Source organism: Centroberyx affinis, unplaced genomic scaffold, assembly GCF_046629955.1.
Source record: "Centroberyx affinis isolate AG114_WGS23_722 - 3 ecotype Tasmania unplaced genomic scaffold, CSIRO-AGI_Caff_v1 ptg003479l_1, whole genome shotgun sequence".
Taxonomy (NCBI): Eukaryota; Metazoa; Chordata; class Actinopteri; order Beryciformes; family Berycidae; genus Centroberyx; species Centroberyx affinis.
In genome coordinates, this window is record NW_027281438.1 from 121,776 (window position 1) to 178,449 (window position 56,674).

General features: G+C 41.1%; 2 protein-coding genes across 3 annotated transcripts; both read left to right on the forward strand.

The window, feature by feature from the left end:
- The first annotated feature begins 10,291 nt into the window (after window positions 1-10,291).
- Window positions 10,292-15,685, forward strand: LOC139661228 (four and a half LIM domains protein 2-like). Of its 2 annotated transcripts, none has more exons than XM_071539639.1 (5): window positions 10,292-10,447; window positions 11,295-11,473; window positions 11,715-11,886; window positions 13,538-13,724; window positions 15,534-15,685. In XM_071539639.1, the coding sequence occupies exons 1-5, from the start codon at window positions 10,292-10,294 to the stop codon at window positions 15,683-15,685; spliced, it is 846 nt and encodes a 281-aa protein (XP_071395740.1). The 2 variants fall into 2 exon arrangements, with proteins under 2 accessions (XP_071395740.1, XP_071395742.1); XM_071539641.1 differs by having other exon boundaries at window positions 11,295-11,469; window positions 11,717-11,886.
- A 4,069-nt stretch (window positions 15,686-19,754) lies between these two features.
- On the forward strand, window positions 19,755-31,854 carry cunh7orf57 (chromosome unknown C7orf57 homolog). The gene is made up of 8 exons (XM_071539643.1): window positions 19,755-19,878; window positions 21,893-21,958; window positions 23,147-23,320; window positions 23,630-23,711; window positions 27,287-27,416; window positions 29,215-29,285; window positions 29,491-29,594; window positions 31,009-31,854. The coding sequence occupies exons 2-8, from the start codon at window positions 21,916-21,918 to the stop codon at window positions 31,065-31,067; spliced, it is 663 nt and encodes a 220-aa protein (XP_071395744.1). The 5' UTR covers window positions 19,755-19,878; window positions 21,893-21,915; the 3' UTR covers window positions 31,068-31,854.
- The last annotated feature ends 24,820 nt before the right edge of the window (window positions 31,855-56,674 follow it).

Below are 56,674 nucleotides of genomic sequence, written 5' to 3' on the forward strand. Positions count from 1 at the left end.
GAGCTGCTTGTGAGTCATGTGATTTTAGGTTTCAAGCTCTGGTTCACATGTACAGTAATTGGAGAGTGTGAACCTGAACGAGCCAAATACAAAAATACAACAAAGTCAACTTTTCTACTATGGTTCAGACCAAAGAAATCTATCTGTAGATGTGATCACTTTATTTGAAGTGCAACGTAGGTACAGAAGTTTGTCTTGGTGACTTTGGTGATACATTGACAACCAGTGTAGCAGCATATACATAAATACACAGTACAGGGACAACCGGACCTTACATACAGTCCATATACATTCAGTATTCTCTTCTATCCGGTTGTACAATGTGGTTCCAGCTGTAGAGGAGGGTGAGTTTCCCACAGTGCATTGAGCAGTGTGTCACAGGATTGAGCGAAAACTGAGAAATAAATTCTGGGTTTAATGGATTATATAGACATAAATCCTGAGGATAGTGTCAGTATTGTGCACACATTATGAGTAGTGTGAGATCATGCAAACAACTGTCGGTTACGTCGTTCACACTTCCCTGAATTCATTACCCAAGGTAAAGTTTTGCCAAGAGCCAATGTACTTGAAGCAGCCGCAATAAACAGAAAAACACTTTGATGATTTGAAATACACCATTTTAAGAGGAAACATCATGAGTCAGGATTAGCTAACGAGATCAAAACAGTTTATCGAGGAATGTAGCTCATCAAAAGTCTCTATGTCTGATTCTTCAGAAGCAAATGTCCCTTAATATTTTTTAATTTACTGATTCGCAGGATCGTTAATTTCTACACAGAAACCTGGCTTGGGTCTTAGAGGAAAGGGGCGGTTGGATGAGAATCGGTATGTGATTGGGGTTATCATGGGTTCCTTCCGATCACAGATGTTTCATTTGCTTTATTGGGATCAACTGCAGCCCAGTTGAGCTTTTCTTCCACACATTTACAAGTCGTCAAATTCACATACTCAAACCAGAGAGGTACAGAGGCTTTGCATTTGTGTCACAAATCTCCTATCTACTTTATTGCCGTGCAACTCAGTGTACAATACCATACAGACCTTGACACACACATGATTTTCATTTGTACAAGATGAAAAAAATATACAAATACAAGAAACAGAGCAGCTGAGTCAGCTTGTTGTGGTGTGGCTGTAGATCCATTCAGTAACGTTCTCATTAAAAGTGAATAGTGTGATAAGGTGGATTTGATTCTTGTGTTTAGCCCTATATTCTCTAGCCCTATAGCCTCTATATCAACATGTCAACAACAAGTACAGAAAATCTAGTCTGCAAGCCTGATATTATTTTGTTATCCAAGGACTTTAAGTTTAAGTTTCCTACTATGCAGTAAAAGTAATATAATTTGTTTTGATTTTCTGCTGTCTATTATTTTGTAAGATCATGTCAGTTTTTCAGGGTGGATATCGAATTGTGGAACAAATACAACCTTAACTGTTTTATTAAAGGAAATATTTTAACTCAATGTAAATTTGATATTTCTATGCTGTTTGATTTAATTTATTCAAGTACACAGAGAACAATTTTCCACATAGTGAACTTAACTTTGTTACAACTATACAAATATTTTCTGGTCCTAGGCCAACTTCTTCCTATGTTTAATGATCCACTGGTAAATCTGACATGCATATCATCCACCATGCAGACATTTTTTTCCACACAAATTTCAAACTTTTATAACCGGTTAATTTGTTATTCCCGCAGTCTTCTTCCACCAAAATACATCATGAGGAGCGGTAGCAAACAGTGTAAATGTTTTAAACATTAATAAGGATGAAAGAATAACCTTGATTTCCCCACTTTGTCTTCCCCTCTGGTGCAAAAAGTATTTGAAATGATGTTCGGACAACAACCAAACAGCCACGCAGGTATTATATTATCAGTTATATTATCAAAGAAGGTGTAGCATCCAGTAAACAGTTCAACCTCAGTAAAAATGGCTTCCCATGACCTGGAAATTTGACTTTCAATGACTGTAACCTTTGTAATAAAATCAGGCAATAACATCTCTTATTATTGCGAACAGTGTGCTGCTAGCATCAGTCAGGTTGGCCAAAAATTATCGGCAATCTAAGCTCTTTTGGTCGGCTAGCATGCTAACTAGCTAGTAAGCTAACTAGCTAGCAGCACTCGGCTACCTGGCGCAGCTAACCTGTGTTGGCTAACGTTAGCTGGTTAGTTTGCAGACTTTCGTTCTACCTGGTCACAAATTTCAATAGCGGTCTATGGAGAGCGTCTGGATAGGCTGCCAGTTGGTATCGTCTATGGTCCAGATGGATAAAATAACTGTTACTGGAGAGAAGTTCCAGATTCCACCTTTAGCGTCAAAAAATTGCACAATGTAGCAACTCGCATAAACAGCGTAAATTTGGAAAAATGGAAAAATCAGCTTCGTCAGTCCCTGCCTATGCCAATGCTCAATGCCCATGTGCAGTTTCAGATTGATTGACCAACCCATTGAGGAGCAAAATGGATGCAGACAGACAGAGTTTTCTTCATTTTATAGTAGGATATGAATCTAGGAGGAACATCATATGATATAGACCTGACCACAATATCTCACTATCTTCCTTTTCTTGCTTTATGTAACATATTTTATACCTCCCTCCCTCCAGAGTAAACTGGGACAAGAAGAAGCTAATTGAGGTAATTTTGAATTAGGATAATGTGTTCCACCTAACGAGGTCAAATTCGGCTGCCTGGAGTAACAGACGTGACTTCAGTCCATATTGGGTGGTTGGTTTAGGACGGTACTGCTGTTTTCTCTTTCTGTCTCTCTCCTCTCTCACACACATTTATAGCACTATTACACATTTGTGTGATGAAGGTTAGAGTCTTCATCTGTATGTACTCGTGTACCTCCATTAAATATCTTCTAATGCGTTAAGGTTAAAACACGATACGGAAAAATTGTTTTACCAGAGTGGTCTTCAAGAGCCAAATTCAGTGAGGCACAAAGGGTTCTGGTGACTTGGGACTTGACTTTGACTTGGGTTCTGGTGACTTGGGACTTGACTCTGACTTGTACTCTGATGACTTGAAAAGGTTTCTAAAGTCTTGACTTGAGATCTTGTGTTTGTGTAAATGACTTAGATTGAAAGTGATGAGATTTGTTCCAGCAGACGACTGAATTTAAATTCTGTTTTCTGAATTTGTATGGAATGATTGAATTTATTGAAGTTGAAACTGATTATAGAAATCAAACTCATGATGCTCTTACCAAGTTTTTATCCTATTAAAACCATATTGCATTGAAAAGTCCTAGATATTTGATTTTCTTTAAGATATTAAATTGATACTGGACTCTTGATTTGTTCTGACTTGACTTGCTGTTCTACATTTAGACTTGGGACTTGACTTGAGACCTGTGCCTCAAGACTTGAGACTGACTTGGGACTTGAACAAAGTTGACTTGGTCACACCAGTCAGGTGTGATCTTTATTGAGCAGTATGCAATTAATAAAGCGCAGTAAAAGTGGTATTATTGTGAAAATGTAACTAATCTCCGCATCTTTGCTGTGATTTTTCACAGAACTCCCATAATCCTCTTCTCAAATGTAAATTAATTTAGATGACATCACACGATGGGAGAACTTACTTCAGGGTTCAGATATTGTGATTTATATAGCGATATAGCTACATCAAAAATAAAAGACAATATGAAATAGACTTTGATTATTTCTCACTCTGAAACGGGACGATGACGATGGGAACTGTATTTTAACTTCCCATCCCAAGGATCCCAAGGTTTCCAAAGACACCAAACATGTCAGGCTGAATTATAGGGAAATGTGTAGAAAATGAAGCTCATGAAATCTAGATTTTTTTCCAGTTGATGTAATGTTCTAGTGTCTTGGGTTTGAGTATTTCTCACAGGATCCGCAGCTGGGGCCTCAGTGGAGGTTAAGGTTAAGGTTAAGGTTAAGGTTAGAGTTACAATTAATTATTAGGTTAAGGGTAAGTGTTAAGAATATGGCCTTTAGTGGTTCAGGTCAGGCATTCAATGGACTGTCCTCACAAGTAATGCAACAGAAACATATCTGTGTGTGAGAGAGAGTGAACATGAAAGAATTTATGAATATAAATTTCAAATATGTATTTTCCTTTTTCTTTGTGTTTGTGTGTGTGGGAGAGAGACAGAAGACGGCACAAAACAGAGTGACTGTAATGACTACAAGGTGTGTGTGTGTGTGTGTGTGTGTGTGTGTGTGTGTGTGTGTGTGTGTGTGTGTGTGTGTGTGTGTGACTGATTGAATTACTGACCATGCAGTTAACAGACTGGCTGGCCAGCTGACTTGTTTTCATGAATACGAAAGAATTTGTGAATGTATGCATTTTTCCCTTTATCTCTGTGTGTGCATGCGTGTGTGTGTGTGTGTGTGTGCGCGCGCATGCGTCCATATATGTGTGTGCATATGTGTGTGTGTATGTGCGTGTGTGTGTGTGTGTGTGTGAGAGAAAGCGAGAGAGAAAGAGAGGGAGTGTAAGAGAGAGAGAGACAGAGCAAAATACAGAAGAATGCATAAAAGAGAGATGCTAATGATAAGATTTGTGTCTTGTGTGTGTGTGTGTGTGTGTGTGTGTGTGTGTTGTGTGCGTGCATTTGCCTGTGTGTGTGTGTGAGAATGTGTGAGAGACAGAGAGTGTGTAAGAGAGAGAGACCAGTGCAAAATACAGAAGAATGCATAAAAGAGTGATGCTAATGTTAAAATTTGTGTCTTGTGTGTGTGTGTGTGAGTGAATGGCTAACTGACACACAGTACATTCATGTGTGTAATGAATGAATGAAACCTTTATTGCCCCTCGGGGTTATTTGCTTTGCACAGAGAGCATAAAAGAATATCAAAAACATCAACAACCGTACATGACAGCACATAATATAACATAAAACACAAGCATGTAAAAACATCATAAAAAGCATCATTTGGGTGATCGATAAAGGACATCAAGTGCCCAGTTCAAGAAATCAGAGCTTGTTAAGCAGCTGAATGCTGCGTGGGACGAAGCATGTGACGCCTCTGTTAGCTGCACCTTCACCCTGAAGGTAAAAGTATGTATTGGGACCACAGAGGGTGCAGTGGATCTGCTATGTGAGCTTGTGAGCTAAATTCATGGTGTACTGGTCTGACATGTAATATTTTGCCACCCAGTTTAACAACCCTGTCCAATTTGTTCTTGTTTCTGTCGGAGTCTCAAGAAAACCTGCCCGGCCCACTGCGGTCACACCACCGCCCCCCCCCCCCCCCTCCCCAGCAGGGGTCGGCTCTAATTTAATCAAGCAGATAGACTAAAGTCAGACGTCCGCCTCTGATCTCAGTCTGCCAGCGGGCTCCTCCACCGACACTCAGGCTGCACCGACAGGTAAAGAATCCCTCCTTCACCTCCTTCGCTTTCCTTTCTGCAGGACTTCATTGTATAGTAATGGAGTCCTGTCTTCTTCTATTCTATTTTTTTTTTTTTTTTTTTTTTCGACCCATCCCCTCTTTTATTTCTCTTTAGCCCCGTTCGCATGAGTTTAATATTTCCTGGGAACGTGCAGTGATTTGTAATAATTGTGGAGATTTTAATCTGAATGTTCAATCTGCCATGTTTGTAATTTGTAAAAAAAAAAGTAAAAATTCCAGCACAAATTTGGCGCGCAATTTCTTTTTCTTTCCTTCTTGTTATAGAGACGGAATTTCTATCTTCCCACTGTATAATTCTTACTGTATAACGGAGGCAGAAGTGGAATCTATGGAGGAAAGTTTTGAAAAATATTACGTTTTTCTTTGCTAAATCAAGAAGTGATGATTTGTAAAAACCTTTACCTTTTACAGTTCAGTGAATTTCATGATCCCATGTCAATGTGTTTCACAAAAAACTCAAGAGTTTGGGATGTAATTTATTTATTACATGAGCTCCCCACCTAGTACTATAGTCCCATGTGAATCAGACTTTTGTCGCTATTTCTGTTTATTTCTGTCTCTAACACAACAGTATGCTTACCATACATTTGCTTCAATTTTTCAATCTTTACTTTTTTTGTTTGCACCATATCAAATTAAAAGAGTATTTCTTTTTGACTATCTCAGCTTCTTAATGTGCTGATGCTCTCTCATTTTCTCTTTTGTTTCATGAGGTTTTTTGAACTCTGCTAAAGTAAACACAGTTGCGTTTTTATTCCCAATAAGTAATTCACTGCAAATACTGTGGATTTTCTGTACCCAGTTCTCCTGTGTGATGCTTTTCTGGCAGCTTTTCCACCACTAAAATAGGTCTGACAACGGTTATGAGGTGTAATTGTATATTATTTTGTTTGTCATAGCTTGATTTACAGTTGCATGTGGATTTTCTGAGCATCAAGCTTTTTGAGTTTAACTAAATACTTGAGGCAGGTAATCTATATTTGTACTAATGCAGGAGTGATGATTGTTTAGAGTGCATTGGCAGACGCATTAGTCACTGACTCAACCTGAAAAACCAAGTTAATTGCATAATGTTTTGTGTGGGAGCTAAATTAGCTCAGGGAAAATACTGCTGAGTAAAAAGTGTGATTCTTTGCCCACTGACTTGGGATTCTGCCTTGTTTCTACATCCACTGATTTGTATTTAATAGTTAATTGTGATGCCCTGGATTCTGTTCAATTAGCAGCTGCTCAGTATCATTGATAACATTATCCCATAGGTCATTTTTATCTTGGAGAATCCGCAAAGATCATATTATTGATGTTTTTTGACATTTTTGTAAAGGAAGAATAGCAGTAACTGTGTGAAATCAAAGCCAAAACGTGTTGATTGTTACTTGTAACATGTTCACAGCAACTAAGACACTTAACATGAAACCTACTAAGTTCGGCTATGCTATGATGGCTGCCACCTGTTTGTTGTGCAATCAAATTTCCCTCCTTCCTTATTCACCAAGTGTAGCTGATTTTTTCAGTCCACTACTTCAGTCAAACTGCAAGGTTTGCAAGGTTTAGAGGATTATTTGGAGCCACTTGCTCAGGTCTTTCAAAAGAGAGGAAAGTGGATGAGAAACACTCTGCCCTCCCTCAAGAGTAGTATTTTTTTGACAGGAATTAAGAAAAAATGCTAAATATCTCATTGGCACTCCATGGATTTTTTTAAAATGGCATAATGGGATTTTAACAGGTTTCAAAGGGTCATGAAACTCATTCAACATATAAATGATGGTGAAAAGTGCGAAGAGGGGTACAGAGGGCTGATAGATGGGTACAAAGGGTTGATACAGGGGTATGGAGGGCTGATATAGGGGTACAAATGGCTTATAAAGGGGTGCAGAGGGTTGATAGAGGGGTACAGAGAGTTGATAGAGGGGTACAGAGTTGATAGAGGGGTACAGAGGGCTGATAGAGGGGTACAGAGGGTTGATAGAGGGGTACAGAGTTGATAGAGGGGTACAGAGGGCTGATAGAGGGGTACAGAGGGTTGATAGAGAGGTACAGAGAGTCGATAGAGGGGTACAGAGGGTCGATAGAGAGGTACAGAGAGCTGATAGAGGGGTACAGAGAGTCGATAGAGGGGTACAGAGGGTCGATAGAGAGTTATAGATAGTCGATAGAGGGGTACAGAGAGTCGATAGAGGGGTACAGAGAGTCGATAGAGAGGTACAGATAGTCGATAGAGGGGTACAGAGGGTCGATAGAGGGGTACAGAGAGTCGATAGAGAGGTACAGATAGTCGATAGAGGGGTACAGAGGGTCGATAGAGGGGTACAGAGAGTCGATAGAGAGGTACAGATAGTCGATAGAGGGGTACAGAGAGTCGATAGAGGGGTACAGAGAGTCGATAGAGAGGTACAGATAGTCGATAGAGAGGTACAGAGAGTTGATAGAGAGGTACAGAGAGCTGATAGAGGGGTACAGATAGTCGATAGAGAGGTACAGAGAGCTGATAGAGAGGTACAGATAGTCGATAGAGAGGTACAGAGAGTTGATAGAGAGGTACAGAGAGCTGATAGAGGGGTACAGAGGGTCGATAGAGGGGTACAGAGAGCTGATAGAGGGGTATGCAGATGTTACCTGGTTAATTTATTATTTTCCCCAAACTCTAATGTTCAAAGTGATGATCTTGATCTTGTTGACCTGCCTGATAATGAATGAAAAGTGACTTAGAATGATTAAATTATTAAATTGTAATTCTAAATCAATGGCCGCATGGCACTTGATCAAGTGGGCACAAAGTTTGAAAGCAGTCAATAGCAGCCTTTGTGTTTTGGTTAATTCATTTTGTTTTATTACTCCCAAAAGGTCTTTATTTCATAATTGTGGAGCAAGACAATGCGCCCTCTTGTTCTTGATTTTCTTGTTCTTCTTCAGAAAGTGTCTCTGATGTGACAGATTATAATCTCAGCTGTCCTGTTTATTGAGAGAGACAGTATCTATTAATGTTAACAAATGTAGACTGAATTGCCCAAGACAAGGATTTTCCCTTTTGAGGACTCTTCCAAAAGAGCTGAGCTTGACTGTTTTGAATTTGGGGATGTTTGGATTAAGGTGATTTAGGGATTTAAGGCAATCAGGAAATATGCACACATTTCAGGCGCTGTATGGAACTGGAACTGTATGAATGTCAAGTAGCTCAGAAAAACCCTTCTCCAGCAAAATGATCTTCCTGTCACTCTTCTTCGTCTAACTCCACTCCTTCTTCCTTCTACCTCTCCCACTTCTCCTGCTTCTTCTTCCTCTCTTCTTCCCCTTGTTTGTCTTCTTCCTCTTCTTTTGATTCTTCTTCTCTTCCTCCCCTACTTCTTTTCCTCCTCCTCCATCTTTTCTCCTTCATCTTCTCCCTCTACTTGTATTTTTCTTTTCCCCTCCTCCTTCTTCCTCTCTTCTTCTTTTAATTCTTCTCTTTGTACTCCTCCCTTTCATTTGATTAATCGTCCTTCCCCTCTCCTTCATTATCATCTTCTTCCTCTTGTAATTCTCTTCTTCCTCTTCTTCTTCTTCTTCTTCCTCTCTTCTACTCCTCCTCCTCCTGCTCTCAGTCTCCTTTGTTGTCTTCTTTACCTTTTCCTCTTCCTTCTCCCTCATATTCTGGTTCTTCTTCTTCCTCTTTTCAATTTCTCCTTATTTTTGCCTCTCCAGATGGATGGTGCCATTGAATATTTTGGGGGGAATGTAGTGTAAACTGTGCTCATTCAAACTCTTTTAAGGCAAACAAGCCAGATTTACAAAGTCACACTATGCTTATTAATAAAATGAAAGACTGTACAGTGTATAGAGACTTTACAGTGTGGCCTAATTTCCAACATTCCTTTGCCTAATTCGTTGTATGTAGCCTTCAATTAGTTGAGGAAATCTCAGATGTGCTACTTTTGTCGGGCTTTACAACCTGGGAAACCGTAATGGAGACATGATTCGATTTATCCGACCTTGTGATCCCAAGGTGGTCAGTCATATTGTAAATGAGAAATTAGGTAAATGTTCTTCTTATGATGTGCTGGTGACACCAGTTGTTCAGTTGTTCAGTGACAGGATCTGGGTTCGCTTAGATCACCAACCTGCTGGATTTAAAAGGCTTTATTCCAGAACATTTTAGTTCTATTCTTAGATTTTTGTTTTTTTACTTTAAATTAATCAAACTTGATAGCTCAAAAACAGATGTTTGTATCTGGTGGGAAAAGAACGTAAAGTAGCTAATAACTGAATGTTTTTTTTCCAACATGAGTTTTAATTTCACATCAACAATCATCATTTCATAAATAGATTAATAGAGTAATTATGCCTGGTTCATGATTTCTGTGTGGCTTTCATGCTTCTCTCACTTTCATGACAAACAGATGAAAACTTCAGTGCTTTCGCTGCAAAAACTGACAAACTTGTTAAGTTATTTTTGTCTTGTCTCCAGATTTATAAACTCATTTTAGGATTTGGCAGATAATTTTACCGCTTTTTCAGGAGAATGTCACTTGTTTCAGGACATTTAAACTGTCCTTGGGTAAAGTTTCTTGTTTCCAGATTTTCTTTATTGTTTTATGATGATTTCTTGAAGTCTGGGAACAAGTCTGGAAACAAGTTAAAATCAATTGACAACTTGTCATTTTTGCAGTGATAGTGCTGCTGTAAAAAAAGATTCAGCTCTCCAAATCCCCCAGAAAAGCACAAACACCAGAATCATCCAGTTCTGGAGGTGCGTTTTCATTTTCACGCACTCCACCGCGTTCATTCCCACATGAAGCATGAGTCAGGCACAAGTGTCACTTTTCTCATATGGTGTTGCATCTGGAGTGACAGTCTTCATTCTCTCATATCTCTTACAGGAGATCGCGAGGAGCTTTGAGACAAAATGGGGGAGCGCTACGACTGCAAGGAGTGTCAGGAGTCGCTGTACGGGCGGAAGTACATCCTGCGGGAGGAATGCCCGTACTGCATCCAGTGCTACGAGAGGCTCTTCTCCAGCATCTGTGAATCATGCGAGAAATGCATTGGCTGTACCAGCAAGGTAATCCTGTTGTTTTTTTTTACCTTTTACCTTTTTTTATTACCTTTACTTCCTGAAAAACATCTTTAAAGGTCCCATATGGTGTCAACAGGACTCCCCTTGCCTCTGTGATGATAAAGGAGTTGGATGGTCTATCTAAACATGGTGAAAGTATCAAAACTAAATCCACACAATCCATATTAGAAAAGCGAGCCTCTAAACGAGCCGTTTGGACTTCCGTAACTCTATGACGTCACAAAGGTTCGCTCATTATCATTTTTGTAAGAAATAATAGACTAACAAAGTGTTTTTTTCAAAGCGGTTGAGCGGTTGTCATTGTTTATCACCGGAGAGTTTTCCCTACCTGTAGCCGCCGGGCCGCAGTTTCTCACGTTTCACTCTTGAAACGGTCAGCCAATCGGAACAGAGGGGTCGTTAATATTAATGAGCCTTAAAGACACGGCGACAGAAACAGCCTGTTCTTGGTAAGGCTCAGAGAGATGCTGGAAAATGAACGTGGAGAAATGGATTGAGAGTGTTTTTGGTACAAGACACCACACACACAACTTTGAATGGACCTCAAGACACAAATAAAACACTGGGACCTTTAATGGTGACCTCATGCTGCACCAGTGGGCGTAGATTTTTGAAAACTTCCATCAAGTAAAACTGCCTTTCTCTCCCCAACTGATATTCCATTGGTTTACACTTTTGAATGATCCCTCCCTGTGTTTTTAACCTTTATTTAACCTGGGAAAATCAACTGAGCATGCATGCACTTTTCCAGCAACTCCCTGATTTGTTGCATCCACTGTCCACTGACTGCTAACTGAACCGAACGCTCTCTCTCCACTTGGTGACTCTGCAGGATCTGTGTTACAAGGACCGCCACTGGCACGACGACTGCTTCCTCTGCACCAAGTGCAGCCGGTCTCTGGTGGAGCGGCCCTTCGCCACCAAGGAAGAAATGCTCATGTGCATCGAGTGCTACTCCAACGAGTACTCCGCCAAGTGCCACGATTGCCTGAAGACCATCATGCCTGGTAAGGAGGCCTAACTGACCTTGAGTGAAAGTAAGCTAATAGTTGTTTTGCGTCTTTGGGTCAGGCGCCAAGGATGGTGCTTCTGGAGTGAAAACATTATTCAATTTGGGTTGAATTGAAAAATGACATTTGATAGATAGTGTGAGAACTCCTTCTCTAATCGGTAATGTCTTTGTTTTCTTTCTGTTCTCTCTCTCTCTGTCTCTCCCTGTCTGTCACTCTCTCTGTTGCTCTCGCTCTCTCTCAGGCTCTAAAAAGATGGAGCATAAGGGCAACAGTTGGCATGAGAATTGCTTCACCTGTCACCGCTGCCAGCAGCCCATCGGCACCCGGACCTTCGTTGTGAAGGAGACCAACAACTACTGCCTGCCCTGCTACGAGAAGCAGTTCGCCCTGCAGTGCATCCACTGCAAGAAGGTAGAAACTACCAAAACAACATATAATTTCATTTACATTTAAGGCATTTGTATAGGAATTGAACTTGGCAACAGAATACAGTACAACAACTTGGTTGAAGTGTCGCCCTATTCTCACTGATTGTGGGCGGGGCCAGAAGCTCTGACTGCATATGTAAAGTGACCAAGAAAAATGTATTTAAGTTTATACATTTAAATGTATTCTTGCTGCTTTGGTAATGTTATCATAACATTACATTAGTTTGATGAGAATAGGGTCTTTTATGGAAAAACAAAGCATAAATCAATACGTTACTGACAATATAAGTGATTTTTTTGTTGTGATAGGTTTCTTTGTTTGTAATTTACCACTACATCACTGCATGTAACCCACTGATTTTCTTGCAAACTTTGTTTAAAATTACTCATGGAATCTCTAAAGAGTAATTGCTCTTTCTTCTTTCCTGATAATTAATTAGATCAATCTTTGGCCCGAGAGTCATTTAAGAACCAGGTTAAACTTGAATGCGTAGTTTGGTTTTCTGGTAATCGGCACGTAAACATCACCAAAATTTTGCCGCCTCTAGTGAGAAATGAATGAGACTCATAGGTGAAACACTGGAGGTCGTAGTTCACCCACCTTTTTAGTTACCATGACAACAGTGCATATGGCACAGGGGCCTCACATACATGTGGATAAGAGAGGCAGTACATTCTGACCCACATGTTCTATAAATGTATATAAGATGGTGTATAACTGTCAGCAAACAGATGGTCAAGCAGGCAGGAACTGGCTGAGTGCAAAATGCTGGTAGGTGAGACCTGGCACGCCTGTGGCTGAGTCAGCAAAAATCAGCAAAAATGCCTTGGCAATTAAGCAGGGTGCAACTGTTATGAAATACCAAGAAATGAATGGGAACTCTTCATCTTTAAAAGGTACTACAAGTAGCATTTTAAGTAAATAAATCATTACCACATTCTTTTTTAGACATCTTGCATAAATAAACGAGACCATCGCCGAGAAGATCGCAACACTGCAGTCTACGGATTTGGAGGGAAATCTGCTGGATTGCTTTACGGCACAAAACAGGAACCATTTTGGCTTTGCAAGTAGTGCACAACTTTATTCCAGTTCCACTATTCTAACTATCATGACAGTTTTCCTGGTCTGAATGAATATCAGCTCTTATTCTTCTTCTGGCTCTTTAAAACCATCGATCGATGCTAGGGAAGTGGAGGGGAACAAGTACCAACATCCTCTGGGGGTTATGGGAAATGTGGTCACGTTTAATGGCACATGCATATTTTGAATATCGCTCTAGCTTTCCTCTGCGGTTGCAAAAGTATGTCAGATGCAGTAGAAGTGTAATGAGTACTGCCTACTGCCAGGGGACAATGACTTTCTGTATGAGAGGACATCATGTACACTAGAAACATCATGATCTATAATCTAATAAAGCATATGACTTTGGCTTGTAGTGTGTGGGTGAAGCCAGGTCAAATCAAATCAAAGTCCACATTATTATTATAAAACAGTTTCAACAAAATATGTTCACCGCAAAATGATTTACAGAACACACAGGGGGGCGGGGGGGGGGAACAGTTATGTAGCTGTTTGTGTGTGATGTAAGAGTTGTTCTTGAGCCTGTCGCTGATTGGTCCGTTTCTTCCAGCCAATCACCAATGGAGGAGTGACCTACCGCGACCAGCCCTGGCATAAGGAGTGCTTCGTTTGCATCGGGTGCAAACAGCAGCTGTCTGGCCAGCGCTTCACCTCTCGGGACGACTTCGCCTACTGCCTCAACTGCTTCTGCAACCTGTTTGCTAAGAAGTGTGCTTCCTGCACCACTCCTATCAGCGGTAAAGTCACATCAGAAATTAACTGGGGCTCATGGAAAAAATGCCAGTGAAAGTTCTTAAAATGCCTTTGGAATCTAAAATCAGGGGACAAAAAAATGCACCTAATAGTCAGGAATACCCTTATTTGCATTTAAAGGTCCCATATGGTGTAAAACAGGATTCCCCTTGCCTCTGTGATGATAAAGGAGTTGGATGGTCTATCTAAACATGGTGAAAGTATCAAAACTAAATCCACGCAATCCATATTAGTGCAGCGAGCCTCTAAACGAGCCGTTTGGACTTCCGTAACTTTGTGGCATCACAAAGGTTCGCTCATTATCATTTTTGTAAGAAATAATAGACTAACAAAGTGTTTTTTTCAAAGCGGTTGAGCGGTTGTCATTGTTTATTACCGGAGAGTTTTCCCTACCTGTAGCCGCCGGGCCGCGGCGTCTCACGTTTCACTCTCGAAACGGTTAGCCAATCGGAACAGAGGGGCCGTTAATATTAATGAGCCTTAAAGACACAGCGACAGAAACAGCCTGTTCTTGGTAAGGCTCAGAGAGATGCTGGAAAATGTGGATTGAGAGTGTTTTTGGTACACGACACCACACACACAGCTTTGAATGGACAGAAAGACACAAAATAAAACACTGGAAAGTGGAGAATATGGGACCTTTAACTGAGTAGCGGCCTGAAGCAGTAGAAACGGTTGAACCATGTAGCCAGCGGCAAGAAAAAAAGCCAACCAACACAAACCACTGCAGCAACAAAAAATAAAACGGCCAATATGGTAAGAAACTCAACAGGAGGGGGAAGCTGGACTGTTGGGGACAGAGAGTCTTCTGGAAGGCCTGACGCCAGTTTCCAGCAGAGGTAAAGAAGTTAAAACAAATCTTAGTGCTTCAAATTGAGTGTTTATTTGCCAATAGGCTATGCAATGCAACGTATTATTCCGTAGTTCTAGGGCTTAAAATACTGCAGGGAACCTCTCTTAACAACGCTTTTCTCTTTGTTCTGAATGGAAAGGACGTTGCATGGTTCTGATTGTGCTGAGAACTTTTTCTTAAGTTCAAAAGTTCAATGTATGATAATTAAGTTAACCAAGCAAAATGGTGCAGAAAAATCAAATACACTTCTCCCATCTTTGACTGGGTGCTGTGTCAGTAAGCATGTCCTCAAAAACAATATCAGACAGAGGGATTTTCACCAGTCTGAGCAGTGAAAATCAATTTTAAAGGTGTGACTGATTCACATTAATGCCGAATGTACCAGGAGACCCTAACAAATATTTGGCAACTTTCTCGGACAGCAGTCCTAGGCTTGACACCATAACTTTGTATATCAAAAAGCAATGAAAAACGACAAAATGTTTAAAAATCTAATTACATATGGCGTGCATTGCAAAATGATTACGAGCAATGTAAACGAAACATAGACAGATGTAAATGGACGTTAACTCTAAATGACACCGGTGTTCTCCTTTAACATCAACATGAACCTGGATGTCATGTGCTTCCTGCTCTATCCAATCAAAGTCCATTAGAGGATTATTACGTTATAGCGATCAGGAGACTATTATGGACGAGCTCGCTTTGTGTGCTTTGTTGAACTCACAATCACACAATTTTCCTCTTAAATTGTTTTGCTATTTTAATCAGATTCCTTACTTTTATTTCTTATCTTTGTGAATTAAATTTTCCTATTCTATTTATACCCTTTATACCCTTCTATGTATTACCCTGTGTATTCTGTGTATATGACAAATATACACACTTGAACTTCCCCTTTGTAAACCCTCATGGTTTTTCCTTGGTGCTTGTGTTTCAGGTCTGGGCGGCAGCAAGTACATCTCATTTGAGGAGCGCCAGTGGCACAACGACTGCTTCAACTGCAAAAAGTGCTCGGTGTCTCTGGTGGGCCGAGGCTTCCTGACGTCCCGGGACGACATCCTGTGCCCCGACTGCGGCAGAGACGTCTGAGCGGCGAGTCGCCAAGCAGGAGAAGACGAGAGGCCGTCTGCCGCGACTGCCGTCCGCAGAGCCAAATACGAAGCCAGCCAGGAGGGGAGCGCTTCTCCGGCTGGCATTACCTTTGTTGATTTATTCGTATTGTAGGCCTACATTGGTTCCGACTAACCTGCTCTTACTGCTTAGGAGTTTTCTGCATGCGCTGATGAGACTGTGAATTATTGACCTTATTCACAAGGCGGCCGTTTTGAACACAGGGTGGGAAATGCTACCTGGAAGAACGGGTTTCTGTGCTGCTGTTGTGAACCAAGATAGATCATACAAACATTTATCATTTTGCAGATTCTCCACTGAAAAACATATTTGAAACGAATGGAACTCAAGAATCCAGAGGGATATGTTTACATTTTAATATATTTAGTCCATTATCACTAGCAGCCAAGGTAGCTAGCTGGTAGCTTACTAACTAGCTAGTAAGCTAGCTAACTTCCCTGCCAAAGTCTTTGTGGTTGTTGTTCTCAAAATTGCTAGCTAATTTGGTAACTGTGTATCTGTCCTCATTTATGTGTTTAAGTAATGCTACTTTTATATACAGTATATGCCAATCTTCTGGGTAAATTTTCCCACCCCAAGTATTCAAAATGGCCGCTGTGTGAATAAGGTCCATAAGGATAAGTTGAAGGCTTCATTCCAAAATGTTTTATCTGTTCTGGGGAAGAAAATGTCACTGGATCTTGTTTGCATATTATTTGAAAAACACATGTCATTACATCTTCAGAAATGTCTCCATTTTGATAGCTAATACTTTAAATACTTTTCAACAATGACATTTCCTTTCATGGCAGCGATAATTTTCGAATGTTGGATATCTCATTTTGGAATGAAACTCCTCACATGGAATAGCATTAACCAATTCTGAGAGATATTTTTACAGCATATCAAAGTGTATTTTAATGAATGGTAATGGCTCTTATTATTGACAGAGATAATATAATGCAACTAACATGGTTTATTCCTATCACATAATAGCTGTTTAATCTAATGAAATCCAAATCTGTAAAGTTATATAACATTATAATAAAGATCTTTATTTGCGTGATTTGCTTGATGCTCATTGGCCACTGATGATTATGTTGTGGAAAATAGCGCAGAGGCAAAGGTTGTGTAGAGGGTTCAACTGAAGGCAGAATGAAGGCTGACAGACGATATTTTGTGCCGATACTCAATCTTCAGTCATAAAATTTGACCATTTTCATCACCATCACCATCACCTTCACCATCCCAAAAATTCCAAGTATTCAGTGTTTCCCCCAGAACGGTATTCATGCCAGGATGGAAACGCCTCTGAAACAGAAGCATTTTGATCATCATGGGACACTAAAACTGATTAAATTGTTTTAGGGTTGGCAGCTTTTTAAAGCAGGGTGATGCATTTCATTGCCAGCTAATTCTCCTTATTTTTGGCAGAGGAACCCAAGGAATTTGAATTGATAGGACAGTCATTCCCATTTAAATCTACACTCTTGAATTTTCATTTGGCTGGTTCACTTACAATGGCTGCAGTAGAATGTTTGATAATGTTGTTATGGAAATCGGGGTTGATTTGGTGCATGAGACTCCAGCTGTGTTTGGAATGGTTCACTCACTCACTATTCCCTATGGAGTGTTTGTCATATAGTGAACTATATGGGCAACAACCGGACGAAGCTTCGGACACTATATTAAACATCATTGCTTTAAAAAAATTTGCTGGATATTCGTGTGACACTCATAAGCATCTCATAAACTTACCAAGGCAGGGCAAATATTTCTTTATGTAGCACGTTTCAGACATAAGGACATTCACTGAGCTTTACAAAAAATTACAAAACATAGGCTACTGTGTTAAACACAGAAATGACCGCTACTTACATTTGTAAACACGATGGCATTGCATTGTGGTATACAGGGGAAATTGTAGGGTACCCCGTCTAGTGGGTTTATCTGCAACCTGCAGACTCCTTACAAGACACGCCCCCACAGGGTAAGTCAGTACAAGACACGCCCCCACAGGGTAAGTCAGTACAAGACACGCCCCCTTGAGTCCACAGTGCAAGATACGCCCCCTTGAGTCCACTCAGTACATGACACGCCTGAGACTTTGGTGGCCAAAATGGGTCATTGGTATCCGAAAACAGTGGTACTTTGCAGAGATTGCCTAGTATTACAGCCGAAAAACAAACTACCAAATACTGTTTACTATAAAAACGATTGTTTTTCACCTTTGTTAATTACCAGCCTAGTATACCACATTATTAAAAAACAGGGTGGGTGTGGGCCAAGTCTGGGCTCTTGAGGTTTGAGGTGTCTAGGAAATTTATTCGGGTGTACTGGGAGTCGATTCCAATCCATTCTTCGATTCCAAGCATTTGGGAATCGAAAATGACTCCACAGTTGTGGAGTCAATTCCACACAGAGTACAGAAAATGCGCGTGTACGAGTGAATCCCAGAGCCGAATTCCTCTCTGGCGATTCTGATAAGTGTACAAGTGACTCCAGTTTGGCCGGCAACAGAGTGAGCGAGCAGGAGAGGGAGAGATTAGACCAGGTGTTAGACACTGTCGCTGACTGTTGAGAAAATGCCTAATTCTTCACCACACACATCGGTATTTGAGTTTAGAGAAAGATGAAAACAAAGTGAGATGTCAAATTTGTGACAAAAGACTGGATGACAACAAAACAACATCGCCAATTAATATTGCACTGTTTATTTTACAAGATCTGCCTCCGAAAACGAGATCTGCTTGTTTTCAGAATCTAGAATCAATATTTTTTTTTTTCAGGAATCAACTCTTGTAATCGACTCCATCGATTCCCAGTACCTGGAATCGGAATCGGAGTTGATTCCATAATTTCTGGAATTGAACACCGCTATATACGACAGGCTTCACAGAGATGGATGTATGGTGGTGGTTCAGTATTCTATCTATCTAGTCTATGTACCGCAAATATTCTGATGGGAGTTTGCTGCAGCAAACTCCCATCACAATATATTGGGGAACACTGTCTCTTCCCGGTGTGCCGTGTAAATATTTCCGTAGACAAGGGCAAAGCGTTTTCCCATTGCCGTTCCCTTTGTTTGTAGGTAGAATTCGTTGTTGAATTCAAAATCATTTCGGGTCAGGCTGATGTCAAGTAGTTCCAGTAACTCCTGATCCGGTCGCGTAGCATCTGGGTAGGCTGTTTATTAAGGCGTTGTTGTAGCCTACTGCCTTAAGGCCCATTGGGATATCAGTATTTGTGTATAGGTTCTCTAGATCCAAGGAGAAAAGAAAACACGGTTCAAAGGACAAAGGATTCGGAACTGTCCATGTTTCCGGAGACTTGTGGATCTTCAATGAACATGTTAGATGTACCAAAGGAAATTAGCATGATACACTGGGAAAAGTCCTTTCTATCCATTCAAGTTCTGTGAAGGAACCCAATGATTCCTTCTCCCTACACTGCATACTTCACAATCAAGTTTAAAGGATAAGGCTGGTGTTTTTTTAATGCATTGTTTACCGTCAACAAATCCTATGAAAATAACAAAATCAACAACGCGTTTGCTCTACTCCCGTTACTTTCTGACTTCCCACGTACCGTTTTTAGCCGTCAACCCGCAAGTCGTTTTTTTAATACAGTGGAGTTCTATGGCTGCATTGGGCCCCCGGCTACATGGACGAGACTTGTTGGCAAAACAAAATCATTGCTGATTTTGTTATTTTCACAGGATTTGTTGACATGAAATGCATTAAAAAAACACCAGCCTTATCCTTTAAGCAGTTGATGTTCTGAACGGAGCCAAAGATCGTCTCTGACGGAGCTGTAGTGAAAGGAGAAAAGAAAGACTTCCCACTCTGCCCCTTTTTCTTGGTCTGCTCTCCATGCATTGCCATTGGTGTGAGTGGCGGGCCATGGTTTGGCCACCCCATTTCTAGACCAAATGGTGGGGATGATAATTTTACAGCCTACAAAAATACATCAGACTCTGGAGAGTGATTTGTTTTCTCGAACATATACGATCTTTGTCTGTGCCCCAGAACTCTCCATTAGCGGAAGTTGGCAAGCCGTGCTACAGGAAGTCTGTGCGTCAAACCCCGAATAAGAAGAAGAAGAAGAAGCTAACGGCAGCCAACCATTGACACAAACCACTCCGTACAACCAAAGAAAGAATTGCAGATAATGTAAGATGTCTGGCGAGTTTGCATGCTTGACCTGATCGGCATCTTTATTTACCTGAAAAGTCGTTTTGTTGCAGCGCTTATTGGGGTTCGCGGTGGGAAGCTAGCGCGACAGCTAGCTAGGCGGCTAAATTAGCAACGCTTTGTTACATGGCTAAGTAAGATTATGTCACTGAAAAAAATTGAAAATACATTATATATGTTATGCTTGTGGTGTGTTTGTGCATGCCAGTGTATGTTAGTTGATGCAAGTTAGGCAAGACGAGATGCATAATGTCAAACCGCAGCTTGACGCCGGTGGGCTTGTCCGCTCCTCTGCAGACCGGCTTCACCTGACTTGGCTCAAACTGCTGGTAACGGTATTCGTCAAATGTGCACGTAAAAGGGACATGTAATTTTCCTTAATCGTGTTTTCAATAACGTTTCCTAATAACATCATTATTATGTCAGAGGCAGGACTAACTTTCCGGCCTCTCGTATGGAGATAATATGTATCCAAACTCCATTCAAAAATCTGGCAAATGAATGTGGCCTTACTTATCGGCAAGCCTACACACCTCTTACAACACGATTTACGACCTATTACTAATATATATTGTCTTTTGGTATATTCGGCGTAAAGATAATCCACCAAGCAGCACGTTATTTAACTAAAATCTATTTTTCTTTAATTGGTTTACGCTGCTCGCTACCGCCCTCCACTGTGTATTTTGTTAGAAGAAGCTAATGGAGGAAAAGAGGCGAGCCAATATCTGACAGTTGAAAATTGCAGCAAGTGCTGCTTGGTGTATTGGATGTATGCCGAATTGAAGAGTGGCTCCTATTGATTATGAAAAAGAAGAGGGTCGTATTTTACGAGTTAATGTAGATTTGCCAACAAGCGTGGCAGCATTAAATTGGCAGAATTTTGAATGGAATTTGGTGAAGTATTCTCTCCACAAGAGAACAGAATATATTTGGCTATATTTGACTAAACCTAATTGGATATTGTCAGTACAGTTCACTGATGATACCCTTAATCTCAACAAGGTTGTAGGGCGTAGCTGTCATCATTGATTGATGGCTACCCAGAACCACATCAATCCAATTGATAGATGTTTTAGACTTGGAATCAACAAAATTTAAATGGCCAAGTACAATAAAAGTACAGAAATGTGTCAACAACTCATAGTGACAGTACAGACTGGCACACATGGTACAGAGACAACAGGGGCTGACATTTAAGACAGTAGACTGTACAGATCACTCTGTGCACAATAAAAGTATTCTGTCACAGTGTGCATTCATGCAGCATGACAGGCAATAGGTTGCAGAGGTCCAGTAAAGCAATGAAGCAACATGCCATGAAATTAAAAGTGAGTAGGATGAGAATACATTGCGTAAATCTGGAGCCTGGACAAAGTCCTGTAGTGCAGACAAAACAGCTGGATATTGTTTGAAAAATTTCAGCACCGCTGGCGATACTTGTACCTTGAATTCAATACCGGTACCAAAACGGTACTTTTTTCAACACCTATTTTGAATAAAACCTTATTATTTAATTAAATAGCCTGCATTTGTTTGACTGTCTATAATTTGTGTCGTTAGGGTTAGGTTTTCCATTAAAATAAATAAGATTTGAACTCTAAAGTGTGAAATGTTTTGCCTATTTATTTGTTTTTAACTAAGAGGATAAAAAAAAAACCTTATGAACAAAATATTTGTTCAAAATGCAATTTCACAGTATAAAAGAAAACTATGCTTTGGTTTAATCAAACTATCAGAGTCACGACCGTATTAAAACTATTTAATAGCTTAAATATTAAGTAAGGGTTACGTCAACAATACCTGACATTTAGAGCTATTTCAAGAATATCAAGTGCTAGTAAATTTATGTAAAAAGCAGTTTAAAATGGTTTACCAACCGTCGGTTCCCAGCCCCAGACGTAAAGACATAAAGAAATTTAAGGCTTTAAGGCTGTATGTTGAAACTGCACTGAACAGCTTTTGACTTTGTCTTCTTTTTTTTGATCATCAGATTCAATTGAATCTTCAGCTGAAATGAGCGCTGCTGTCCCCAACCACCGAAGGACCAAGCCTGGAGGTAAGTCTCCCTGTCGGTCTCTCTCCAGGTCGTCGTCAGGCTTCACGCAAAAAAATACTTTATGATCCTCAAAAAGGGTTCCAGTGAGTGACAAGATGTTCTGTTTCATCCGTTTGGACGCAAATTTAGTTTAGGTTGAGTATCAGGAGTAATCTTGAGACAACTTACCTGTTACAAGACACATGATACAAGGAAAACCCTAGATAGATAGTGATAATGCTTACAGTTCTAAATCATCACTGTCCAATTACATTTTCTGCATGTCATCCCCATCTCTCTTTCCCAAATGTTTCCTGTCTCTCTACTTTCACCTATCAAATAAAGGCAAAAGAATTGCCCCCATTCTCCAAGCTTCGTTTGAGGCGTTTCTTCCTGTCGTCTTTCAAATAAAAGTTGTAGAGAACTGGGAAGCTTTGAATGGCTGCAATCAACTTCTCCTCCATTTTGCACTTCCCAGGCAGAACTGTTCACGAAAAAAACAAAATCACCGTTACTAACACAGGCGAGTTTGGAGCAAACTGTGGAATTTCAAGATTCACTTGAGTTTTCACAGCAGCAGACTGTCAGATTGAGTTCAGTCTGCTGGTCTGCATCGCCAAATAACAGACATGATGTGATGTGAACATTAGACGCATCAGAGATCGATTGAGATCAATTTCTATACATTGACCAACTTTTGGTTTTGTGGATAAAGCGCCACTGAAATATCAATAAATCAACATAAATGTGATTTCAGCTTCACATTGCTCCTCTTAGCAGCATCATAAAACAAAACTCTTATTCAGCATTACTCATTTTAATGGAGGCCGACCTCTCAAATTATTCTGGAGGTTGCAAACAGAACAGAAATCCTCACTTCTTAGAAGATGCTCATGCAGGTTCAGCAGCTCGGCTCAGGATTGGTCAGATAATGTGAAAGCCTCTGATTCGCCGGGGAACTCAACGAGCTCAACGGATCCGTCTGTGATTGGTTACAACGCTCATTTCCTGTTTAGAGCAGCTTGAAACTAAGCAGCCGTTTAAATGCAGTAATCGCAACTTTTTAGGATTACCATATCGCCGTGGCCGTAATCGTAATCTTGACTGATAATAGATTAATCGTGCAGCCCTGTACTGGGGAATCATTTCTCATCTTGCGAGTGGAGCCGGACCGCAGAGCGAGTCGATGTGATTCTCATGTCGTTGCAGGCATCAAGCCTGGGGCTCCGTCCAACGGCGTATCCGGGCCGACCTCCCAGATCCCCGGTCTGTCCCAGAGCGCCGACGACAGCGCTCCGGTGGAGAGGATCAGCGGCCGGCGCGTCGGCATCTTTGAGACGGACTCCGAATACGTCAAGCTCGCCAAGCAGGGAGGACAGAAAGGTACTGCTTGCGTATTCTCATTCTTCTTAGGTTTATACAGAGGCCTCACACACATCATAAGGCCAGTTTCATATACAGACTCATGGCAAGATGAACAAAAATATTGACGACAGACTGACAGATTGATTGCATGAATAGGCCTTTTTCTTTCAAAAAAGTAATGTTTTGGATTCAATAATCCTTTTAATTTTGGAAATATTAGCAATAAATATTCGTTTTGGGGTTTTTTTCCCCCCAAAAAATGATATATAGGCTAATTGTTTCGGAATTAAACTTCTTTCTGTCTCTCATGTCCGGCCCCCCCCACAGGGTTGTTGAGCCATGATGTTGACTTTGAGGAGATGCCACGAAAACCCTACAATCCTCCTGAGTGGTTTGGCGGTGAGAAGAGGTGAGAACGCTTTCTGCACACGCAAAATAAAATCCTGCATGTGGAAGAGGCATCGATGTGTCTTGAGGGGTTCGCTGTCGCTGTTGTCGGATGAAAATCATCTCCAAAAAAGTTAAACCATGAAGAGTTTCTAGGAGGGCAAAGTGTTCTTGAAGAGGCAAAATACCAGAATAACAAGGTGAGGGGAACCACTTCTAATACAAAAAGAAAATTATTTATTCAAGCTAACGGTCACAATTTGCATACATAGGCTGTGGAACAGACAGCAGTCAATCAATTTGAATTAAAGTGGTTCCTCTCTCTGTTTTTCTCCAAAACGTTTTTCGGGAATGGAGAAAAGAAAGCTTATTTTCTCTTTTAACAAGTTTCATGGGCCCAAGAGTCAGGAAATTAATTCAACATATAAATGATATTGTAAACTTCAAGTTTTTTTTATCCGACAGCAGCGTTAAATGTGTAACAACTATTTAACAAAAGGCACGTCCAGCTCTCAAAGACGTTCCAGTAACTGCAAATGATTCCTAGCTGGAAAGTTCCCCAGGAAATCAACAGGAAAGTGTCCTGGGATTGGTTCCAGACGATCATGGCAGCCTTTCAGTACTTATCAAGCACCCGAAGCATGTGTTTTTCTACATATTGACGCTCACTCTGTTCCGCTTTAACACACTTGTTCCTAACGTGTTCACTTGTTCAACTTTGGAGTGTCGACACTGCCAAAATGGCTGATTTTTGTAAGGTTTCTGGAATCGTTGCAACTGCTGACTTCAGAGGTGAGACCAAGTGAACTTTGCTTGATTCCCAAGTCAGTCTCAAGTCTTGAGGCACAAGTCTCAAGTCAAGACCTAAGTCTAAATGTAGATTATCAAGTCCAAGTCATTAATGTCAAGTCTCAAGTCTAAATGTAGAACAGCAAGTCAAGTCAGAACAAATCAAGAGTCCAGTATCAATTTAATATATTAAAGAAAACTAAATATCTAGGACTTTTCAATGCAATATGGTTTTAATAGGATAAAAACTTGGTAAGAGCATCATGAGTTTGATTTCTATAATCAGTTTCAACTTCAATAAATTCAATCATTCCATACAAATTCAGAAAACAGAATTTAAATTCAGTCGTCTGCTGGAACAAATCTCATCACTTTCAATCTGAGTCATTTACACAAACACAAGATCTCAAGTCAAGACTTTAGAAACCTTTTCAAGTCATCAAAGTAGGGCTGGGCGATATGGCAAAAATCTTTATCACGATATAAAAAATTTTTATCAGTCGATATCGATATATATCATGTCATTTTTGTCAGGCTTAAAAATTACCTTTTGAATGAAAGCTGAAGATATCAATATTATTTTGAGGCTTTTTTAAAAATTTTCAATCAGAAGAGAACATGAAAATGAGGTCTACTGTTAAGTGCCTGCCAAAAAATATGCAAGGTAGTACAATTTAAGAACTGTGAGGTAGAACATTCAGAAAAAACTGTAATTTCCCGTCAGCATATATCCTTTTTGCAAAATACAGCATTTATATAATCATTAAGATATTGAATGCCTGAAATCTAAAATCTGCCAACTCACACGATTTATAAAGATTCCTTCTGAGCCGACGCTCGAACCTCTCTCCGACGGTAAACTCATTTCTTTCTTTGCCTTCCTACCACTCACTTCTCAACTTCAGCAGCCAAAACAGAAAGCACGTGTCGGATTGACAGCAAACTAACACCGCAATGCGAGGCAGGACCGCTGGTGCGGAGCGCTTTGTTAGCTACGAAATGGCAGGATGCCGGCTCTTGGTCCCGCCCCTGCTTCATCCTCATTGGTTGGTAGAACTCTGAAGTGACATTGATGAGCGGTGCGCTTCAGACAAAGTTTTTAAATAGTTTCAACTTGAGAACAGGTCCAGCATGAGCAAGAAACAGCGCCAGCGCTTCTTTCACAGGTCTTTGGTGAAACCTAACTTTGTTCAAAAGCTTTCTCTCCGCTGTGTGGAGTTTCTTACTTAACCGACCAAGCAATGATTTCTCTCGACCTTTCTATCAAGCGTGTATTATATTTGTATTGAGTATAAGTTCTATCGCAATAGATACCATTTTATTGCCCAGCCCTACATCAAAGTACAAGTCAAAGTCAAGTCCCAAGTCACCAGAACCCAAGTCAAGTCTTCTCTTTATGCATCAAGTCAAGTCTTAAACAATTCAAATTGTGACTCGAGTCCAAGTCACGTGACTTGAATCCTCACCTCTGACTGACTTATTTCAAGGCAAAAGGACTAAAAATGCAAAACAATGCTGCAAACTAAGTGAATAATAAGCAGCATACAATTGTTCAGGGTAGGAACAAAATACAAACACTCAGTTGTGGATTTTACCCTCTACTAGCTGGTCTCCAGGTATCAGAAGAAAACAATATTACACAACATGGTACATCTTTTATGTTGCTCTAAAGAAAATTTAACAAACCCGTCTCGGTGGTGAACGGCAGCTGCTTCTGCTGGTGATTATTCCGTCTTGAGTTATACAACTGGTGTTCTTGGAAACATGGAAAGGTAACCTGTGTGGCATGTGATTGCTGCCAAGGATCATACAGCCACCTCGTTCTGCCTGCTCATTGGTGGAGGAAATAGTGCTACCAAGGCGCGAAAGAAAACATTTCCCCCTGTCATCGATAGAACAGGAAACTTCTTCTGCCAGCCTCAGTGGCTCGTAAATCCCAAAATTCACCAGCATCTTTGATCATTTAGTATAGGACGTCCAGGTGATGGTTACCTGCCAGAGTTGTTGGTAACTTACCAGACACTTTAAGTATTTTATCAGCCAACTAGATTTTTTACAATAAAACCGGACCTCTAAATCAATTCTCAACCTTTTTCATATCAAGGACCCCTAGTTTAGTCCACATTAGAGCCACAGTACGACCCCCATTTCATGAGATTTTGTCTCTCGGACCCAAATCTGAGAATATTTTTATTGTTAGATTAGGGCTGCAACTAACGATTATTTTCATTGTCGAGTAATCTGTCGATTATTTTCTTGATTAATCGATTAGTTGTTTGGTCTATAAAATGTCAGAAAATGGTGAAAAATGTCGATCAGTGTTTCCCAAAGCCCAACATGACATCCTCAAATGTCTTGTTTTGTCCACATTAATCGATTATCAAAATAGTCGGCGATTAATTTAATAGTTGACAACTAATCGATTAATTGTTGCAGCTCTGTTAGATATGATTTTGTCCAGAATTCCATGACTGTTTGTATTGTAGGTAGAGAGATAACAGAGAAACTATGATCAGAACAGATCATTCTTCTACATGCTCTAATTGTGTTGACTTCTTGTAAATGAAATAATGGTGAAGTTTAACAAGTCATCAATTTACTGGGGACCCCTTGGAACCCCCTCAAGGACCCCTGGTGGTCCCCGGACCCCACGTTGAGAACCACTGCTCTAAATGATGGTTGTTTACCTGCCAGAGAAGCAGGTAGAGTACTAGCCAAACGTACCAGCCACTGCCAAAGTTTCGCAGTATGTGTTGAGTGGCTGGCGGTAATTTCCCACTGTGTGTCACCGTGGTTTTGTGCTTACAGCGGAAGCAATGCAACGTCTCCGGACGGCCAGCTGGGGACGGCCAGGCAGCCTCTCGCTGCACCGTTTGGCACTGATAACAGTTCCACCTGGGAAAGAGAGACTGATAGCTTAACCCATGCTAAAGAAAAGGTGAATGGACCGAACTAGAAAACCCCCAACATTGACGCCATAGCGCTGTCTTCCATAAGTCATTATTTTATTTTACCATCACCTTCCTTTTTTTTTTTTTTTTTTTTTTACTCATCCGTACGTCACCTGAGTTTGATCCATCGTTGCATTCGGGGTTTGGGCAGAATTCAGTTGTTTTGGTTTTTCAGTTTTTGTCCGTGCTTTGACTGTGAGAGAGTTCAGCGGAGAGAGTTGAAACAGTCGTAATCGTTTCAGGTAAGCACATTAAGATGCTTTGGAAATATCTGCTACCACGCAGAAAATCATAAAAACAGATTAACCATAAAATATCCTTTTGGGTCCTTCCTGGGTAGTCCCATTAAGACTTATCTCCTATCCAAGGAAGACTTGGCCAAGAAAGCAGTTTGACAAAAGTTACATACATATTGCAAACCTAATAAAACACAAGAATGTGAACATACGCAATAATGCAACATGAATCTATTTTGGTATCTCTTTTTAAGAGCTTAAACTACCTCAGAGAATCTGTCATCAGCAAAAAGAAAGTGAACCCCCTCTCATCAGCGCTCTGTTCTAGTTTTAGTTTTTGGATGTATTTACTTCATCACATTAAGTCGTATCTGTGGATAAAATGCTCAAATAAAATGTACATATCCATGTTAAAAAGTAATATTTGGGGAGGCAGTACTGATACAGACTACATACAAGATTAAAACTTTATATAGCTTTATAAAATTTCTAATTTTGTGTGCTGTGGCTAGTGGGGTTAAGCCCAGTGTTTGTTTAAACCCTTTTCCATTGCATGACTAATATTCATCTGCAGTCTCACCAGAGCGCTCGGTGAGATTGGTCGTCATTTCATTCTTTGCTCACTGGTTTTGTTTTTCCTTCCTTGTGTTTCTGTGTGTGCTAAATGGGAGTACGCTGCAACATGTATACATGCACGACTTAAAGGGAAGGTTCAGGTCAACGATCAGAAGGAAAGACGTCTAAAAATACTGAACTTTCCCTTTTAAGATTTTCTGTGTTCAGGGAAGTAAAATATATTGATTAGTGACATCCATGAATTGTAATAAAAGCTGCAGTTTAACTTGCCATATAGGAAAATCTCACTGATTCCATTGCATGTTTCACACATTTTTATTATCATCTTAATTATCTCATACGGAAAAGGATTAGGGCCACGTGTGGAAAATGTATTTGAGTTCTGAGATTAATCTCAGAAGAAGAGTTTAAAGCCAGAATTGAAACTTTAAATTTCCCAGTTTAAAGCTTCCAATTCTGACTTTATTCCTAGAATTCTGGCTTTAATCTCAGAAGTCTGACTTTCTGACTTCAAACTCAGAAATCTGACTTTAATCTCAGAATTCTGAACTTGGAATTCTGACTGTAAACTCAGAATTCTGAACTCGGAATTCTGACTGTAACCTCACAATTCTGACTGTAAACTCAGAATTCTGACTGTAAACTCAGAATTCTGAACTCGGAATTCTGACTTTAATCTCAGAATTCTGACTTTAGAATTCTAATAAATTGTTCAAATGTGGCCCTAATCCTCCTCCGTTGTCTCGAGCCTGGTGCATTGGCTTGTATTTTCTGTCATAGATTGATTCAGTCAGTCGTGTTGCAGCAGTGCAGAGGTTAGCAGTATTCAGTATGCTTCACTTTCATTTATCGTTTTCATTTATTGTTTCATAATTTGGCCGTTGTGAAGCGCTTTGAGGCCGTAACTGTGAAGGTGGTGAAGGGCTTTACTCATAAACTTGACTTGACTGAGTCTCAACTTCCTGGCCCACAGTTGTCCCCTGACAGCACCGTCCAGGACATGGAGGGTCTGTCCATAACCAATGCCAACAAATACAAGAGAACGTAAGTATATTCCCTCTATTCCGTCTTCAGATGACTGTGACAGGCCAGCAGGACCAGCCGTCCCACTCGTGTGTTGTTATTGAGATTAATAGCAAGGTCGGGAATGTATTTGGTGAAGGCTGTGGGATGCGTAGTTTGGAGTGTCGGTGCAGCGGAGGGCCCGGACGTCCTGTGAGACTGACTGCTGTCTCCTGCATCTCTTCAGGTCTTATGACAAGAAGGCTCCTCCGGTCAGCATGTCCAAGCTGCTGAGCTTCGGCTACGTGGAGGATGAGAAGAAATCCCCCAACGACGACGACGATGCCTCAAGTACGACTGGGAGAGTTAAGATATTAGCCACAGATTTAAAAAAAACTTGAAAAAATTTGAACTAGAGCTGGGTGATAATTCAATGTTATAGTTTTTCAGAGAAATCATATTGTGATTTTGGTTAATCATGATGCATAATTCTGCTGTCTGAACTGATGATGACAAGCAAATCTTATTTAAAAACTCTGAGTTTGAGGTATGGTAGGAATATTACTTGAAAATGTCAGTTCAGTTCAATGGGGTGAACATTCATTTTTATTGTTTATTGACTGTCCATAGGTGAGCCATATCGCGATATTCTGTATATCAATAGAAAAAAAATCCTTATGATTGTGATATTGATTTCAACCATATCACCCAGGTCTAATTTGACCATTAAATAGGCTACTTTCCTTAAAGCAGCATTAAATTCTGGTTATTTTCAACTTAGGCCTTATTTTCCCAGTTTTTGTCATCATGACGATGGATTATGTTCAATATTTCATCGCTTGCAGCAGCGTCTTCTCAGTGCAATAACACTCACACTGCAAGGGGACCTTCCTACATCCCATTTTCCGATGGTGCTAGACTTGACTACATTCTCTATGAACCAGGAATCCCTTAAAATAACCTTAGATAATCATGAATTTAAATTAATTCACCCCTTAATTCATGCAGTATCCACCTAAAATGAGTTAAGGGAGTTATTAATGGAGGCGACCACGTCAAAACCCCCTTAAACACAAATATTTGACTCCTTACTTTCTAATTGAATGTAATCAGGGAGACAGGAACTTTCCATTAATAACTCATTAATAGCCTGTAAACCTGCACAAAAGGCATGAAAAATCCCTTAATTTCTAGAGTCTGTGTGAACCAACCCATGAATAAATCCCTTAAAACCCCATGATACTAACCTTACTTTATTAAAGCCATGTTCTTTTTAATGGATAATTAATGTTTATGTACTGAGAAATTAAGGACATTTCAGGGATAAAATTAAGGGGTTTGGTTTCGTAGTGTATTAGATATGTTTTTTTAACTAGTGTGAGCTAGTTGGGAAATAGACAGTTGGTATTCAAGGAAAATCCGTAAATATCAACTGTCTATTTCTCTTTTACGGATTTTCTGTAACTATGAACTGCCAACTGGGAAAAAACGTTACCTCTTAGTGGTAATTACAAGTAGGATACTGGGGAAGTTTTTGTAGCTCTGATCTCTCCCTCTAGTGAAAATTCAGATGTGGAATTTCATGGAATTTTATGGAATTCCTGTCATTCCAATTCATTTCACATTCTGTTTCTTGACGTTCACATTCACGCTCCAACTCCAGGAGCTGAGCTGGAGTTTACCATGCGTTCTCACTTCAGTTCAGAAGTCCCCCCCCCCCCCCCCGGCCCTGATGTGGTGTGGTGTGGTGTGTTCTGTTTGGCAGGCGTGACCTCGGAACAGACGAGCACCGTGGCGACGGAGGACGTGGACGATCTGGAGTAACGCGGACGGGTTCTCGCATCGAGGGAGGGGGTCGTCCAAAACGCCGGTCACCGTGTCACAAACCCACGAACACGCCACTCCGCCCCCCCTCGGATCCACTCGCATTTATTGTACATCCACTGACTGTTAGGTTTTGTACTCATGTTTATGCAACGGTACTGTCATCTCTATTTATTTGCTTTAATTTTGAAGAAATCCATGTGGGTTTTCGTTGAGCAGATCTATCGGCCGCTCGCAGTGTTTTTTATTTTCTGTATTGTCGTTCTCGATTTGAAAGACGAGTTGTACGCAGGGCAGGAAACTAACATTTTGAGTCCACAGTTCACCAGAAACTATTTTGCCAGCCAATTTGATATTCAAAACTCTGTTACTTTCCCACCCTGGTTGTATGAAGATCGAGTTAGTAAACTTCAAAGTGTTTGTGCTAAAGAATTGTGGTTACAGTGATGTGAAATATTGTTTGTGTTGATCAAGGGCTTCTACGCTCTGAAGGGAAGTCAGTGGTTTGTGTGTTTCGGCTGTGGGGGAGAATATGATCATTCGTTGAGACAGCAACCCTAGAGCGGCGACCACATGCCAAAGTGCATACCAACTGCCACAGTGTGTTTTTAGTTTTTTTGTTGTTTTTTTTGTGGTGAAAGGGCCAAAAATGACTTTTTAGGTTGCTATTCTGCAAAAGTAGACATTTTCTCTGCAATTCCCCACAATTTTTTTCTGTTATTTTGAGTTATGAATTCCTAAAAATCAAGGAACATGCAAAGTTGAATTGCATTGTCTGAGATGGGATGAGAGATTGTTCTCCTGTACTGATATTTAAGAGCAAATCAGCACTAAATCACATGTTGCTGCACTGCTCTCTGCTGGTTAAATCTTTCAAACATGCGGCTTCTGGCCACGCCCCCATCAGTTAAGTCAAAGCAGGTGTTCTGCAAAGGCAATATACCCGCTTTGACATCACTGATGGGGGCGTGGCCAGAAGTGCAACATGCTTGAAAGATTCAACCCACAGAGAGCAGTGCAACAACATCTGATTTAGTGCTGAATTTGCTCTTAAAGCATCTAGACTTCAGGTTTGTAATCCACCTTAGACCTTAGAGTCCAAGTCAATCCCAAGACTGGAGCAAATTGAGTCCTCTTCAAGAGCAAAATAGGCAATAACCAGTGAAGAGTAGTCAAGACGCCTGTGCACAGACGCTTAATCAGGCGCTGGTTGGTCACAGGAATACACAACAGTCCATATAAACACATTAACCAACCGCACACTGTGAGGCTTTGCTGAAAATATTATCACATCTTTATTTTTCTTTTTACATATAGGCTTAGAAAAGGAGCGAACGACATGTTTCCCTAGTTGCTTCCTCTGGTTCGCTTATTACAGTAAATAAAAGAAAAATAAAGATGTGATTACATTTTCACTAAAGCCTCACAGTGTGCGGTTGGCTGATGTCTTTACATGGACTGTCGTGTATTCCTGCGACCAATCAGCACCTGATTAAGTGGCTGGTTGCTTAATGAGGATTTTCTTGAGGATGAACAGAAATGTAGATCCGTCTGCAAATCTGCTCTTCAACATCAAAAATCAATGCACAAAAGAGTTTGAGGACCACTGCATGCCCGGGTTTCTACAGGTGAAATCCTTAAAATGATCTTTTTTTTTTTTTTTGTCTTTTTTTAGATGAGCTAGAAAAAGTCGAATAGCGGCCAAGACAAAAACAAGTCCAAGTCAGAATAGGAATGAGACCAAGACAAGGACTCCAGTACTACAGCGCTGGTAGAATGATTTTTAAAAACGGTATTGTCATAGGATTGCATTCTCCTTGATCTCAAGAACTCAAAACCCCATACACAAAAAACAGAATAAACATTGTGGGACTATTCAGGAAAATGCCCAGCTTTGCAGAATACCAAGCTAAAAGTCAGTTTACGTGGAATTCCCCTTAAAGTCGAGGCAGACAGGTTCTCCAAGTGGGTTCTGAACATGCCAACCAAGCAGTTTCTCCCTGCTCATGCAGTGTTATGACTTTGTAGTAAGAAAACTGTAGTGACTTTATGTTCGTGCACCGTCCGATCACACTGACCCGCCATCACTCTAATTGTATTGATCTCTGATGGCGGTTCGTTCAGCTCCAATGAGGGGAAGTGGGTGCTGCGGCGTCATGTTGTTGCGCATCATCGCTGTTGTCACGCGAAAACCTCGTAACTCCAGTCTTGGTGATTTTGACTTCAGTTGAAGGATTGCATGCTCCTCTGTGGGTTGAGACAATTCTACAAACCTTTGGCTGATAAAAACCCTTTCAAACCCCATTGGATAAACTCAATAATACATTGTGGTCGAGCTGAAAGCAAGGCTGTTTTTCTCAGTTCCTGAAAAGTTGACCTTTCGGAGGTACGTGGTTTTCACGGACAGCGACGATATGCGTTTGTTTTGCATAATGTCGCTGTCCAATGAAAACCTCATTTCTCCAAAATGTCAGCTTTTCAAGAGCTAAGAAAAGCTGCTTTGGTTTCAGCCTGACCACCAGACATCTTTCAGTTTATCCAATGAGGTTTGAAAGGGTTTTTTAAACCAAAAGTATGTCAGATTTTCTCAGCGCGTAGAGCAGCATGTAATCCTTCAATTTAGATGAAAACATCAAAATCACCAAAATTGGAGATGCGAGGTTTCCACGTGACAACAGCGCTACGTTGGATTTATTCTTTTGCACATATATACTAAACTAAAGTTGTTTTGCCCCATTTTTTTCCTAGCTCCCTGTGATATTGTTGTGATGGAAATGTTTCCTGAGTAAGTTGCAATGAAAATGTAGATTGATGAAGAACCACACCTGATCAGTTTGATCTTAATACGTTGCATCCTTCCATAGAGCTCTGCAGACAGTTTGCTGCAAACCGTCTGCAGAGCTCTATGGAAGGATCCAATAGCTGCAACGTATTAAGATCAAACTGATCAGGTGTTGTTCCTCATTATAGTATTACAACCTACGTTTTTGTTGCAACTTTGATACGCTGACGACAGGTTTTCAAGAAGAAGACACCACAGAGAGCCAGTAGACAGCAGAGTAAAAGCATAACCCCCGGGCCGTTTTCCACCTGGATCCTATTTTCCCATCGTTTTCCATCAAACCGATCAATTCTGACCAAAATCTCATCAGTTTCTTCACTATAGAGCCTCTTGCGTCTTGCTCGCCTCGGTTCTGCTCTCCGACAGTCTGAACAGACACCGGACTCCAAAAATCTGCCCCAGAATCACCCAGAGCCTGTCTGTTTCAACATGTTGGCGCTCTCACTCTGTAATGAGACATGTTGGTGAAAAAAGTACAATGATCTAAAGTTGGGCCTTTCTCCTACAGTTTTGATGCAGTCTTGGTAAACTGATAATTAAATATATACATGTGTCATTACAGAGTGAGTGTCAATATGTTGAAAAAGACAAGCTTTGGCTGCTTTAGGGGTTGATTTTTGGAGTCCGTTGGCCTGTTAGGACTGGATTGGAGAGCAGAACCCAGGCAAGCAAGAGGTAAGAAGCTCTATAGAGAAGAAATTGACGAGATTTTGGTCAGAATTGATCGGTTTGATGGAAAATGATGAGAAAAGAGGATAGCAACATACAGTTTTGTTCCGGCAAATATTACCTCTGCGCAGGAGGTTTTGTTTTCCCCCCTGTCTGTCTGTCTGTCAGCAGGGTTTCTCAAAAAACATAAGAAAAGATTTCCATGAAGTTTGGTGGACAGATGGGCATTGGACCAACGAACAGCTGATCAGATTCTGGTGGTGATCCGGATCTGGGATTTAGAGAGACTTAGACGATTATCGCTGTTCAGCCGTAGCTATGAAACGGACTCGATTCCAAATCCTATGGGGAAGTTTACAGGGTCAAGAAATCAATTTAAGTTCAATGATGTGTTTGGGTGGAACCGCAAGATGTAGAATCTTCCAGCGTTGGTGGAGTCTTGCGCTTGTCCAACAGATTTCTAGTTTATGTATTAGTAGAAGTAGAATAAATTCAACTCATGCAAACACCTGCATCTGCAACAGAGTGATGCAGCAGCAGGGGACTCTCTCATCTGAAATGCATTAAGTGTGATGGCAGCGCTGGTGTCAATTCTGCTTAGATAACACACTCTTAAAGAGGATGTGTCATCTTCAACACCTCTGTCTAGTTTGGGACACACATCGCTCGTCAACACAATGCATTTTAACGGTAACACACACACACACACACACACACACACACACACGGCTGATTGTGTTTTGTCCCAAACCGGACACTCGGCGGTGTTGGAAGCGACACGTCGTTTTTCGGAGTGCGGGGAACGGCGAATGTATCACCTTCTGATATTGTTTGCTTTGAAGAAAGGTTTTTATTTTTTATTTTTACGAACTGGTAAATATTCATGTATTTTCACTCGGGGAAGCTGCATCCACCAGTCTCTCTCTTTTGTGTTTTTGAACAGCAAGTCGGTACGTTTTAACTGCTGCGTTTTGCAAACTGTTAATACTTTAATGTCCCCTCTTGCCTTCCGTAGACAAGTGGCATATTTGTATAAAGCGGGTTCGGTTTTAAAACACAAACGCAGCAGAAGAGATTGGAGGCTGCAGCTTCTGAACCGTTACATGATCCTCCGAGTATTTGTAGTCCGGAGCGATCCACCGAACACGACTAAATGTAAGACCCGGTGTTTCTTGATGACTGCGCTCAGACTCCTGAGTAAATTATCAGTGAAATAAATGGGCATGTGCATGTACCTGTTGTCGTCTTTTTCTTGTATTCTACATATTTAACTGTGTCTTTGTTGAGGAAATCATATTTTTACAGTCCAGAGCCTCTTATTTGCATTATTTGAAATAGTTTCTAGTATTAAGTACTTCTTAATTTTACTACATTTTGATATTTTCGCAAGGGATCTCTGACATAACACTTGTTTACATGCACACCAATACATTGACTAATGGGAATAATCAGTTTATGGCAACGTTTACACAGATAAAAGTAACACGATTTCTGTAATAATCCAGTTTATATGGATAAATTATAATAATCGGTAAAAGGAACTGATATGAGAGCCACTTTTCCCAGCATTTCCTCTTCTGCATCTGGTGACCTTTGACCTGCACAGTTAAAAAAAACCCCAAAAGAAATCTTACTAAGTGTTTACATGCCTTAATTAATGGAAAAATTGAGCAGAAATTAGGTGAGTTGAGTCTGATTTTGACCTCAGTCTGATTGAGATAATCAGATAGGCGTTAACATGTCAGTTTCAGCAGGTTGAGTTATTACTGTGCACTTTAACATGTTTTATGTGGTTCTGCATGTGTTGGAAAAGTAATTTCACAGTTTCCTTGAGTACAGAATTGAGGTATAAAAGAGATAATTAAATGCAGTTAGGACTCCATAAGTGTGACTTAAAGAATTTTACCAAAGTAGATAAACTTTTACGGTTAAATTCAGTCACAGAACAGGCAGCCAATGACAGCGGTGGAAAGTAACTAAGTACATTTATTCAAGTACTGTACTTAAGTACAATTTTGAGGTACTTGTACTTCACTTGAGTATTTCCATTTTATGATACTTTGTACTTACACTCCACTACATTTTAAAGGGAAATATTGTACTTTTTACTCCATTACATTTATTTCACAGCTCTAGTTACTAGTTACTTTTCAGACCAATATTTTATATTTAAAACATTCAATCATCTTTATAAAATAACTATAAAATAGCATTGTAATAGATTAGACTACCCAAAAGTATAGCTAAATTGTTAAGATTAGCTTCACGTTGACAACTTTAAAATGCTGCTTACATGTACATGTATGTCAATAAATCAGTATTAATATTCCAATAATTTATGAAAAATATAACTCTCTAAATGGGGACAGTTTGCATAATGAGTACGTTTACTTTGATACTCTAAGTACATTTTGCTGCCAATAGCGTACTTATGTACTTTTACTTAAGTAAGATTTTGAATGCAGGACTTTTACTTGTAATGGAGTATCTTTACATTGTTGTATTGCTACTTTTACTGAAGTAAAAGATCGCAGTACTTCTTCCACCTCTGGCCAATGGTCGCAGGCCTTCAGTAAGCGGTCGGCGGTAGGAAAAAAACTAACACGAGTGGCCGCTGGAAGCTGCAGGCGCATCATTTCATTTCATTTCCCTCCCGTCTTCTGCACGGCAGATTTTCCCCCCGGTGCGTCGGACCGAGCGCGCGCTGCAGCTGCAACAGCGTGGCATCCCGATCGATCCCCGATATCGGAAAATAATCCATAGCCGCATGGTGACGTCACTCCGCTGATTAGTAATAGTGGGTGGGTGCCGCGGACGTCAGGTCGGTGTCGGTTGGCGGAGGGGTGGGGGGGCGTCGGTGTTAGTGGACTGGACGCATTCAGATTCAAACACGCCGAATAAAAGCAGATTTGCACGGGAGCGTGTGGACGTGCACGGGCCGGACCGGAGCCGCGGATTCTGGGCTTTTTCCATTATTATTTTTTTTTTTTTGTCGCGGAATCGTTTCGGCGCGTGGAAGATGTAGCTGTCACGGCCGTCTGGAGGAGGATGGATGCGTAACCGGACGGAGCCAGCTGTGGCCTGCTTCTAACAGCAACATCTGGCCGGTGAGTCGCGCTGACAGCCGCCCGCAGCTGCAGCCGCCTGCATGTTATCAGCCAGCGGGGTATAGTCCGCCGGTGGAGGAGGGGACCGGGTGTCGGGGGTGGATGCGACCCGCCGCTCGGTGCGCTCAGTCGGTGACCTCGTCCTTGGCTCGCAGCTGCTGGACGGCGCTGATTGATGCGCATCGCTGACAGGCTGCGCGTAATGAGCCGCGGTGATCAGGCTCAACACCGACACGTTATATTATGGCAGCAAAATGGACGTGACACGCTGTTAAATGCCTACTGTACAGCACCTGCAAATACAGCGCGCAACTAGACTCCTTATTGTAAAACTACAGCAAATCTATAGTGGATTAAATGAGGATACCGCACGAATATGACAGTAAAACTACAGGAACATTTGAAGGGTTGAAGGGTGAATGAAGCCCCTATGGGAATATTATAGGAATATCATAGTGATGCCATGGGAGATAAAAGATAATACCATGAAGCAGTATAAGGTCACTGTAAACTCACTATTGAGCTTCACTGAATATTATAGGAACAGTCATACTATAAGCTAGGAGATGAAAATACTATAGAACAGTATAAGGTCACCAATTGAAAACCACAACCGAGCCTATAACATGATATTCCCTATGGGGATATTATAGGAATAATACCATGAAAATACTATAAAGCACTGTAAGGTTACTGTAAACTCATTATTGAGCATCACTATGAATCTTACAGTGATACCATAGGAGATTAAAAAAATACAATAAATCAGTGTAAGATCACTATAAACTCACTATTGAACACCACACTAACCCTATTAGTCCCTATAGAAATATTATAGAGCTACCATAAGAGATAAAAAAATATCACAAATCAGTGTAAAATCACTATAAAGTCACTGTTGAATACTACAAACACCCTATTAGTCCCTGCAGGGATATTATGTAGATACCATAGGAGATTAAAAAATACCATAAATCAGCATAAGATCACTATAAAATCACCATTGAATGAAACCACAGACACACTAAGAGTCCCTTATGGAGATGCCATAGAAAATAAAAATACTATAAATCTACATAAACTCACTATTGAACACCACAGAAACACTATGAGTCCCTGCAGGAATATTATAGAGATACCATAGCGGATAAAAATACCATAAATCAGTGTAAAATCACTATAAACTCACTATTGAAAACTACAAACACCATATTAGTCCCTGCAGGAATATTATAGCTATCATAGGAAACAAAAAAACCTATAAATCCCTATAGCAATATTATAGAGGTACCATAGGAGATTAAAAAAAATACCATAAAACAGTGTAAAATCACTATAAACACACTATTGAATACCACAGTAACCCTAGAAGTCCCTATAGGAGGATTATAGAGATGCCATGGGAAGTAAATATACCATAAATCTGCATATAAACTCATTATTGAACACCACAGAAACACACTGAGTCCCTGCAGGAACATGCCAGTGAGTTCCCATCAGGCATCATTAGGCGGCGTGTGTTGTGTCCCGTCCTGACGGCGTGTGCCGGTTCTGCAGGGTCAGAGAGGGCGCCTCAGCCCCAGCAGCCTGCCGGCGCGGCTCTACAGCGGGGGGAGGAGGAGGAGGAGGAGGAGGAGGAGGAGGAGATGGAGGAGGGGGACGGAGGAGATGGGGGGGAGGGGCCCATGGCGGCCAGAGAGGGGCCGAGCGGCCGCAGCCTCCAGCCGGACGCCAGCAACGCCGCCGCCGCCGCCAACACCACCACCAACCTCCTGGCCTCGGTCAAAGAGCAGGTAGGAAGACCGGCTTTCTGTCTGCTTTCCATGCATTCACTGACTCTGGATCTGTGGCTGCGTTCACACTGCAGGACTTCAGGCTCCTTGCTGCGGCTCATATCTGGTTTCCTCCTGTGTGCTGATGTATTTCCGAACGCAACAGACAGTTAGGGCGGGAAGTGTCAGCGGGAGGGGCTTATTTGAATATTAATGAGATATGGAGGAAGTGGGCAGACCAGCAGTCCGGGTCTGTGTCACATGTAGGCAAAATAATCAGATTTGGGCCGCTTCCACCTGTAGTGCGAACGTTTCTTTCTGGGATGGAATCCATATCGGATATCAATATGAACTGACATTAACTGAATGGAGGCGTTGAGTCGTCTATTTGTCTTTCTTTCCATTGCTGTGTCTTCTTGTCCTCCATGCTTACTAATAATAATAACTAGAAGGGCACTCGGAGAGCGCGGACCTCCGCCAAGGTTCGTGCTGTTATTGCTTGATCGTGAGTCGGATCCGCTCCAAAACTGAATGGGTTCTTCCTTGGCCCATGCTGCACCCTTCCACCAAGTTTCATGAAAATCGGGCCAGTAGTTTTTCCGTAATCCTGCTGACAGACAAACGAACCAACAAACAAACAAAGGGCACTGAAAACATAACCTCCTTGGCGTAGGTAATAATAAAGTTTATTTGTATAGCACCTTTCATACAGAACTGTATCCCAAAGTGCTTCACACAATAATGAATAAAAACAGGAAATTAAACGAAGCATAAATACTTAACAAGCAGTGAAATAGTTGATGCAAAATATCAGAATAAAACAGGATAAAACGGGTTATTAAGACTAAAAGAAAGAGAAAAAAGAGGAATATGAACATGAACAACATAAACTGACATCTTATTGCCATGGAAACGCTGACAAATTCCGATTTGAGCGTTCACATTTGCTTAGAAAGCATCAGATCTGAGTCACATGAGGGGGAAAAAGGAGACGTGGGAGAGTTTGGTCTGCAGTGTGAACGCAGCCGGTCTCTGTCTCTGCTGGTGTTTTTACACTTCTTTCCATCTCATCAACACGGGAGTGTGTCTGTTCTTCCACTCTTAATTACGCCTGGACAGTGGCCATGTTCTTAACTTAGTCCCTGGGTGTGAGACTCTGAATGAGGCACCCGGCTATATTTAGGCTTATGATGTCTCAGAAAAGAGAATCTGCTCATATTCGTATGAATCTGCTTTTATTTTGTAGCCAAAATATAGGCTGCAGATTGCGGATGAAGTTACAGAAAAGGCTCTTTTTGTTCATCGGCCTATGTTATGGATTTGGCTTTGAACTGATTTAGGTTACGTTTTTTGATTTAGTTTTAGTTTAGTAGTAAACAGCAGGACCTCTGATCAGACAAAAAAAATGTTTTTTGCTGGAAATTCGTTCATTTCAGACGAGAGAATCCGTCTCCGCTGCATCACTCTGCTGCAGATGCGATGCAGGAGTTGCATGTGTTGGATTTATCCGCTGATTATGCATGTGTTAAAGAAAAAGGAATGTTGTTAATCCCTGTTTCTTGCCAACTGTCTGTGATGTTTTTGTGATGAAAACGTTTCATCGGTGAATCGAAGTTGCGATGAAAATCCATGTTGTCGTTCTCCCTCAATCAGTAACCGTGTCTGATCAGTTTAATCTGCTTTGAGCCATGGGAGATTCTGTGAAGAAAGTGTGTGTGCGCAGTCTGCAGCGACATCAGTGTGTTACGGATTAAGTGTGACTGTGGCATCAAAGAACCTGCTGAAAATCCACATTGGATTAACATGTTTTCAATAAAGAGCGAGTGAATGGAGTTCCTCGAAACAGACTAGAAGCATCAGCTGCAAACACATTTGGTCCCAAAATACAACAGAAGCATCGAGAGGTGTGTCTGCTCCGGTTTGATTTTGGAACAGACAACGAAAATGGCTGTTTTTTCTTGAGTTTTCTGGCACCACAGTGACTATTGACACACTCCCAGGAAAAATCACCTTATGTCTGTGTTTAGTCAGGGTGTGCTCGTCGAGAAAACGTCTGCAGGAAGACACGCACACAGAAAAATAAACCTTTCAAGAACCTTTTAATACCATACCATATATGGTCCTTTGGGATAGTAAAAGGTTCTTAATTCTTAGTTATTGGATGGCGGGTGATGGCATAAATGTGGAAAATAACCAAAACCCTCCATAGTTTATATTGTGCAGTTGTAGGAGTCTAAGCAGAGGAGAGCAGAGACGGTTCTTCGTGGAACCAGAAATAGTTCTGTTATGGCTTCACTCCAAAGAACCATCTCCAGTTCCAGTTTGCAGCTTTATTTTTCTGTGTGTGGATGAGGAAAAGATAATTAGCAAACTCCAAAGATGCCCTGTAATATATGACTGCACTTTAAAGTGGTAATTTACCAAATAGCAAACAGTTGTTCCAATGTATTGGAAAAGATCAGAGTATTTTATCATCTCTCTGGTTTACTCACTGGTCTCCAATGTAAGATGCAGACTGCTGAACAGGCTGTGAGCAGAGAATCTGCTGTAGTAACTACAGCATCACCTGTGTTGGAGGTGAAATGCAGGCAGCAGTGTTGCTGCAGCTTCAGACCCACCGCCTGCAGTTTCTCCACAGAAATGTCAAATTAGAGGCGCTAAACGAAGCTTCCAGTGTGTTCAGGCCTGTTTCACTTCGCTCTGATTTAGCCAATTAAAAGAAAGAAAGAAAGTGATTGGCATGTGGGGGGAAATACCAGAGGATGTCAGGATGTGACATGCTAAAAACCTAAACAGAGCACAATTATAGTTTTGCGACTACCTAGAAAACATTGAGATGTTGACAACAGCCTGCTTCAGCATTGAAAATCCCAGTAAATACAGCGGCAAAATGAAAGTTGAGGCGGTTTGTAGTCGTCCATAGCTGCTACCTGCGTTATTTTGTGAAATCGAGACCTAAACATCTTTCTGATATCAGTTCAAAACAGTTTCCAAAGCTGTTTTGATATGAATCTTTACTGTGCCATAACAAACACCATATTGTGAAAATGTTCGTTTTGTGTTGACGCTGAACTTGATGCCTCCTCCCGCACGTCGACATCCGTCAAACGCTTTCCGGGTCGCTTTGCTCAGCGGTGATCTTTCCCCCAGAGAATCTCCTTTGAGCGCAAAGACTTCTCAAACAGTTTCCTACACAGTCTAGACGCTGCTGCACCAGATATCCAGCAGAATAGAAATCAAACGATCACATTTTTGTCTTAGTTGGGGTAAAACGCCTTTAGGGAGCTATCAGTTCATGTAAAGGGAACATTTGACATCAAGGTTGAGCTTTCTAGGTGCCTAATTCCTCCAGTAGAGCTGCTCAGTAGCAGACTGGTTTCACTGGGCGGCTCCCAGTGTGAATGTGAGCAGCTGTAAGAACGTGAAGCAAGGAAGAGCTGAAAAACAGCATCAGCAAACCTTCCCCGGATAAACTAAGATTAATTTAAAATAGTAACATCAACAATAATTTAATAAAAAATTTGATTGAACCTTTATTTATTCAGGTAGTCTCATTGAGATCAAGATATCTTTTTCAAGTGAGAACTGAGAACAGCAGCAAAACATACAAAAATAAAAAATAATAAACAAGCACAATCCAATCACGTTACAGAGTCAGCATTCAGTGAACATACACAGACAGGCCATCAGAAACAGTTACAATCGGAAACAATCACATTCAGAAACAATCACATTCTGAAACAATCACATTCTGAAACAATCACATTCTGAAACAATCACATTCTGAAGCAATCACATTCTGAAACAATCACATTCTGAAACAATCACATTCTGAAACAATCACAATCTGAAACAATCAGAATCGGAAACAATCACAATCTGAAGCAATAATTGGAGAGTTGTATTCTGAAATGCTGCATATCCATTTTGAGGGAGAAAAGGGTTTTATCATGCAGTGTGTCTAAAACTAGGTGATCTAGTCTGTCAAAGTGAAATCAGTCTGACATCCAAGGACTTGGTTAGCTTTCAGCAGAGAGGAGGAGAAGCCTGCGGAGCCGGGCAGCTCCCAGGTGGAAACGTGTCTACCTGTGAATACCTACCTGAATATGAAGCATGGCACTGCTGAGAGAGAACACGCACGCTCAGCAGAAACCAATTCCCTGGATGTAAAGAACGCTTAAAGAAAACAAAACAAACAACAACAATTAAACAACAACAACCAGGCCAGGTCAGCTCTCTCTCTCTCTCTCTCTCTCTCTCTCTCTCTCTCTCTCTCGCTGGATTGATTTTGGTTGTGAGGTCGCTGAACGCCTGATCCCAATATGGATGATTGACGGCCTCCACCCGCCGCCGCTTTTCCTGGGAAGAGGTTTGGTTTGGGTCGCAGTCTGAATCTGAGGGTTAAACCGGCTCTGCCAATCCAGTTATATCACCCCACCCCCACCCCCACCTCCCCCCCTTCCCCCCCTCCCATCTGAGGTACCTAATGCACAAACCGTCGCTGTTTGACATCTGCCTGGATTTTAATGCGCGCGTCTCTTGTCATATTTTTGGAAGCGGGGAGCTTACGGCGGCCCGGCGGAGCGGTCCCGCCTCGTTTCATGTCGCGGCGTCGTGTGACTCCGTGGTTCCAGGTCACGGGCGCCCGGGGATTGTTCGCATCGTGTCGGCAGAATTATAGCGGGGGGTGGGGGGGGGAGTAGGTTTCACTCGATTTCCAGAGATGGAAATTAAAGGAGAACTCCACCCTCCAAAAATACATCACCAACCTGTGACGCTTGATGTATTCCAGGAGTTATTTTGTGATGAAGTGTTGTCATTTACTTTTCCCTCAACCTGCCTCGTCTTCTTCTACTACAGCTCGTGATTTCCTAAGCTTCCCAGAATGCCTTTTCAAAAACCTAAGAGAAGGGGTATGAACCTTTTTGTTTTAATGGCTTGAAAATGTGATCATTAATCTGTGGGTGTAGGTGGAGAACGCGATAGCGATGGCATAATAAGAGCCAGAGAGTGGCTGCATCGCATTCTGGTCTCTCTCCTGCTCCTGTGGGTGGAGAAATTGGTCTCTCTCCTCTTCTACAATAGATTTCTCCCTGTATGATTGTTGAACGTCTCTCTTGGTGCAAAATGGCGGCTCTAGAAAGAAGAAGCCCCTCGCTCTTTGATTCTGAGGGACTGACACCAAAACCTGACGTTTACCGCTGAGGTTTTACATCCTGAAAACATTTTCTCACATCAGACTCCACTGGAGCTGCTGGAGACATCTCGACATGACGCCACGTCGTCTACGTTTTGGCCGGTTATCTGCTGGAATGAGAAAAATACGCCACCAAGCAACCAAACGGGCCCAGAAATGTGAGGCACATCACCAAGAGCTGCTGTGTAACAGTGTTACAGCGTGTGAGGCTGGATTTTTCCCTTTAAGACGGCGAGCGAGAGCGAGAACTAGGCCGAACATTTCACGGATATCACAGATGCAGTCTGGATAAACCGAACCGCCGGGCTATGATTAGCCACGGCTCGCATCCAACAAGGAGGAACAAGACTGCTGCAGCGGTCTGGGGCCGGCGTCGCTCCACAGGAGAGAGAGAGGGAGAGAGAGAGCGAGAGAGAGAGAGAGAGAGAGAGAAACACTGTGTGACGGCGGACAATAAGCCGTGGCCGATCCCCCCCCCCCCCCAGCTGGTACCGGCCGCCGCCTGGCCCCGGCAGGGTCAGGCCCGTTTCCAGACGACCCCGAGGCGACCGGCCCGCCCTCTCCTGTCCCTCGTGGGCCGCCTTACGTCAGAGGAGCGGCCCTGCGCCCCTGTCCCGTCTCCTTACTGTTCTCGAATGATGTAAAGAGCAGCAGCAGCAGAGTCAGCAGCAGCAGCAGCAGCAGCAGAGACTCACTGCAGCAAGTCTGAACGCCATGCTGCTCCAACACACACAGCACTGAATATGTAGTGAGATGAGAGAGTCTGTTGTCTCTGTGTGTAGTCTGTGTCTCGCTCCGTCACTTTGCACTGTGTGTGAGGTCTTGTTGTTCTTGTACCAGCTTGTTTGGGATCCTACACAGTTCTGGAAAAGTCTGGAAATGTTTGGTAAAAGAATTTGGTCATTTCCAGGTCTTTGACAGTCTGGAAATCCTCATAATCTGACAAAAAAATAAGGAGAAGAAGAATACAAAAGAATAAAAATAGACCCTCTTTGAGTCTATGAATGCTACTTGAAGGCTTAGCTGATGAAGACTCTAATATAGGCTCCGAAATCTCCAAATCAGCAAATTAAGGTCTGGAAAAAGTCTGGAGTTTTCTAATTGAAACTGCAGGAACTCTGACTGTTTCATGCAACTTATTTTACTTCCATTTTCTACCATGTTGTCTTTCTTTGTCATTTAAATTGTTTTTCAGTCAAGTTCTCTCTCTCTTTTTTTTGTTGTTGTGTTGGTTTCTTTTGTTCATTTCAAGATGAGATGTCTTCATAAGCTGCTTCTGGATTTTATCTCACTTGCACAAATGACTAATTCACTTCTTTGTGTGCTATTGCTGTTCTGTTTATCGCTGTACCTCGCTGTTATTATCAGCGTACAAATACACCAAACTATACACTATAACTACACAGTGTCAGTGTTTCTAGAAGTTCACACTCATCACACTGCAAATAAATGAAAAGTTGTCCAGTGATTTGATCTTGTTTCCAGACCTATCAGCTTATTTCATGATATTTTTAGTCAAATTATCTCACTGCACTGGCAGATAATCTGCTGGTTTCAATAAAGTTCCCTTGATTCATGCCAAAATTACTTAAACAAATCACTGTAAAACAATGAAGAAAACCTTGAAACTATTTGAAACCAGTACATTTTTCTGTCAGTGCAATAAAAACAGTTTCAAGCTTGATAAGTGTGGATACAAGATAAAACCCCCTTGCCTTGTCAGCTTGTCATTTTTTACAGCGCAGAGTTAATTTAACATTTTTGATGCAGTTGAAGCGCCGCCCCGGAGCCATATCAGCTGTACGAGACGACAAACAACGCTCCAATCAAGCCAGAATAATTGTCACAGAGAAATTCAACGCTTATATTGACTCTGCAAAATTCGCTGTCTACCCAATTTCCCCACGGGGATCATTAAAGTTTCATCTAATCTGGACTTGTCCACATAGTCTGTTTGCCAGTTTGTCTCCAAGACTAATTCCTGTTCATTTCTTCTACTTTGGCGATTCAAGTGCCTCTGAAATCAGGCCAGTGCTTTCCCTCTGCAGCCAGCTGCCATAGCATGCAGACTTCAGCCTATCGTGGATGAGACACGAGCAAATAAGCAACATGACGAGGAGGCCGCTAATCGAGTCGTCGCGCACCATCTGACTAAAGAATCACATGGCCGCCGCCGACCCAGATACAAAGACGCTTTTGTCAGGAGTCGTAAACAGAGGAAAGGCCGTGAGGGCGGACTGAAGTGTCTGTGATGGTCCTGAAGGGTTTCCACTCCATGAATTATGTGTTACTTTCACTTTGCTGTCATCCTTTGCTAGTTTTGTGTTCACTAAAGAAGGAATTAGATAGATAGATAGATAGATAGATAGATAGATCATCTTTCAGGTGACACATCATACCTCTGGCAGCCATATTGGAGGTCAAAATGTCTCAACAGACGGTTAATTTCTGTCTGTTTCTGACTGAACTGATCATTTCATCAGTGATCCATTTAGTGTTTAGATAATGTCAGCTTGTTAGCTAGCTAACCATAGTATCTGGTCAGCTAACCATCACTCTCTTGCTGTTAACGCATCTCATTAGCACACTAGCTAACATAGCTAGTAGCAGCTAGCGTTAGCATGTTCACATTAACATCAGTGTGTTTGCTGGCTAGTTAGCTAGCTAACAGTTTGTTCAGGTTAACTGAGCTGACTCTTCTCAAGCTACAACTCTTCATGTTTTGGAGTAGAGACTAGAGCTAAAGACAAGACAGTTTACTGTGTCACAGTAACCTACATTTGGAAACAAATCCACCTTATCACACTATTCACTTTTACTGAGAACGTTACTGAATGGATCTACACCACAACAAGCTTTTTCGGCTAGCTCTGTTTCTAGCTGCTTGGTGGAGATTTAGACTTTATTTACGCACAGCTAGCTTAACTCTCCAGTGTTCCTCCATGATGGCACCTGCTGTGGCTGCTAGGAGACTTAAGAAGCAACTGGAAAGACTCTATATTATGTAAACCTGGATTAAATTACCTGTGTCGGGGGAACGTCTGCCCTGCTGAAGTGTCCTTGAGCAAGACACTGAATCCCTACCAGCTGTTCTGTAGCTGACTATGACCTCTGACCTCCCTTTGGGGGGAGGGGAAAGAGAAAAGACAATTTCCCTACAAAAATCACATTTTACATAAGGGGCCTTCAATAGATAAGGCCTGTTACGATGCTAATGAACTGGTTAAATAAGCAGAAAAAGGAGATTCATTTAGCCTGTTATTTTCTAAGATGCTCAAAAATCACACCAGATCTTCAGAACAAAGAGCAATTCTCCACAAAAGAAGAAAATGTGAAGTGCTCTTAATTTGTGTTTTAGTGGTCAGAATTCTAGTATTCTCTCTCAGCCAGATTGGAGGGATGCCCAAGCAAAGATATTTTTGCAGCTGATATCACAACCCAACTGTTAACGCATACTTTGAAGACCCATTCTAAAACCACTAATGCAGTTCACAGTCAGAATCACTTCAAAGCTTGTTGGGAGAGAATGAGATGCCTTTTTTTTTTTTTTTAGGGAAAATGAGTGGAGATTCACTTTAATCAAGCGGGAGGATCAGGGGATGAGACAACAAGCAGCATCTGATTCCTATTAACCTCCATACAGTTTATCCATTGGCTGCTCAGTATGGTGAAGCCTGGAGAGTGAGACCAGCAAGAGAAACAAGCCCGGAGGAAAGAATGCTTGAGCGAGGCTGTGTTAACTGTATACAGGCTGTCTGCAGGCTCTGAAGAAGGATAAAAGAGTATCATATTATCTCTACCAACCAGTAATCCCTTAAAACAGCCTTACCTTTACATTAATTCACCCCTTAATTCATGCAAAATCCCCTTAAAATCAATTAAGGGAGTTATTAATGGAGGAGACCCCATCAAAACCTCCTTAAACTCCCCTTAATGTTTGACTCCTTACTTTCTAACTCAATGTAAAATTCAGGGAGACAGGAACCTTCCATTAATAACTCATTAATAACCTATAAACCTGCACAAAGGGTATGAAAAACCCCTTAAATTCTTGTGTCTTCATGAATCAACCCATGAATAAATCCCTTATAAACCCATGATACTAACCTTACTTTTTTAAAGCTGTTATTTTTAATGGATAATTAATGTTTATGTGATGAGAAATCAAGGACATTTCAGGGCTAAAATTGAGGGGTTTGGTTGAAGGTCTTGAGTTAGCTGTAGTGTTTGAAGTCTTCAGTTCAGTTTTAATGGTCTTCAAAATGTTTCAGTCTCTCGGCTCGCTGCTTTCCCGGTGAGAAATCAGCCCGGTCATGCAGACCAAAGGCTTAAATTTGACATGATGAAACCTGGTCGACCCCAAAGGGCGGAGGACTGTGTTTATTGATTTGATCGTATCAATAAGCCGGTCGTCCGTGTTCGCCACAATAACGAATGTAACAAATGAAAATTGAGTGGTAAGGAAGTGTTAACTCGTATGAACAACATGCTTTTGTGTGCACATGATGTATAAAAAGTGGTTTGAATTGCATAGAAAGTGTGCGGACAGATATAAAACCATGACACCAACCAAACCCCTTAACTATATCCCTGAAATGTCCTTAATTTCTCCATTACATAAACATTAATTATCCATTAAAAATAACAGCTTTAAAAAAGTAAGGTTAGTATCATGGGTTTATAAGGGATTCATTCATGGGTTGATTCACGGAGACGCTAGAAATTAAGGGATTTTTCATGCCCTTTGTGCAGGTTTACAGGGTTATTAAATGGAAATTAATGGAAAAGTTCTTGTCTCTCTGAATTTTACATTGAATTAGAAAGTAAGGAGTCAAGATTAAGGGGAGTTTAAGGAGGTTTCAATGGGATCTCCACCCTTAATTCATTTTAAGGGGATTTTTGCATGAATTAAGGGGTGAATGAATGTAAATGTAAGGTTATTTTAAGGGATTACTGGTGCGTAGAGTCAGCTGATCTACAGAGCCACTCCGGCCCGTTTCCTGATCTGTTTGCGGAGCCTGTGGAGCGACGTCGTCCCTCCGGTCTGAACACTGTGAGCTCCCAACATGTCACTTCACTCTGACTAATAACAACACCTGGCATGGCAGCGCTGTCACCGGGTAACGCCTTAACTCGTCTCCTGAGGGTTTTTATATATCATCAACAAATCCATCCATGAAGCCTCAACAACAGCCTCAATCTGCTAAATATCTTTTCTTAACTAAATATAAATAATGAAACTAAATAAATCGGAGCAATCAAGTGTATTCAGCTCATTGTGGTGCGTGGGTGAGATCAGACTGAAACTCGCTGAAGGAGATAAATTGTGTGAACTTTTTATGAACTTCGTGTTCGTTTTTTTTTATGGAATTGTGAGCATGAAATAATGAAAAAGAGGGTGCAAACTTACCAAAATGGGGGAGTGATATGTGTGTCTTGTGCATGAAGTTTACACACAGCGCCATTTTGTGTTGTCAATGAAGTAAATCGCCGTCTTGAAATCTATATTTTACTCTCCTGCGCTCACTCCCGACTCTGTGCTGAAAGTCTCAAAATGTATTGAATTTATAGTATGTAAACCAGTGGTTCTCAACCTGAAGATCAGGGCCCCCAGGGGGACTGCGAGATGATTCATGTAATAGGAAAAAAAAACAGTATTTCTACTATACACATTTATTATTCAGTCTATTTTTTTCAGATTTTTCTATAAATTTTGTTTTTTTTTCTTGTGAAATAATGAATAGTTTTCGGCCTCTCTGCCTCCTCTGATATTGAATCAAATGAACCAACCTGAAAAGGGAAAATAATTCTTTGTTTGAGCTGTTCATCACTCTCCAAAAAGACTGAGAAACACCAAAACTGAAACTTTCCACCAGGAGGTTTCATCTGATTACAAACAGTGTTTTGTATACAAGATGCAAAATGGTGTTAGGGTCCCAGATTTGTCCCCCAGTTTGTGAAAAATATGTACCATTTGGGATCCTATGCATTCAAAAAGCATTTTTCCCTACACACACACTCAAAAATAAACATCTTATATTCTGATTATTCATGTTTTTTTGTCCAAATCAAAGCTCATTGTGGGCCAAACTTGTCCGGCGGGCCCCTCTGTGGGCGGCCCTGCTCTAAACCCGAGGCCCCCACACGCTCCTGAACACAGTTAGATACAGCTTTCTAAGTCTCGAATCCACTTTCAGAGGTTTAAAACCCACCGCAGCTGTTCTTCCGCTGAGAAATCAGCCTTGTCATGCAGGCCGAATGCAAAATGGGTCTTACGTTTAATGCTAACTGGCATCGAAAAGCTCTTAACAAGGCTTAAATTTTCATGTCACGGTCGATGTGGGGTTATAATCGCCGCCGTAATGTCTTGCCGCAGGAGCTGCAGTTTGAGCGTCTGACTCGGGAGCTGGAGGAGGAGCGGCAGATCGTGGCCAGCCAGCTGGAGAGGTGCATGCTGGGAACCGAGTCGCCGGGCGGGGACAGTAGCAGGTAGATCCGGCGGCGTGATGAACCCTCTCTGTTTTTCATGTCTGCATGCTTGCTGCTTGCATTGAAACCAAATGAGGCTCGCTCCAACCCAAAACAACGGATCTCACTGTCTTCCTCGTTGGTAGCTGGCTTGGAGAGAGCCAGGAGCAAAGAAGAAGAGATTGCTGATATACTGAGAGATTAGTTTGGTGTTTTACACAGGATTTAGCACCAAACTGCTGTTGTAAAAAATACATATCTGCAAAAAAAGGATGTTTTCCCAGGAATGATGAAAAGAATGCTTATGGTCTGATTGATGCCCATGTATTTTTTAAATGAGACAGTGGGTTTTGATTGGTAAACTCACTCAGTGCAACTTTCCAATTACAGCAACATGTTTTTTGTTTTTTTTTACCCAACAGCAGTGATACAGAAGGTTTCAACACAGGTGTGGTGGCTGGAAAGTCTAGAAAATGACAGAAAATGAATTTCCAGCTATTGAAACATTTGTGATTTTCTCAAAAATTGTCCTTCTTCTTCTTCTTCAACCCTTAATCCAGTATTTTTTTGTGCAGTTGCGGGCCCTGCTGTCAAATCCTTTATTGTGATGTTTGTTGTCATGAAGAATCATCTTCAGCTACAGATACAGATATATAGTTGACAGTCAGATTGTCCTGCCAAGACCAGCAGACACTGAACACCGACTGAAACCTTCAAACCCACTAAAACCTGGAGTTTATTAATAGAAAATGTGTAGGAACGCTGGATATACAGAGGACTGTTTGAGACTGTGTGCATGCTGAGTGACACACTGTGCAGCCTGCACGCTTATTAGTTTAAAGCAGACTATCTTGTGCCTTTTTATCATGTGTTTTTACACATAGTTCTATTGGATGAATTGCATTAGGGCTGCACAGTTATTTGCGTGTAATCGTTCCTCGTGATTTTAGGTTCCAGAGTTAATAATCGTGGAATATCTCACGACAGCAACAGTGAAACATTTAGTTTAATTTAGTCTGCTGTACTGTAGTTAAAATGTTGATGTAAAATGCAAAAAGAGCAATTTTGTTGCTCAGATAAGCAAACTTGATTAATCATCACAATCTACCAAAATTAATTAGGGCTATGGATTTGGACCTTCAATATATTATCAATCTATCTACATATCATTATTGTTGTTGTTGTTGTTACTAGAAATGAATATAATCTGTTTTCTAGTTTAGTCTAGTTTGTTTTGCCAGTGAGTTCGACAGTGTAACCCAGATAAAACACTGCATGGCTTTGGTTCAGGTTATATAACGTCTGATCTAGGGTCAGGGTCAATTCACTTTCGATTTTCCCAATTCAAAATGTAAATCAAATTCACATCGTATTGTCAGAGCCTTTCATTCTCAATCATTTCTTTACAGATTGGATGAAAGAATTCAGGGCAAAAGATTCCCAGTTTTTTTTTTTTCACTTTTGAAGGAATTAAACTTCCTGCACTGACTGAATGTAAAGTCTCAGACCGTGACTCTGATCTGATTTACCTCTCCCTCCCTCTCTCCTTCATCCCTCTCTCCTTCCTTTCTTCTTCTTCTCCTCTCCTGAAGCTCATCTGAGAAGTCATTTGCATGGAGATCTGCAGGTACGGTTTCTGAAGAAGCCTAACCTTAAATCTTATCCAGATCACATAGAGATGAAACACGTGACACGAGTTTTATTCCAAAAAGTTAGGATATCCCTTTTTGAAAAGATAAGGTTCCCTGTAGACGATTGATCAAAATTTTAAAAAATACAAGTAATTATATGTTGTAAAATGTAGCCATTTTGTAAGCAAACGTCTTAAGAAAGCTAATACTTTCAGTAACACTCAGTAGAGAGATTTATTTTCATGCCAGCAAACATTTTGTCAGAATAACTGCCAATTTTTTTGCAAATGTTGGATACTACATTTTGGAATAAAGCTTTTTACATACAAGTAAGATGAAATCCAACACATTGTGGTGAGACAGAAAGCGTTATTCGGATACAGAAAGCCATTTTAAACACCAAAGGGATGAAATTTGCCAGAATGTGGCGCTGGCCGGTTGGGCAGAACAGTGTTTCCACCGGCCGGTGTGAGGCTGAATTGGAGCCATTTGCTATTCTGTCACAGATCCCTCTCCTCTGCTTCCTGCCCCATTCTTCACTGTCTGCTTTCCAATAAAATAAGCACAGTTATAAAATGCTATATATCCGTTTTTGGGGGGGAAAAAATCAATACTTGAATTTTATCATTCAGCACCTCTGAAGTAAAGAGGATCCTGTTTGCAAAGGTGTTATTATTCCCATACCAGAATGATACTTTTCAAATATAGCCTATATATACATAAAATCTGTAAATTGTGTCTAGTGTCTGATTTATGTTATCATTGACTGTGTTTTCTGAAAGAATACACCAAGTTTTTGGGTGATTGAATAGCTGATGAGAAGATAGACACCAAAATCATCCATGTGTCCCCAGTAGATGATTGGCTCCAGTTCTCCATGCTAACACTTTAGCATACACTATATGAGCGATTGTAGGCTCCATGCTAACACTTTAGCATACACTATGTTGAGCGATTGTAGGCTCCATGCTAACACTTTAGCATACACTATGTTGAGCGATTGTAGGCTCCATGCTAACACTTTAGCATACACTATGTTAAGCGATAGTAGCTCCATGCTAACACTTTAGCATACACTATGTTGAGCGATTGTAGGCTCCATGCTAACACTTTAGCATACACTATGTTGAGCGATAGTAGGCTCCATGCTAACTCTTTAGCATACACTATGTTGAGCGATAGTAGCTCCATACTAACACTTTAGCATCCATGTTGTATGCTAAAGTAACTAAACCCCAAACCTGTGTAAAGTCTGACATCTAATGGTAAAAAGCATGCTACTGAAATGTCCATCTGCTATTGGCTGATCTTTGGTGCCAGGTGATGGTATAGAAGGTGACATTACCTGGCACCAAAGATCAGCCAATAGCAGATGGCAATTTCAGTTAGATGTCAGGCTTTACACAGATTTGGGTTTGGGATTTAGTTGCTCTTTAACAGATCACTTTTCCTTCGGGCCAGTCTCTCAGAAACCCTCTGTCCTTGCTTCCTGGCAGATGTTTCGGCGGTGGGAGAGTCGCAGGCCGGAGTTCTGGAGGCGTCCGGCTCTCCTGGTCGTCTCCTGCAGGCGGAGGACGGACTCTACCCGGCCGAACCGGAGCGCGCCTCCCTGCACGATAGTGAGGGTCTGTTAACTAGCCATGTGCACAAGTCCAGTTTCTCATGGTTGAATATTGGCCATGTGCTGAGATTTACTAAAGCAGAATATGGACAAAAAGAATCACCTAGCCTACATCACTTTAGATAGATAGATAGATAGATAGATAGATAGATAGATAAATACTTTATTGATCCCGAAGGAAATTCTGGTGTACAGTAGCATCCAATGTGTACATTACGAGATAGAATTCTAAAAAAGCATGATAAGAGACTAAAGACAGATAGAAATAAACAAAGATAAAAACCAGTCCTGGTTGAGACTGGGAAAGAAAGAAAGTGATTTCTGCAGTATACTGATCGGTTGCATATTGTTAGCATGCACAAATGTTGTCATGCTGGTTTGGCCAAGTCCGTCGTCCTCGCTTGTAGAAATAGCCGGAGGCTTTTTGAGATGTTTCAGCATCGTATGACAACTTCCACAAAACTGTGCTTTCCTTTCTTGAAGTTTTCCCACTGTGGGCTTTAGTGCGGCTTTGATAATGAGTTAAATGACTCCCAAAACCCTCTAGTGGCTGGTCGATGCTATAGCTCTTACTCAGCTGTTTGAGGTCTATATAGTTCATTCCACTCTGTTGGAATTATTTTAATGTCATATCTCAGTTTTTAAGAAAAAACGTTTGATTGTCAAAATAGTTAGAGAGCCATACAAGGCTTACTAAAGGCACTCTGGGACAGAGGAGGGTCAAGTTAAAAAACCTTTATTTAAATTTACCAGTCCGGGGATGCGTGCGCCACAACTCCGCGCAGACTTGCCAAAAATGTGCATAAACAGCGTAAATTTGGGAAAATGGAAAAATCAGCTTCGTCACTCCCTGCCTATGCCAATGCTCAATGCCCATGTGCAGTTTCAGATTGATTGGCCAAACCATTGAGGAGCAAAATGGATTCAGACAGACGGACAGAGTTTTCCTCATTTTATAGTAGGATTGCATAATAAAAACGCTGCACAGTTTCTCAGGCTGTTCCTCCTATCATCACCTATCATCCAAAAGATAAAGTCTCCTCTTCACTCGATTGCTGGCAACTTTTATTTTTATTTTCAGCTTTTATATACCTGGGGAAAGTTGACAACCGCAGTCTTCTACTGCTGGACGTCGGGCGGCTCCAGTGGAGCGGCTGACATTTCGCTCCATCAGCCTTCCTCAGGACTCGTGTTGAAGCACAAAAGAGGCGAAGCTGGTGGAGCGAAGCGTCGGCGCAGTAAATTGGTGCAGCTTCTTCTTCTTCTTCTTCTTCTTCTTCGTGGGAAACTTTCCTCTTCATGTTTCAGACGGTTCTGTGAACAAACAACAAAAAAGGACAAGATTAGCAAGCAGACCTGGGTCAGCGTTACGTGTTCTTACCGTTTGTTTTAATCTGCTTGCTGCACCACATGGGTGGGGTTTGCCACATCAGGAGATCAGCTGCCAGAAAGTACACTAATCTGACTTTTGAATACTTTCATCCGCTTGTGCAAACTCTCTGTCTCTCATTATATCGTCTTTTGTAGTAAACTCCACCCCTCCGGCATCTCTAGCAGGTTAAATCAAACCCTGAGAGTAATGTGGAAATCTTTAAACCAGATTTCCTTTTGGTCTCATTTATATTCCGTACAAAAGTACAGTTTGAGAGGTCTGATAGTTTAGTGATGTTTAAAAATATCCTCCATGCCTCCTCTTCCTCTTCCTACAGTAGAAAGTAGGCCAACGTTATTGAAGCTGTACTGTATATGCAGATGGCTGCAAAAAAAAGCATATAGGTTTTATGCGTCTCTTCATGCATATATGTATGTATTCATATTGCCTTTTAACAAGTTGAAAGCAAAGTGTGATGATATGCAAATTTTTAAATCAACGACTGATGCAGCGGAGGCAGTTTGATCACACCTCAAACAAGCTGACAAATATACAGCTCTGGAAAAAATGATATATCTATATTTATCTACATTTTTCTGATTCAACTCACTGAGGTATCGATTAGACCAGACATTGTTATCAGACATTGTTATTTTTATTTTTTTAAATATTTATTTATGGGTATAAAACTTGATTATTTTTGCATGATTCAATATATAATGAGATTTTTATTTGTATTTTTTGCAAATAAATGTTCTGAATGAGAATATTTTTGTTTGAAATTACAATTAAATGTGGTCAATAAAGAATATAAAGTTAGATAGGTGTATTAGGGCCATTGCAGGTGAATTTTTTTTTTTTACCGTAGCTGGGGGAGGAGGGTAATATTCTAAGAAAAGTTTCACCAGTGCAGACAGCCTGAACATGG

What these genes read in the sequence shown, in the direction of transcription:
- LOC139661228 (XM_071539639.1), top strand. Translation starts at nt 10,292, where the DNA reads ATGGGGGAGCGCTACGACTGCAAGGAGTGTCAGGAGTCGCTGTACGGG. An exon ending in AAGACCATCATGCCTGGTAA is followed by an intron (nt 11,474 to 11,714) that starts GGAGGCCTAACT and finishes TCGCTCTCTCTC; the next exon opens with AGGCTCTAAAAAGATGGAGC. An exon ending in AGTGCATCCACTGCAAGAAG is followed by an intron (nt 11,887 to 13,537) that starts GTAGAAACTACC and finishes CGTTTCTTCCAG; the next exon opens with CCAATCACCAATGGAGGAGT.
- cunh7orf57 (XM_071539643.1), top strand. Translation starts at nt 21,916, where the DNA reads ATGAGCGCTGCTGTCCCCAACCACCGAAGGACCAAGCCTGGAG. An exon ending in CAAGCAGGGAGGACAGAAAG is followed by an intron (nt 23,321 to 23,629) that starts GTACTGCTTGCG and finishes CCCCCCCCACAG; the next exon opens with GGTTGTTGAGCCATGATGTT. An exon ending in TGGTTTGGCGGTGAGAAGAG is followed by an intron (nt 23,712 to 27,286) that starts GTGAGAACGCTT and finishes TTGTGCTTACAG; the next exon opens with CGGAAGCAATGCAACGTCTC.